Source organism: Vitis riparia, chromosome 4 (assembly GCF_004353265.1).
Source record: "Vitis riparia cultivar Riparia Gloire de Montpellier isolate 1030 chromosome 4, EGFV_Vit.rip_1.0, whole genome shotgun sequence".
Lineage (NCBI taxonomy): Eukaryota > Viridiplantae > Streptophyta > Magnoliopsida > Vitales > Vitaceae > Vitis > Vitis riparia.
The window spans coordinates 22447898-22519402 of record NC_048434.1 but is presented as its reverse complement, the minus strand read 5'-3'; the positions used below and the strand labels follow the sequence as shown (position 1 = coordinate 22519402).

Below are 71505 nucleotides of genomic sequence, written 5' to 3'. Positions count from 1 at the left end.
ACTATATGTTAATTTTTAAGAAAATGGTAGACCAAAAGAAGAGGATTGGACCACTATCCTGAGTGGAGGAATCAAGAAAGGATTCAGTGGCAATGTTTTAAAATCTGAAAAGCAAATCCACTGATTAACAAGCCAGTTGGGACCAAATGCGTTGAATCAGCAGCAAAATTCCCCTAATTTTAAAATGTTATTCTTGACTTTTGTTCCATGAATTACAATACAAGGGGCATAAGCAAATTATTACAATATTTAAATGACAAATGGTTGAGGGTCTGTTTGGATGTTCCAAGAAAACCTAGTCACTCCATTCTGTTTTCTTCACAGTATTTCAAAGCACAACACCAATCTTAATCGAAATAATGCCATTTCAAGCAATCATATAAACCCAATTCAAAACAAAATAAAGAAAAACATTACCAAAAGGAATGAAATCAATTCATTTTTCAAATAACATGTAAAATTAAAAAATAAATCATATATTACCTTGGGGACATCCAAAAACACTGTAGATTGAAAAGGAGACATAAGACATAAAGAAGAACATGTGCATTCAACCAATGGAATATAAAAATGAATGGAAAGCTGAGGATGAAACCACCATATACCTTCAAATCAAATGAAAATGCAGTAAAAGGGGGGGTTTGTATCATAGTACTCACGTGAAGAATCTCTTAGCGGGCGCTGACTAATCACACTAGCCCAACAGCTGAGATTTCATTTCTTATGCAGTAAGATAATATGCTATCTTTGCATTATGATATGCTAATAACATTGAGAGCACTAGTGTACTGTGACAATAATACCATCATAACAGAGCTAGCCCATCAGAGAGCACAGGATGCCCACAAACAAAGAAGGTTTAAGTTTTTTTTTTTTTTTTTGTGGTCAGAATACGTATAGGGTTATAATGCTTCCCTAATTTCAAATTTGATTTGACATAAACTTGTCAAAGTATCATCCTCGAGCTACAAATAGGGCATGGTCAATCAATGCTTTTAGGAAATATAAATTCCACTAAAATCATTCAGAATCTATCTTTGTACCCACAATTCCCACATCATATCATATTAGAAATTTTCCCACAAAGGCAATGAGGATGGCATGTGAGCTTCCCTTCACAGGCACTACATGTGCATGTTATGAAAGCTGGAGTGATTTGGAAAAGAAAGCACAAATAAAATGAGCTTAAGAATTCAAAGGACTGGTCAGCTTACAATGAGGACACCCACTTGATAGAACAACAAAAACCTATAAGTTTCTCCCCATTTATAAGTCTTTTCAATTATCAAATGTTTTTATTTAGTACCAAGTATCACTGTGATGTACGTTAAATGTGTGTGCACACAATTAGATGGAAATTCTATTGACCAAAGAATCTTTGACATACACTAATTTAAATGATCATAACCACTGCTTATAGCCCCACATGTAGTATGAGCACACATATGTGAAAAATTGAATGACTTTGTAACATAGATTTGAACATGGATTCATAAACCTTATGACACTTAACCAACTGATCAGGAGCTTGGTTGTTTACCCAACACACATGCAAGCTCAGACAGTGCACAAGAAGATACATTTGTGGTGCCATCTAACAAAAGAAAAAAGCAAAAGCAAAATGATCCGGAGTTATTTAATCATCCTACCTTCTCATAATGTATATAACTTTTATTTCTTATAGTCACCATGCTCAACAAAAGTAGACCATAAATGAACATGAACACAGGCTTCTAATATATATATTGCATTATTATTGATATTTAATCCTAAAATAGAGCTGAATGGCGGACATGGAATCATGCAGCCAACCCCCAGATAACTGGCATTTGCAGCTGTTGTTTTGTTGGAAGCTATTAAAGGAAACAAAGGCACCAAACTATGTACCTTACCTTCAATCAGCATCTTAAGAGTTACAAATTTTACCATTACAATTAAGTATTGCATTTCATTTCCTTTGCTCTTTTGGAGTAGACCTTTTCATTAAAATATAAGTAGAGGGAATGAAACAAAAGAAGTCACAATTCAAGAACATATAATCCTATTTTTTCCTTTTACACGAATTCGTCATTTTTAGGAATATTTGAGAAGATAAATGAAAATATATTTACCTATGTCATGCCCCACCTAGAAATTATAATCACCAAGGAGTTGTATTAACTACCCCTTTTATGTACCAAGGAGGCCACAACCAAGTATAAACAAAATATACAAGTGAAAATTTCTGCAGCATCCACAAAAAAAATAAAAATAAAAATAAAAAATAAGAAAAACAAAACAAACAAATAAAAGCCCATCTCTGAAAATCCCAAAATGGATATAGAGTGGGTGGCTGTAACCAAACCTAAAATCCATTTAAAGAAGGATCTAAGAAATGCATGCCTATTCTCATGAGAAGGAAGTTCCTCTCTTTCAAACCAATGCCAATTTCTTTCCATCAAAATGAATGCTCGAAATAGAGCAAGAGGGGGAAGCACTCTGCATTGTAACTAAACTACTTTTCCAAGCTTTCCTCTTTCCTGAAGTTTCTTCCATTTTCTGAGTCTAATACTTCTTTCACCATTACGGGGGCTTAAGAGTAGTTTCTTATTTCTCCACAAGCTTCTCCAATATAGGCCAAAAGAAATTCTTATAACCACACAAGGCATAAATAACAACCGTGGGTTTAGGAGTCCGAATGTTCAATATAGGCCAAAAGGAAATCTTATGGCCACACAGGACATCCATAACACATGCTTCTCTAACAGTACAGCAAGAGGAAGGTGAAAGGATTGTTAGTACCTAATCTTAATAATAGGTTTTTATAGCTACTACTAAATTCATTCCGGATAATTTTTCAGACTGCATTTTTCCTTCTCATCAGTCATCACTCAACAAAGCCAAATCTGAAATCAATTTTTACAAATTTGTTTATCAACTCAAGGTTTCAATTGTTTACAATAGTTGCTGCTGGAGCTTATATTATTCAACCATGATGAGCTTGTCTTCGACAATAGGACATTCAAATGCTGGAGATAGAAACCAGAAGTTGGCAATACATAGTAACCAGAACATGAATATGGCATGGAACTACCTTCTCGTCACTTCAGTTTCTCAAAGAGCTTTGCTGCAACCTGTGTCAAACCAGAGCTCTCAGCAAAAGAGTGGGGATGTAGATATAAATAAACGGTACTCAATAGTTAACAAACAAGTGTACAGTGGATGAACCAAAACAAAAATACAAAATGGCAAGCTGGGGCCCAAAAAGAGTAGGAATGGTGGCAACAAGGATGGTTCAGAGAGGGTTGGCAAAATTTGAAACAACTCATGAACATGAGTCGAAGTCAACATGAAATTCATTGGTTTGGATTGATCTTAACCATATTCAGGATTCAGGTTGAATTCATGTTGACATTCTTCTATTACACTAGGTTTCCTATTAGGAAATAAATATTTTTGGAAATTCTCAAAGTAGACCTAATTACAACCTGTTACCACATTTGACCTGTTTAAAATTTAATATAGTTTTATTTCTCTTATTTTGAATGACCAAAAAACACTTAAAGTTATATATTTTTATACTTGGTAGTCATATTAACTACCCAAGAAGGGTCAGTATGCAAAAGACATCATTTACCCTCCAAACTCTCAAATCCTACCTAATTGAGCAGTGAGGCTACCTTTTACTCCAAAGTTCAAACAGCTATACTGCCTTTAGCTTATGAGCAGTAAGTAATGAGCAACCACCCACCACAGATCTGGTGCGCCACTTCCTCCTTAGCCATGGCACTAATTAGATTTCTATTTGAATTATGTAATTTGAGTTTTAAAGGGAATATCAAGCTTCTTTGGCTAAATTTTTGCTTTTACTTTTAGCTAGAAGATAAAGAAAAAAAGGGTAGAAGCCATGACTTCAAAGGGGAAAATTGCTTTCATGAAAGTTTCATTTGGTATCAGGAAGTTTCATCAAACATGAAACAGCTTCCTAAAAAGAGTTGAGCAAAAAATGGCTTCCAAAAGAAGCAGTATTTTCCAAGTGAAGCACTTTTTAAAGCTAAAGGCAGTTCTATTAGAACTACTGAAATGCAAATAAAAGCTCTTATTAGACTAAAAGCCAAAAATATTTATAAACACACACACATCACATACATATGTATTGGTTGGGAACAAGCATTTCATTTCAATGAAAATGAACAAAACAATAAGACCAAAAATGAATTATTCTTCAAAGCAGGGTACAGAAACACAAATGAAAAAGATCAGTGCTCCAAGTGGTTGAAAACAACAATAAAGAAATAAATACAACACAATAAAAGAGCACAACTCTGGGTGCCAAGAAATCCCCTATCAAAGGCAATAAATGAAAGGCCCTATATTTAGCCATTCCATCAACATAATGATTAGCCCAACCAAGATATCCAGGAGAAATTACACTACCAAGCTCTATCCAACAGAAAGTGTTTTATATTTGGAGAAAATTCCAATTTACCCTTTATTTTTCATTCGCACAAAGTCCTATTCCAGAATTTTATTCATTTTGTTCCTTCTTAAGATTCTCTGTTGGCATTAGTGGGATCGGCAGTTTGTGTTGTTCAGTTCTGGAGATTGGTTAGCCATGCATAAAACCTGTATCATGCCAAAGAGAAGGTAGATGGAAGCTCTCAACCATCCTATGACTTGATCAGAAGCTGCTCCTCAATGTTGGATCCAAGGAGAAAGAAGACCTTGAATCTGACAGAGAAGAAGAGATTTTGAATAATCCTCTCTAGGAAATTATTTGGATGCTCAGAATGTACACATCAAGACAAAAATTCTGGAACAGAGATTTCAAATTTGAAATTCCAGAATTTAGGTAAGACCTTCAAGGTGAAGGAGTCATTGATTGGTTATCAGCTGTAGATAAAATATTTGATCCCAAAGAAGTTTCACAAAGCAACAAAGGTCCAACTGGTAGCAGTTCAGCTAAGAGGAAGAACATCAGCTTGGGGAGATCAGCTTGGTCTTACCCATTAAAGAAAGGGTAGGCCCAAATTTTCAGATAGATAGAATTACTCAAGATGGTGAGCTTGTGTTCAACAATAGAACACTCAAATGCCATAGATAGGCAACTAAAGTTAGCAGAGAATGGTAACAATATAATGTATCACGAAACTACCCTCTTGCCATTTCAGTTTTGCAAATAGTTTTGGTGCAACTTGTACATCAAACCAGCAATTTCAGCAAGAGAGTGAGCACATAGATGTCAATGAATAATAGTGATAAAACTTAGCAGAGGAACTATGCAGCATAAAAGTCAATCCTTGAAGAAATAAGTGGCAAGCAGGCTCAGAAAGCAGCAAGAAGTGTAGCAATTGGGAAGGCCCAGATGCGCGTAATAGATACCATATGATAAAACCCAAGACATGCACAAAATAAGCATTCATATGCAACAGGTAGGAAACCTCAATAACCTAGAAAATAAATGGCCTATAAGTTCACAGTGATGAAAGAACAATAAGCTGTGTGTTGTAAGCTATGATTTTGAAAAGTGTCGTGCATTTCAAAGGGAATATTTAAGTGTTTAGTAAACTAGGTTGTTAAATTGCTATGAAAATGTATAGTGACCAAAAAATAGAGATGTTAAAAATTTAACCAGTGTCCTTTTATTTCAATAAAAAGATCAATCATTAATTAAATATAAAATTGTACTACCAAATACCAATTCTTTTTTTTTTTATCAGATACCAAATACCAATTCTCAGTATTTGCAATTTTTTTAATTTTAGAAATAATATTTTTATTTTTCTATTTTAACAGCATTCATATAAATATATTTATAATAATAGTTTCTTAGTTACATTTTGGGACAAGTGGCATCAAATATAAGTTCCACCAAATACCAAACATCAACAATAAAAGAATCTCAACTAACATTCAATAACATGGCCCCATTAAAATTACAACAATAATATTTCTTAAATGATTCATTATTGTGATCTTGGAGAATTGGTAATTAATTTCAGATATAAAAAAAGTTTGATTCAAAAATTAAATTATTGGGGAAAGGAAATAATATAATTTAAGGTAGTATTCTTCCTTATAATAAAATTTAATCCAATATTTTTAATAGATATTAAATAATTTCATATATTTAATGTTTATATAATATAACTTATAACATAATTTAATATAAAATCTTTGATAATTTTATTTATTATTTATTTATTACATATTTTTGTTTCTAATATTATCAATAAAGAAACAAAAATAATTGTTAATATTATATTTTTTTATCATAATATAATTGCTAATATTATATTTAATACTCAATATCATCTTGAGTGTGAGATTAGCATTTCACAAATTCTTTTAGAGCATATTGGATAATTTAAAATATCATCAACAAAAACATCTTGATTATGTAAAAAAACACTTTTAAAAAGCTCTCTCATCAAAAAAGTTGTCAAAATGGATGATATTTTCTTAGAGTAGTTGATAACATAAAATACATGGGTAGAAGAAAAAAAAAAAAAATCAAGGAGAGTAATTAACTACCTAACATGGAATCATAGTTCATTATCAATTTTTATGGGAAGTTGTTATAAAATAGATAATATCATATAAGAAAGTAAGAGATAGAGGAAGATAAACAACTATAATGATATTTAGTTGGATGAATTTAATGAGATGAAAAGACTCCCTTTACGTTTGAGTTTATTGATATTCATTGATTAATTTTCATAATTGAAATAGAATTTAATAATTCAAATAAATAATTGATTATTTAAATTTTCAATAAATATTGTGTTCGTATTTAAAAACACAAAAGAAGTTCATACTTTTTGTATAGGACTTTCTAATTTTATATAAAAGTTATTACTTTTTTGGTGTTTTTAAAAATACAAAACACGAAATTTATCATAAATAAAATTTATTTTATATAAAAATAATTACTATTTTCAGTTTTAAAAACACAAAATAAGAAATATATTATAAATAAGATGTTTTTTAAGAGTAGGAATAGAAATCATAAATATAATATTAATGAATAAATAATATGTGTAAAAAGATGTATTAAATATATGATCTTATTATTTATGATTATATAAATAGATAATATATTGTAATATATATTAATAATATAAAACTATTCTTAATGTTTGTTTGAATTATTTTATATTTTTGTAATTAACTTAGTTTTTATCCTTATAGTCATTTCAATTATATTTTCAATGTAATATAATACAAATATTAAAAAGAAAAAAGGGACTAAAATATTATTGTACTTATGTGCATGGATAACAAATTGGACTTAAAAATGATTATATATTGAAAATTAAACCCGAAGAGATTTCACTGAAATGAGTAAAACATTTTAAAAAAAATTATGAAATATTGAAAATTGAAAACAATATATCTATTGGATTTCCCTTTAAATTTATTACTTTTTCATTTCATCTTCGAGAACGTTTGGTAAATCAACTTAATGACTTAAAGTGACTTAATGACTTAATTTATATCAACATAGCTTTAGATTTGAGTAAGAATAGGTTAATTATTTTGATTTAATATTTGAAGTTAACTTATTCTTACTTAAATCTAAAACTATGTTTACAAAAAAAAATTAACATTGATATAATTAAGTCATTAAATCACTTAAAGCCATTAAGTTGATTTATCAAACACCCTCTTAATCTTTTTCCTCTCCATGTAGACCCCAATCCACCATTGTCAATCTCTAGTTATTTTATGTTTTAAGAGTAGATGATATTTTAGAATACATTTCAAAATACTTGAGACATATCCATATTATTACTTTGACAATGTTACCATTTATATTCCAACTATATTTTTTTTTTTTAAAGTTTATTTTAATATTGTTAATTTAAAAGGAAAAGGCAACACATAATGTAACATATAAGAAATTTAAAATTGAATGAAAGGAGAAAAAATATCAACAGAATAAAAAATAAAAATAAAAAGTCTATCAAGTAGAAAAGTTTATCTTTGTCATAAAAATAATACTAAGGAAAATTAATAAATCCAGAAAAGAAAAACTTGGAATCTTCTTTCTGCAATTTAACATACTAATACTATAACCATAACCATACCATAGCAAAGATCCTAAATATATATATATATATATATATATATATATATATATATATATATATATATATATATATATATATATTGTACATAAATCCCAAAGTGTTAAAAAATTACCTTTACAAAGGAAAGATTCAAGCTCACAAATGAGAGATATAAATGGAGCGTCTCTTGCATGAAGAAGGGCATAGTCGAGTTTGAAAAAGGGGAATGCAAAATAATAGTCATTGTAGAATGGGTGAATGAAATGATATTAAAAGAGGAACAAACGATATGAACTGAAAAGTCATTGTGAATAGGGGGAATGAATCGATATCAACAAGCATACAAGGGGAATGAATGAGTATGCTAAAAAGTCAATATCAATTGGGAATGAAAAAGTATGCTAAAAAGTCTCTATTAATGGGGAATGAACGAATGTCAACATGCATACAAGGGAATGGATGAGTTTTTTTTTATGCTTTTTTTTTTTTTTTTTTGAATGGGAAATGTAAAATGAATAGATAATGATCTTTAATATTTGTTAAAGTAAACAAGTATTCAACTTTTGTAAAAAAAATCAATTTAAATTGATATAATAATAAATACATGAAGAATTTGTTAAATAGAGTAGTTAGAATAATTACATGAATTTATTAAATAGATTAACTAGATAATATCACCTATCAAAAAAAAAAGTCTACAAACACTTCGTATTTTTATATATAGTATAGATATAGATAATTGAGATAAGTGTAAATAGTGAAAGATCATAGCCATTGAACTTTCTAAAAGATGGTCCATCGACCTTTTTTTATTTCATTGATTGGGTGGGTTCCCATTGAGGGAGGGGTTGTCTTTTGTATATCTTTGTAGACAGTTTTTTGTTTCAGATGTTAGGGGGTGAGTGTTTCCCTTTTTGTTCTATACATCTTGAGTTGTTATTTTAGCGCCTCTTCGTAATACAATACTTTACCTTACTTATCAAAAAAAAGTGAAAGATCATGGCCATATCATTAGAAGCTTGTGGTAAGAAAGGTTTCATTCTAATGCCCAAAAATAATACTTCAAAGCTTTCATATGGAGAGATACTTTAATAACCATGGCATGCCTAAAACAGGGAGTTGAGATGTTGAAATCACAGAGCCTTCTTCCTATGCCAACACTCAATTCTTTGATGATAGATTTCAACTTGGCAGGCTAATCACAAAAAGAAGATTTTAGGACAAGCCATCGATTCACAACTCAAGCCCTCTAGGGACCCAACCAAAGTCCACACCCACCCCATGACATAGACCACCACCATAACCCACCCATGACCCACCTCATGGAAAACAAATGAAAGTTGAAAGAAAAAATCTCTTTGGTGATGATAGTTCCAACAATTACCTTTTAGCTTTGCCCCAAAGCTTCTTCTCAAACCTTTCCTCTCTTAGCTGGCACATCTCCAATTGCTCTGTCAATTAACTTATTTTGTCCTTCTTGACCAACTGCTATGGGAGCTGCTCCACTCATTTCCATTATCTCCAACCATATATATGCCCACACTCCCATCCTCAGCTGTGGAGTTGAACAAATTCTTTCTAATCCTGCGGATTCTTCAGCTCAGTCCCAGAAACATACAGATATTGCCTTTATTATCTTTTCTGTGATTTTTAGTTTTCTTTTATGTAAATTTCTCTACATATTTTCTCCCAATTATTAACCATATTTTTTATATTACTATTTATGAATAACTCTTTCTGAGGGACATGGATTTGTACTGATAATAAACTGTAACAGCCCAGGATTACAGTACAAAATTTCAGACATAAGCAAATAATGCAGGAGACTTGCAAAGCACCGATAACACTGAATATGAAGTGTAAATAGGACTAAACAATAAATGAGAAAAAATACCTACATGGAAAATGAAGATAGTTGTAACAATTCACCAAGATCCTAGCAACTATGCCTGTAAATAGAAAACAAACTTTTATACATAAGATGGACCAAACATCAAGCATGCAATACTTTAGAAATAAAGTAGCTGCATTGCAAAGCTACAGCCTTTTTTTTTATTCCAATCATTTCATACAGAAAAACATCACCAACACATTGTTATAACAATCTGCAACAAAATAGTCACTTAGTCATAATGAGTGCTTTCTCTCACAGGCAAGAGAAGTAAATTACACAATAATGACAGATTAATTATAATAGATCAAATGTTATAATGGGCATAACAGGACTCAAATTTTCTCACCTATGGGGCAATAGAAAACAATATCATTAACAAGCAGGGACAAAATTACAATTTAAAGAGAAGGGGGAAATGGGATTAGAGAGAGAGAAAAAAATACATAATTGAAATGATACATGGAATCAGTGGATCACTTACCATAAATCTAATTCAAGTATTGGTAAGATGTAACATAAACAACTGATTACTAATTAAAATTTTTGGAATCCACAAAAAGTTATGATCATTCTTAATCAACTAGTTTCAGCCAAACCTGTGGTACCATGCAATCTCAATCTTCAAGAAAAATTTAAAAAAAAAAAAAAATGAAAGTCATCTTTTACAGTTCTTCACAATCAAGTGATTTCAAGGTTTAAGTTATAGATATTATATTCTACACTGCAAAGGTCAGACTAAGGATACATGTAGTGACCCCAAGTAGTTGAATCTTAAAGCTTTGTTGTGCTAGCTCAGTTGAATTGAATAAAAAATATAAGAATCTCAGTTTAAGCCATGTTTTGAATAAGTTGTGTACTTGTACAAGCAATAGTCCTGATTAAATTACACCTGGTGTACAGTATAGCTATTTCTACAACTCAAAAATTCATATGGAATCCTAATGAAAAAAGAAAAAAAAGAAAAAAAAAAGTTGCTATATTTGCACCAATAATAATGGAATGCAAGACCCATGCTTCATCAAATCCACCATTGTACTTTGCCCATACTTTTTCATGCTTGTCGCAAATATGAAGTTGATGAAACATTCATAGTTGTCACACCAATGCATCACTCCAAAGTAGAGTCCCTTATAATTGTTTATTAAAGGAAAAGCGACTTCATGGATCAAGTAGCTACCCATATTGAATCAAAGTTATATTAGGGCCCATTTGTAACTTCTAAATTAAGTGCTTCTCGGCGAAGACCGCATTATAGTAGAGGTTGTAATTCAAAATATTAGACAATACATGTATGCATAAGTTTGGAAGCCTCTTCCAGGAATCTCTTCTAAACAAGCATCTCAACCATGGATTTCCCCAAAAGCACTTTTACGTCCCAAATCTCTGGTATTAAAGTGCTTTAGTGACAAACCATGTCAAAAACTCTTTAATGATGAGGAAGAGCTTTCAGGCTGCCAAAATGGACCTTAGTCTGAATTACATCCTAAAATGAGATATCTAATCCAATGACACATGAAACCTGCATGAAGTTAAGATTCGTGTAAACAAGTGTAAGTTGAATGTGATTACATACCTTAAAAGTATCTAAAAATTACAAAATAAAATTACAAGCAAACTTATTTTTATGTACTGTTTTTAGGGTAATGGATTTATGTGAAATTTCCTTGACATCAAGGCTTAACTTAAGGCAAGAGAAGTACATCTCAACACAGACAGTTACAACAACTCTTTTCGGTACATCATATGGACTTGTTGGAGTGTCACGACACTCGCTGGGCAGGACACCCCAGTCAGCACCGACCAATGAGAAGAAATTGATTAAATTTTTAACATTCTTATTTTGGTCATTATGCATGTTCACAACAATCTAATAATCCAATTTACCAAACATTTAAATGTTACTTTTAAAACTCTTAACATTTTTTAAACTATAGTTTACCAAACGTTAGTTTTCATTACAGCAGATTTTTCTTTCAGCATAGCTAAAAGTGATTTTCCTAAAAGTTACAATAATGCCAAACTGAACCTAAGGACAAAAAGAAGATAAAGTATAACTTGGGTTGAGGCTGCAACAAAAGGCATCATCCATGAGTTAAAAAGCCCATGTACAGTATAGTGACATAAAAGGACTTCTGCTAAGCTATACTCAAATGGAAAACATATGGCTCTTTGAATTCAGTTAAAAAAGTAGATTTAATTATTTGATTACATATTTAATTGTCACTTGGAAAAAAAGATGCTCAATCAAACAAATCAATCAAAGCCCGGGTTGATCCAACATAATTCAATATAATTTTCGGTTTGGTTCTGCTAAGGAAAGAACTTTTCAGTTCCGGGTTGATGCTTGAGTGAAACAATCTTCACTCTTACATCTTATCAGTGTCATGAGCCTCTTAGGCTAACAGAATGTGTAAAATTAAGTACATAGTACATTGATAACATCCACATATCTAGGTTTACTAACTTTCAAAACAGAATCAACTTATCAGTCTTTGCATCCAAAACATGGCAGCATCCTGCAAGTGCATAACTAAGTTTCAGTCCAGCACAAAATTAACCCTACTCTAACCAACAGAGTGACAATGTAGATTCCTCATTAGTGAGAGAGTAGCTATATTAACTGAAGGTGCTACTGTAGATTCCTCATTAGTGAGAGAGTAGCTATATTGACTGAAGGTGCTACAGTACAAAATAATCACGTTTGACAATTATATTTATGCTCCATTTGGTTGAAAATAATGCAAAGGAAAGAAAACAGTATTCAGACTATTATCAGGTTTCAAGTTTCCTTTTCCCTAATCATGAAGCAAAACAGCAGCAACTGATCAACCTTTGAAAATTAAATCAGTCCCCTGCATTACATACCAAACAAGTCGTTAACTCCTTATTATAACATTGCAACATCACCATGACAACCCAACAGGGCCGTGGTGGCAGCTGTAAGATTCCAAGTTTCCTACCTATTCCCACAAAAAATCTCGGCAACCAAACGCATTCTTAAAAACCTAAAACTTTGTCATCACGACCTAACAATACGAGAAACCAATAGACACATTTGAATGTCATCAAGAGAAAATCAATTCGATTCGGAAATGGAAAACCTTGCAATTCACCGCGGAATCATTTTCCAGAATTGAAACTAAATTCCTGAGCCAAACAGTGAACTTGAAATTGAAACATCCAATTCCATAGAATTGAAAGAACAAATGGCGCATTTCAACAAATCTTAGAATATATATTGATAACTATTTACAAGAATTGAAGGAGATCGAAGAAGAATGTACCAGTCTCCGTAGAAGCTGAAATGCTATCGTTCTTTGAACGCTTTAATAGAGAACGAAGTTAGCAACGTGCGGCCTGGGCATCAGTTTGGCTAAGATGATAGTGAAGGTAATGAAGTTTTATTTAAATGAATTAATTTTATTTTATTTTTAAGATAAAATAAAGTTATTAACTTGATGTTTGGCTCCGGAAATTACCCAATAAAGGAAAATTTTGTTAAAAAAAATATATTTTCTCACGGTTTAGTTTATCACGAAAAATAGAAAAAATAAATAAATTTAATTAAAACATGGTAAAACTATTCATATTATTATATTATTTAGAGGGTGTGTTTTTTTTTTATTATTTTTAAAATTTGATGAAAATATTTTTTACTTATTGTTCTTTCATTTTATTTTTAAAAATTGAAAGCAGAAAATAATAACCGAATTTTTAAAATTATTTTTTGTTTTTAAAAATAGAAAACCATTTTTAGTATTAGTAGGATAGGTTTTTCTAGTTTTAAGTTGTTTTTAAGGATTGGTAATAGTATATGTCAAATGTTACTTGATTTATAAGCTATTCGTCTAGGAAAAATTTTTAAAGTCAAAGTAAATAAAAATATATATATTAAAAGAAATACTATATTTAAAAAAAAAAAATAGTATTGGTTTGTGAGGAGAGAATTAAAGAATTGCTTTTATGGTTTTTTTTAAATTATTTTTTTCCATTTATTTATTTTATTTACTCTATTAAACATGCCAAAAATATTAATGAACAACTTTTATTCATTTAAAAATAATATATATTTCATATTATTTTTATTTATTTTAATAATTAAATATAAATATTGTATAACATATCTCATTAAATATGCTACCTTAAAATATTATATTTATTAAATATAATATCTATCGAAAATCATATACTAGAATATATATTTCATATCTAATAAAATATGATATTTTAAAATATGCATATTTTATCATGTCAACTAAATATAGTTTAAGGCTATGTTTGGTTCTCATAAAAAATGAAAAAATAAAATAAAATAAAGAAGAAAAGTTGAAGGAAAAAAATAGATTTAAAATTAAAAAATTATTTTATATATTACTTCAAACTCATTTCACTTATTTTTTTTCTTTTTTATATAAAGATTAAAAAAATTAAATATATAAATTTAGAACTAATTTTAATTATATTTTATTGTCTATCACATTTTCCATATTAAAGATAAATATAATAAAAAAAATTATTAATACGAAACCAAACATAGCCTAAAGGTACTCTAAAACGCATTCAAGGTGTTAAAAAAATGAATGGTAAATTAAAAATTGACAAAAAGTCAAAAACTTCTTAATTTCCTTTTTTTTTTTAGGTTATAAAATGGACTGGTCACTAATGCAGTGCCTTATATTGGCTATTGAATTGGGCCCATATTGGGCCTGCCTACCTATATCACAGCTCTGAACTTCAATTCCTGAAAGATAGCCCTGACCATACGTGGAGTTGAGCCAAGTCCCATCCTGCCAACCTTGAGGTTTGATTAATAGAAGTTTATAATTCAAGCTGCGCACTTTTGTACTCACTACCACTGTAATAATCCAATGTCCTTCCACCCATCTCAAAAAGTGTTTGGATGGGTTCAAATGTGCCGAAATTATTTGGACCACAATTCGAGGCAACCAGCTGGTTATGGTAGTGTGGACCCCACATTTCTGCCCATGTGCTTCCACTCGATGACGAACTCTTTTTATTTGAAAATGATTTATTTTTTAAAAAATGACTTAGAATTCCTACTTATTTTTATTTTATTTTTAAAAGGAAAACAAAATAAAAAAAAAAACTCTAAGTGTGACTCTTTATTTAGAAAATATGGTCTGTGAAAAACCAAATCTAGACTCAGGAATCAGGTTACTTATTGAGAAGGTATGATAAAGACCGTAATACCTTTCTAAGTCCCTAATGAATCTCTATTAAATAAAATGAAGCACGTGTGATAATTGATTAATTAAACGTGGATACCCAAAAGAACATCAATCCAAAAATAATCGAATGAACAAGAGAGACAAAGAATGTACCTGAGTAATGAGATGACTACTTCATAAAAAACACAGGTTAGTAATCGAACATAGAATAATTGTATGTGTCACAAAACAAATCAATCAAACATAACAATCAATCAATCAATAAGAAAATCACAAATATCGGGGAGGCATAAAGCAAGGGATGAAGTTTTGGACTCTAGATGGTGGCTAGTCTTTATCTGGAATTCACATAACTTTCACCCATGGGTCAGCCATTTGCATGCTCCTTCGATTGCCCTATAATCTACTGAAATAAAACTGATCTTGCACCAATGTCCATTGAGAATATATTGAGGTCCAAACCCAAGCAACGTCATCTAAGGAGAGCTCCACACTTTTGCGGTCCATGTACCTAAATCATTTTTCTTATTGCCATCCTCTTCGACCAAGTGCCTCACTGTGGGTTTTGATGAATTCTCCACACTATAAGAAAACAAAGATGGAGCAGCAACAATTACACGCCTTATTCTAGAATCTGGAATGCTCAAACCCACCAAAAAAATACAACATGGGACTTCAGATTGTTATCCACTATATACTCTAAAATTCGTGGTTGTCTCAACAAGTACTCCAACCTTTCCTGTGCAGAACATGCATTAATCTGAAGGGAAGGCATGTGCCTCTCATACATTTGGATAAAATGTGATTCCTTAAGTTCCAAAGTGCTCAGGTAATCAACAAGTGGAGACCATTTCTCATCTGAATCTATTTCTTCTGGTAATCGACAATATTCGTTCTCTGTAGATTTCCTGGGCTTCAGTTTTCCTATCCCATGCATTTATGATGAATCATAATCTTCTGATTTGATGAAAGTGTGATAAGAACTTCCAAGGGTGTTTTTCCCAGAATCTCCATAGTCATGACAAGCAACTCGCATTAGGCAAGAGCGTGACATCACCAGTCATTAACCCCACGTTACCAATCACTAACGCTGAATTGATCTTGCAACATTCTCGTTCACTGATCGCACACGCTCACAAGCACTTTCTCCCTTCTCTTCTTGTTAGCTGCATCCATTTTATTATAGACGAAGTTACTGAAAACAGCCATCAACATGATCCAGAACACCAGAAATTTTGGAAGCCAAGCCTTGTTGGCTTGAATAAATGTGTAGCATCTTTTGGTACCCAGCCGCTCGTTCAACCTCACCGCCACTGACTGGAGGCTTTGCATCTTCAGACCCATCAATAAGGCTTCTTTGTCTGCTTCTTAAAGTGGATATCACAGCGATCAAAAACACAATCCATCTTTGGCATTGAAGAGGGCTCTCTTAAGGCCTCCGTTAAAGTCCCCACAGCTCCATTATATCTGTACGAATCCACCACGCTGAAACCTTGGAACCCACCTCGGCGAGCCCAACCTCGGCTGTAGTGAATCACTGGTCGACGTCGATGGCAGCTCCGTAAACTAGTAAGGAATCTGATACCTAAAATGACCGGGAAGATTCGTTGGTTGGAGATGGGTGATGAGTTTGATGGGTATGAAGGTTGAGGTGGTAGATTGGGTAAGTGAATGATGTGGAATGGTAGATGGGTGAAGCTGAAGGTGATGGGTATGAGAAGTAGTTGGGGGAATGGTGAGTTGAAGGTGGCCATGTGTATGGGACTTCATGTACGTGGGAAATGAAAGGGAATGGATCGAAAGTGTGTTGGGTGTGAGAGGTGATTGGATGAGCATTGGTGATGGGTATGAAGGTTAGGAAATGGTTTGGCTTGAGAATATTTGGGTTTGATTGAGATGAGAGCCTTTGGTGGGGGGTTTTACAAGGTTTTAGGTGGCCATGCATAGCAATGTAAAGGTGGAAGGAATTGTAATGGATAAGTGGAACAAATAATGCTACTGAGGAATGGGTCTGGTGCAGTTTCTTTCCCTATAGTAGGCCTTAAAAAACTAGCAGACTCCAATGGTGATGAACAATCCAGGCTTGCGGGCGAGTTGATGCCAAAGCTTTTTTAGATACGGATTAGCAAGAGAGTTGCACCATTCTACCAGTCCTGAGGCGTGGGCAGTGTCCCCAAGCAGTGCAAGGTGGTTGTGCGAGCCATCTACAGGTAAGGGATCTGGGGCTTAGGTGAAAGTGTATTCTCTTTTCTTGAACCACTTTCAGCATCCTCAATTAAACATATTCTCTATCCTGATATGATAGTCACAAACTCAGCAGAATAATTTAACAACTCCATGGACAATGAAAGTGCAGCAAACCAGGTTCAGAAACTGTGCCCATACGAAAACAAGGGCAATGCTGGCCAAAATTCTTCTCCTTGGTGATAGAATGGCCACTGAGAACAGATAGTGAATAGCAAGGAGCAAGCATAAAAACAGAGCATCAAATAAACCAAAGAAAACATTGAATTGAGCCCTCTCTCATATTGAAGTCGATGGGCTTATGTATAAGTGGGAAAAAACCGGGTGGAAATAAGATCAAAGATATGTCTCATACATCCAAAGGAAAGCTAAAAGGAACTACATCACTCTTAAACAAATTCCACATAAAGAATAAGGTCTAGATATATTATAACATAGTCACGATAACCCAAAGAATATTAACGACAATCAATGTGGTCTAGCAAACATACCTGAAAATACTCCTCTTCCAGCGGAACTAACTGGACTTCAAGCTGCTTTGCTTCTTATCCTAAGCTTGCATCAAAATCCTAGCAAGCCCCTTCTTTTGCTCAGCCCAACACTCCTCTATCAAGACTCTCTTCCCTTCTTCCCCAGGCTGCTCACCCTCTCATATCTTGCTCCCTCTCTCTATCTAACTCCCTAAGAATTACCCTCAGCAGTTTCCTCTTGCCCAAGCAACCCCCAAAACGCCTCTCTCCTCCTCTGTCACCTAGCCAAAAATACACTCCCTCTCTCTGTCCCAAGAATCTCAGCTGATTTTTTTTTTTTTTTTTTTTAACGGCCTACAGCAACTCTCCACCCTTTTCAAAGTCGTTTCAGCATATTCCCTCAACATGTGTCCTTCCCTCATTGCTTCTTTTACCCACTATTGTGATTCTCCAACGACCAATCCTGGGGCAACACATGGCTATTCAAAAGCCTTCACCTGGCAAAATAATCTACACAAAAATACCCAAAATGGGGGTCAGGTAGCTTTTTGTTTTCAGCTTCACCTAAAAATCAAAGCTAGAGTCAAAGCCTTGGTTTTAAAAGGAATTATATTTTATTAAAAAATTAACTTCTTACTTAAGGCTTAAAAGACTTAAATGATAAGCAATGGACATATTGACTACGTGTTTTGTGATACTCATGTTTAAAATTGTTTTTAAGTTAAATAATAAAATAATAATAATAATATTTGACAAGCAATTTTTAAAAACATTTTATAAAAAACAAAAAATTCATTTGAATGATTAAATGGTAGTTGTTTTTTAAAAATAAAATTTTCTATTTTGATTATAAATTCAATTTATATAATATTAATTCAATTTAATTCAATTCTTACTAAAATAAAAAATATATTTTTAAAATTAAAAATAAATAGTTCTAAATAAGAAACTATAAACCTTTTTTAGACTAATTTTTGCCTATAAATTTGTAGTATTAATCACATTAATATTTGAGTCCCAAATTATTTTAAAAAATGATTAAACTTGTTATTGAATTTAATGCTTTAAGGTGGTGTTTGTTTTTCACTAGATAAAAAAACCAAAATATTTTATTTTTCATATTTAGCTAAAAGTAACATATTCAAGATCAACCAAAAAGTTTACTTTATTTATGTTGGTTAATATCAACAAGTTATTTTTAGTTGAATAAAAAAAAAAAGTAAATATTTTAGTTTTTTTTATTCAACAAAAAAGCAAATACTACCTAGATCTTGCTTGATTTGTTTAATAATTTTTTTATTAAATTATTAAACAATGATTTTACTTTCTTTTTTTTTTTTCTTCATGGCTTTTTGTTGTTTGAAAATAGGTAAAAGCAATTTTACTTTTTTTTTCTCTACTTCATGTTATTTTTAAAAAACTATTTCCGATAATAAGATCCCAATAATATTAGGAAATATAAAACAATGGTTATTTTGTTTTAAAAATATATATATATTTCTAAATCACATGTCAAACTAACTCTATTTCTTTATTTTTCGTATTAATTTTTTTTTCAAGTCAAGCTCTTGAACTTTTCAAAACCCAAATAAGATCGAAAAATGACAATACATTATATATGTCTAATATTGTCTTCCACTCACGCTTTATTACTAAATGTGGGTTCTAAATTAACACAAGCCACTAAAGATTAAGTTTAACGAGTCAAATGTAACTAATAAATCATATTTTTGTTATTCGATTAAAGTACGAAAGTAAGAAGAAATTTAGAGTTGAAAAATATATTTGACTGTCATGTGAATTTAAATTTGAATTTAAGAACTCAATTTTCAATGATCTTTTTTAAAAATATTTAACAATAAATGGTGTTTTTCCAAAATTTATTTATTAATATTTAAATTACATTAGTTGTTGTAGTACCAATCTTAAGCCTAGTGGGTAAACTAAATGGCAAGTCCCTCACCATGCTCATCAAATTAATGGTGTTTACATCAACTTTAAGTTTCAGTAATATTTGATAAAAGTGTAAAATATATATATATATTTAAAATTAATAAATTATTTGTATATATTTCTTTAATCTTGTTTCACTTACCTTCTTCTATTATATAAAAATTAAATAATTTTAAAATACATAAATTTATAATTAATTTTAATTATATATTATTTTTTTATAATAAAATCAAATATAAGAAAATTATTTTTCTTAATTTTTAAAATATTTTCTAATAACTAAACATAGTCTTAGAGTAACACTTGCAACAAAAGATGACTACTTCAACCCCAAACACAACCTTGAAATCGATTAGTCTATAAGGCATAAATAGGGTACAAGAAATTAGAAACAAAAAAGCAATGTTTTAAAAGATTTTGTCTCGAATGAACGCTAAATTAAGATTTAAAGCTATTTTTCTCTAAATGAGAATTTCACAATTCTTTTTTTTTTTTTTTTTGAAAAAAAAAATGAAGTTGGAGTCTAGCATACCAAAATACTTTAATAATTAAAAATTATTTATAATTAAGAACATTTTCTAAAAATCCATTTTCCCATTTTTATTTCCATTGCCATGCATTGCTACAATTTTTTATTTATAAATAATATATGGTATGATAGAGGATGAAAAAGCAAGTTGAAAAACCAACATACAAGTAAGCCAAAAAAAAAAATAGACATAAAATATCTCAATGAATAAAAAATAAAATTATTTTATATATTGCTCTAGCATCATTTCAATCTTTTATTTTATTGATATATTTTTAAAAAAGAAAAGAAAAAAAAACTCTCTTTAAAATATAATACATTTATATTTGACAGATAAGCAATTAGTTCAATGCATTATCGCCCGTCATTCAAGTTATGAAATTTCAATTTCTTATATTTTTTTCAAGAAAGTGTCGCACAAATCTTATGACTTTTTCTTTCTTTCATTCATTTATTTATTTTTATTTTTTTAAGTTCTAGATGAATCAAATATTATAAAAGGGACTGGTCACACATGTAGTGCCTTATATTGAATTGGGCCCACATTGGGCCTGCCTATGTCACGACTCAAAACTTCAATCCTGAAGGATGGCCATGTTCATACATCACAAACACGAAAGAATTGCTATAGGCTATAGCGAATAGAAAAGGTAGGCCATGGAATTGGGCCAGGTCCCAGCCTGCCAACCTGGAAGTTTGATTCATAGAAGTTTACAATTCAAGCTAACCACATTTTTGTAGTATTACGGCTTAAGCCAAGCTTAAGTTGGATTATGCATATAACAATCCAAAGTCCTTCAACCCATCTCAAAGGGTTTGAAAAAGTTCCAAACATTTCGAAATTATATGGAAAATATTTTTAAAGCAATCATAATTAGAGATGACTAATTGGTTAGGGGCTTTTCGTTTTTGGCTTCGAAATTATATGGAAAATATTTTAAAAGCAATCATAATTAAAGACGACTAATTGGTTATGGGTTTTTCATTTTTTGTTTCAGCTAAAAGTTAAAGTTAAAGTCAAAGTCATAGTTTTAAAAACTAATAATATTTTATACAAATTTCACTCGTAACTTAAGTTAAAAAAGACTCATATGAAAAATAAATATTTCTTTAATTTTCAAAACTTAAAAAAAAAAAAAAAAAAAAAAAAAAAAAAAAAACCTCATTTAAAATTCATTCAAAATGTGAAAGTAAAAAGGTATATAATCTCTTTTAAGTAAATTTGAGTCAAATATTTTGCAAATGATTACCATGTGAATTTGAATATGAATTTATGATCACTTTGAAATTCAATTCTCAACCATATTTTTAAAAACATTTAACCATAAATGACAATTTTGCAAATTTCATTTATTAAATTTTAAATTACATTAGTTGTTATGTAGCTAATCTTAAGCCTTGTAGGTATTGAATATCAAGTATGACAACTAGCTTGTTGTACCAAAAATGTTTACACGATAAATGCTAAACACACCCTCTCAAATTGATAAATCAATATGGGATAAATAGGGTGCAAAAACCTTGAGATAAAAAAACAATGTCTCAAAGATGAGTGAGTGAAGAAAAATAAAATAATTAGCATTTGATTCGACCCTTTTTTTGTCCTTATCATTTGACTAGATTTAGGTTAATTATGATTGAAAGGATATAAACCACCGTGAGAGGTGTCACAATACGACCGATTAATCAAAGTTATCAATCAATGATTAGTATTTAATATGGGTTGATATTGTAAGATTATTTTTTAATTTTGTTGGAGTTATAATAATTTTTTTCTTGAGGTGAGACAATGGTTAGCCTACTTTAGTGGCTCGTCGGCTATTGCAATTTAAGAGCATAATTTGTCCCTTTATAGTTTTCATTGAACCATATTATACGGGTTTAATAGTTTTAAATTTGGTATAACTTGTCATAAAAATTTTTAATACCCAAATTATGAAGTGTTTGCTCAAGATGGAAGAATAAACATGATTTGGGTCAAATATAGCTTATCGGCCTATATGTGTGGATTAGACCACGTGCACTTACTAATCATAACTCCATTTACTCAATTTTAAATTAAAAAAATATTAATTTTGATAAAATTTTGCATAAAACACTTAAATCACGTTACATTAGTAATTTTTTTATAGAAAAAAAAAGTTATATCACATTAATTTAACCGAGGATCAGGATGTCTTTCACCCAATGCTCATCCTTTCTTATACACTTATTTTTCTTCATATTTACCCTTTTATTTGATTGTATTTATATTTTGGATGAATTTTTTCTATAAAGCAAGCATAAGTTACATAAGTAGAAACTAAACAACTTAACATATTTTAGATGATCATCAAAGGCCAAACAAAATCAGGTTGTCGTTGGTTATAACATTACATTTGTTTACTTGAATGGATGCATGTGATGTGTGATTTTCAAGATTTTATCAATCTTTCCTTTAAAGTAATGGGATTTTGTTTCCTTCAAATCATTTATATCCATAACTAAATATTTAATTACTCGTTAAAGTTGATAAGAATACACTTTTCCCTATGGTGAAGAATGGACCATCTAACCATATACACCTTAGGGAAGCTTAGGGCGGGTGAATATTTGAAGTGGGTCACATGCTTTACAAATATTTTAATTTTAAAATTTACTTAGTGGAACCCATAATCATGACGTTTTGCTAACAAGAGGGATTCCTAATATTGTCTTTTTTCCCCCCTAATTTGAATTTTCATATTCTCAATTATTGAGAGAAATAATTGAGAAAATATCAAAAAATATTTTTATTTTTATCTTTATTTTGGTTCATGCCAATGTGGGATTTTTTCATAGAAACTATAAATTTTAATTTCTATATTAATTTTCTTTTCAAATGCTTCATTAAAAATTACTCGAGTTAATTGATTCATAACCCATTTAATATAGTTTATCAATTATGTAATATTATTTTTAAGCAGTCTAGAATTTTTAAAAGGGGAGAGATTTAGAAGATTTAACGGAATTTACGTTGAAATTATTTTCCAAAAAATCTAAAATAAAGATTTAAGGTCTATTTAGGAATTGTTTTTTAAAATAATTTTTTATTATTTAAAACAAAAAATATAGAAAACACATTTTTTAAAAAAACTTGTTTTATATTTTTTATTCTTTAAAAAAATAAAATATAATATTTTTAGATAACATTTCTTAGTTGTTTTTTTTATTATTTTCGTTAATTATTTTAAATATATATTTAAAAATAGGTTAAAAATATTTTAAGTTTTTAAATAAATTTTTATTTTATAAGAATCAAAGTACAATTGTTAAAAATTGTTTTTAAAAACAATTATCGAGCATGCCCTTAATATTCGTAAAGATAATTTATAATTTATTATTTTTAAATTGATCGTAATTTTTATATGAAATATTATTACATAAAAATATGAATTTATTTGTTAAAAAAATTTAAAATTTGAAAAAAAAATTGTACTACAATTCTTTTAATAAGTTTTTAACATCACTATCTTTTCATTGTTAATTTAAAAAAAAATTATTTTATTATTATTTTTATTTTGAACATAAAAAATAAGAAATGTATCAGAGGATACTAAGAAATTAAATTTTATTTTTTACTTATTAAGTGAACATTTTTTCAAAAGGACACAAATTGGAATAACTTAAGAAGATGCAAAATTTATAGAATATGAGTAAATAAGGTACAGCAAAAGTGAGTAGGCTCGGGAATTAAGATTGGAAAAGTTTTGTGGCCTTTCTCACTAGCTCACTCAACCTTCTTTCTATGGATGAAATAAATAGAATCTTTTTTATTTTGTTCCTAATTTTTTTGGGGTGTAAAATAAAATGGCTGAGCCGAGCGGAGTTATCAGAGTCGGCTGGGATGCGCCGGCCAGAGACCGAGACTTACAACTTTGAAGACTAAAGACTCGGGCCTGAGGCCCTGAGGGGGCCATTGTAAGTTGTAAGAAGTTTGAAACTCGGCGCAAGTGGACCGCATGTCCGGCCACAGCCGCCCAAGCTGACGTGGCAAAAGCCGAAAGACAGATCGGACGGTGGAGATGGGATCGGTCATACAAAATCCCACGGTGAACATGCCGAAAGGCTGTCATCCAGGTCACCCTATCTTTACTCGTGGTCGAAATGATTCTTCCCCACTCCTTCATTTCGCTCTCATTTCATTTGCATTTCCGCACTCTCTCTCTTCTATATATAGCTCCCTCTCACACTCTCTCACTTCCTCATTTCATTTTTCCAAGCCTTTTCCCAAGCTTAGAGAGAGAGCACCCCAAGCCCATCGTCTTCGGAGATTGGCTTGGATCTCTGTTCCTCCTTCGCCTCCGATTCTCTCTGCGCTCTGTCTCCGCAGTCTTTAAGGTATGCTTTTCGATTTCAACCGATCTGATTTCTATTTTTTTCGCTGAAGTCATTGATTTTGTTCCCTTGATGCGATTTTACTTGGTTTTAGATTTGATTGGTGAAAATGGTGAGGTTTTGTGTCGATCTGTGGCCGATTTGGCTAATCGATCGGTTTGATTGAGGAGAAGTAGCTTGATTTTGTTTGTAGTGATTTCTTCGTCCCGATCTGGTATTTTTGGTGTGATTTATTGTGAGAGAGGTGAGATCTAGTCTGATACAAAGGTTGAGAGTCCTGATTTGTAGGATCGATGTGTTTTAATTGCTTGTGGATCTTTTATGTGTTGTGAAGCCGGTGAAATCTATATTAAGTTGATTTGTTCGTCTGATCTGCTCTTCTTTTGTTTGGATCTCTGCTTTTTATCATTGTGAGTCAGATCTGACTTGTTTCATGTATACTCTTTTGCTTAATTCACTTGATTTGTGAAAATATTTTCTGCTTGGATCTGTCGAAGGTTAATTATGTTGTGCCTTTGATGATCAAGTGTAAATTTTGATGATCTTAATATTTTTTCTTTGGTTGCTGAGAAAATGGAGCAAAAAAAAAACATAGTCATGAATCTTTAATAGTACTGCATGGTTTCTAAGGATGAACAACTGTCATAAACTGAACCGAATGGTTGGTAGGACCCCTTGAGTAAGGGATTTGTTTGGAGGTCCAAAATTATCTAAAATATTGGATCTACGAGTGTAATTTATTTTGATTTTCTTAGCATCCAAGCATAGAATTAATCATTGTACATTGCGGACTTAGTCTGTCTTGGAACTTTTTGATTCAGGAAATCAACTGATTTGTAGAAAGTATCTAAACCAATAGATATTTACAGTAGTGCATTATGTTTGTTTCAAAACCAAGTAAAATTTTGGTAGCCTCATTTCAAAGTATCATTTAGATTTGTATGTTTATCATTTATAATGAGCGAGAAGGCATGGAAATTATCTGAAAAAGCTAAAAAGGTGAATATTTGTTAAGCAGCAAAACTTAAACTTTGTTATACTTTGTCCCCTGACTTCATATTTCTCATGCAGTCTTTAAGGTAATAAAAGGATGGCCGATACTGAAGATATCCAGCCCCTCGTCTGTGACAATGGAACCGGAATGGTGAAGGTCTGTTGTTTCTTTCTTGCTTGCTATGCAGATTTGTTGTGTTGTTTGCTGCTCCTCAAATGCTCAATTTGAATAAACTTTCCATGTTATGCTTTATATGCAGGCTGGATTTGCGGGTGATGATGCTCCCAGGGCAGTGTTTCCTAGTATTGTGGGTCGGCCAAGGCACACTGGTGTCATGGTTGGGATGGGTCAAAAAGATGCCTATGTTGGTGATGAAGCCCAATCTAAAAGAGGTATTCTTACCTTGAAGTATCCCATTGAACATGGTATTGTCAGCAATTGGGATGACATGGAAAAGATTTGGCATCACACATTCTACAATGAGCTTCGGGTTGCCCCTGAAGAACACCCAGTGCTTCTAACTGAGGCACCCCTCAACCCTAAGGCCAACAGAGAAAAGATGACTCAAATCATGTTTGAGACCTTTAATGTGCCTGCCATGTATGTTGCCATTCAGGCTGTTCTCTCTCTATATGCCAGTGGTCGTACAACTGGTTCGTATTAAAATCTTTTTGGATTGGAATTTTCATTTTTCTTTTCTGTTGTTAGTGTTGCCTGAGTTCTAACTTGCTCCTTTGACTAGGTATTGTGCTGGATTCTGGTGATGGTGTGAGTCACACTGTGCCAATTTATGAAGGTTATGCCCTTCCCCATGCTATCCTTCGTCTTGATCTTGCTGGACGTGACCTCACTGATGCTCTGATGAAGATTCTAACTGAGAGGGGTTACATGTTCACCACTACTGCTGAACGGGAAATTGTCCGGGACATGAAGGAAAAGCTTGCATATGTTGCTCTTGACTACGAGCAAGAGCTGGAAACTGCAAAGAGCAGCTCCTCAGTTGAGAAGAACTATGAGCTGCCTGATGGGCAAGTCATTACTATTGGAGCTGAGAGATTCCGTTGTCCAGAAGTCCTCTTCCAGCCATCTCTCATTGGGATGGAAGCTGCAGGAATTCATGAGACTACCTACAACTCCATCATGAAGTGTGATGTTGATATCAGGAAGGACCTCTATGGCAACATTGTGCTTAGTGGTGGGTCAACCATGTTCCCTGGTATTGCTGACAGAATGAGCAAGGAAATCACTGCTCTTGCTCCCAGCAGCATGAAGATCAAGGTGGTGGCACCACCTGAGAGAAAGTACAGTGTCTGGATTGGAGGATCAATTCTTGCCTCCCTCAGCACCTTCCAGCAGGTGATTTTCTTTTTTTGTTTTTGGTTTTTACAAATGGTTTGATTCTTTTATTGCATGATACTAACATGCTTTTTGTTGGTACAGATGTGGATCTCAAAGGGTGAATATGATGAATCTGGTCCATCCATTGTCCACAGGAAGTGCTTCTAAGTTCTACAAGTGCTTTGATGGTGAGTTCCTTTTTTCCCCCTTTAGTTGGCTTTTCGTGTCATGTGTCATGTGAACTCAGTTTGGTTGACATGGAGATGTGTTGAGGTGGGGTTATTGAAGACAAGTATATTTGTGATCTTGATGTATTGTACCCTTCGCACGATATGATTCATCTTCTTGTTACTACGTGTGGAGGGATTTATCTGTAATGGTCCTCTGGATCCTGGGGGCCAGGCTATTGCAACTCAGTCCTTGCCTTGCGTCATCTATGGTCCAACCTCGTCTTTTAGTAGGATGTTTGTAGCAGGAGAGTGATTGGTGATGCTTTTTCCCTTCTATTTTTTAATTTTCATATTTGAAGTTTTTTCCCTGGGAACATTTATGTTAATATTTATTGTATGAGAAATTTTATATTAGTGTCAGTTTGCGGTATTAAACTCCTTATTGAAATTATATTTTATACTGGGTTGAAAGCTTCTTAGTACTTCTTGTGGATTTATTATTCACTTGCTGAGCTTTGGTTCTGCTCACGCATCTAGCATTCTGTGGGGAACATTTGTTCTGTTTCGCCAGATCTTGTTTGATTATCATGTATATTACGTCCGAAGAGGGCTACATGATTGTTCCTAGCCTGATGTGGGAATCTTATGGAGCAACCTTTATATGATGGAGGCTGTAATTCTCTTAAAATTTTCTTTTCTGAACCGTCTTCCCGCACTTGGTGGTGTTGGTGCCTGCCAACCAAAATTTGAACAAAAATGTTTCATTTTCATTGGTATATCCAAGTTCCAACTGGCACTTGGTGGCTGAACAATTCTTAACCATATTATTCAATTGAATTCAGTTCAGTTCAGCATAACATTGAAGTTATACATTTTGAAATCAATTGCGTATGATTGACTGTCAAACGGAGTAGTTCCATTTGGTTGTTCATTGATCAATGGATTTTAAGTGATGATAAAGAGTGGCCTTGGATTTTTTGCTGGCCTAAGAGTTCTGTATTTTGGGAATCCAAATGGACGGAAGAATTTCAATGCCACCATATATTTTTGAACTCCCATTATCCAATTTATTTTTGAAGAATTTATAAATTTTGATCGCAGTATTGCCCCAATATGTGGTTGAGGGCCTAAACATTCATTTTGAATCTTGGATGTGATTCAGTAGAGTGGATATGAAAAATTTACAATAGTTAGGTGGCGATATGATTCAGTAATTATGTTAGAATGGTAGAATATAAATTAGGGATTCCGAAACAGAATGAGTTTTTTGATCGCAGTATTGCCCCAATATGTGGTTGAGGGCTTAAACATTCATTTTGAATCTTGGATGTGATTCAGTAGAAAGTGGATATGAAAAATTTACAATAGTTAGGTGGCGATATGATTCAGTAATTATGTTAGAATGGTAGAATATAAATTAGGGATTCTGAGCAGAATGAGTTGATGTATCCTTATTGTACCATTTTAATTGTTGCTCAATATGCTAGACTGGAATTAGGTGATCTTATCACCATTCCTAGACATCAAGACAAATAAAAGAGAAAAGAAGCAAAGATCACATCGTGTTAAAGCATTGTAAAAACCGTAAACTGTAGTGGTGTATAATAATTTGCGAGTGGATTTTGGACATAAGAATTTTGTATCCCGGTTTGGAAGTTGAATATTCTTTGAAATGCTTTGGCGGGAATATTGTTGGGGTTGGTGGTCTCCCCGACTCTTGAGTTAAGAGGAGTGAAGGGTTTGAGTAGGGTAAATTATTGGAGAATGTAACTATTCTTGCTCCTGGCTTTTATCTTCTTGAGATTTGCGCCTTTATTTTTGGTGCGTAGTCTCGCTTTCATGGAGCAGGCGAGTGGATGGTTAGTTTGAAATTTAAATTGGTTGCAGCATTGTATTGTTAAAGAAATGTGAGCAACAAATGAAATCATTTGTCTTGACGGTTACATGATATGTATGTTTTGTACTGGAAGAGGCATTTTATTATTTTAAGGTGGAATTTACTTACTTGTTTTATTAAAATAATGAAAAGCAAGCGACATTAAAGTATGATGAATAAAACGTGTGTTGGTATGTGATGTGAAGAGGTCACAAAGGTTGCCTTGTGTATGAAGGTAGAGCCAAATTCAGTTGGTGGTGGTTATAAAATTGATAATGAATGAGATTGTTGGCACAGCTGTGCGCATGCAAACCTTAAAAGTGCTAAAAGATGGTATAACGGAAACTTAAATGGCAAGTGATTTATTATGATAAGTTGGTGTTATGTTATGCATGCCCTCCCACCTCTCTCTATCTCTCAGTGATTTTTTGTCCTTTTCAAAATCCTCTGTTTCTCTTTCAATGCCAAACCCGCTTCTTTAATTTTTGCTCTTTTCATTCTCTGGAAAGGATTCCTCTTTATTTTGTTTTAAATTGTTATTAGTTGGAAAATGGGTTATTGGAGCAGTTTAGGGAACATGAATAAAAGTTAAAGCCTGTTTTTAGGAAAGGGAAAAGTCTAAAGATTAACCAGTATAAAATGGTAGATATGTGTGATGATATATTTATATGGTTTGTGATGAAATTCACCAAAAAAAAAAAATTAAAAAAAAATCACTTAATTTATTTAGACAAAAAAAAAAAGGGGGAGAGATTTTGCTTATAACTTAAAACTAAACACGAAAAATGAATTTTCAAATTTTATGATTTTTTTTTTTATTTCATGTTTATTCTTTTAATAAAACATTTTTTAAATTCTTAAATTATTCTATGCCAATACTTATCTTCCTTTTTTTTTTTGTCAAATGAAATTTTTTGTTACTAGTTTCTTTATAAAGTAAAAATATAATTTTGAAAAAAATATTCCATTTTAATTTATTTATGAAAATTATGTACGACTATATTTCTTCAAATGGTTTTAATTTATTATGAAGTATTTATGTTTTGCAAAATGCAAGATTCCTCTTTCTTATTGTAATTTCTTACTTTAAAATTTATTTTAATCGATTTTTTTTAGTAAAATTAATATTACATTTGGTTGTTGAAAAGTTTAAAGAAAAGAAATTAGAAGGAAAAAAAATATTAAAGAAAAGTTTTCTTGTTTGGTTATTTATGGAAGGTTTGCGTGAAAAAGTTAAATGGTTAATAAATGTATTTTTTTATATTTAAAATTTTGGGTTGGTTATTTGATTAAAAGGGCAGCTCAAAACCTAATTTTTTATATTTAACATTCCATCTTTTTTTGGTATTATTTGGACAAAAATGTCATCATTATTTTCTTGTGAAAATAATATTTTATTTTAAAATTTATATGTAAATACTTAAAATAAAAAAAGACATTTATATTAAAAATTGGTTACTTTTCCAGAAAAAACATGAGATGAGTTAAATTTTCGATTTGGGGACATCCCTTTCAATCAAATATTTATAAAATTTTTTCATAATATATTTTGTTTTCTATCTTATTTTTCATGTCATCCAAGCATAGGAAATTATTTATTTTTTTAACATTTTCTTTTCCATTTTCGTAACATTTTCCAAACACCAAAGATACCCTAAAAGATTTTTATTATTAACCATTTATGAGATATTTTTAGTTATGATTATAAATATATAAATTATTTATTATTCATAATTAAATGATATTAATTAATGTGAATAACATAATGCTAAAAGTGATATATTTATAAAAATGCCGGTTGAATATACAAAAAGAAATATGAAAAGAATAAAATATATTGAAAATTACATAAAAGTTATATGTTATCTTTTCTTATCCATATACAACAATTTTTTTAATGATATAAGCAGGTGGTAATAAAGAAAAAATTATAAAAAGTTGTAAGGGAATGATGTATAATGCTATTAATACTTATTACTTAATAGTTTAAGTTGATTTTTAGTTAAATTGTTTTTAAATTATTAATTTAAAACTTATTATTTATTTTTTATAATACTAATTTGATAAAAGTAACTTAAAATTTATTTTAAGCTATTGAATTGACATATTTACCCTTAGTTGTGATTAATATTTATTATTAAAAGTTTGAAATAATATTTATTTTTATTAATTTTAGGTAATAAACTTGTTTATTAAATATTTATAGTTAAAGTAATTGTAAATTTATAAAATAATCTTAAAATATTTACTAGAAAAAATGAATCATGAATATGAAGTTGTTAAATATATTTTTATTAGATGTGTGAAGAAATCTTATTATTGAATAAGAAACTTACCGGCTTATAAATAGCCTTATAAGATAACTCAAATAGAATTGAAAGTAATTCACATTTAACAGTCCTAGAAATGTGGTTTATGACTAAATAATAGATCAACCTAAACAACACATCCCTCATCAATAGGAAATACTAACAAATTAGTAACAAACTACCTAAAACGAATACTTACATCCTCCTTTAAACTAAATGCTTTAGTAATCAGTTTACTCCATGATCCAAACAAACACCCAACAAATCACGTATTTTCAAGAATGCATCAAGCTTTAGAGGTTTAGTCATTATATCAGCAACTTGCTCCTGCATATGACAATGAACCATCTCTACAATTCCATCTTTTGTAAGCTCACAAAGAAAATGAAAATGAACATCCATGTGTTTGCAGCGACCATGCATCACTAGATTCTTAGAAAGCTTGATTGTTGAATTGTTATCACAATAAATTGTTGTAGAATCATGTTGAGCATGACTGAAACCTTCCAATATCCTTCTTAACTATATTGCTTGATAGGCACATGAAGTTGTAGCAATAAACTTAGCTTTAGTAGTGGACAAGGAGACCACATGTTGTTTCTTTGAGGACTAAGACACTGCTCCTGAGCTCAACATAAACACATAACCTGAAGTGCTTTTCCTATCGTCTAAATCCCTAGCATAATCACTGTTTGTGTAGGCAATCAATTCCTCATTTCCTTACTTCTTATAGAACACACCAAAATCAATGGTACCTTTCAAGTACCTTAGTATCCTCTTTGCTAATTGCAAATGAAGTTCGGTAGGGCAGTCTATAAATCTGCTGATGAGACTCACCACAAACATAACATCTGGTCGAGTGGCAGTCAAATACATAAGACTTCCCACAATCTTCTTATAGAAAGTACTGTCAATCCTCACTCCATCTCCATTTTTTGTAAGCTTGAATCTGGGAACCATAGGGTTGTGAATTGGATTGCACTTGTCCATGCTGAACCTTTCCAACACCTCCTGTGTGTATTTCTTTTGACTAATAAAGATGCCATCTGATCTTTGCATCACCTCAATGCCAAGAAAGTATCTCATTTTCCAAGATTAGTCATATCAAATTCAAGCATCATGGATTTCTTAAACTCAGCAAACATAATTTCATCATTCCCACTAAAAATAAGATCATCCACATAGAGACACACAATCAAGATCTTACCTCATTTTCTAGTCTTGATGAATAAAGTAAGTTCATAGTGGCATTTTTAAATCCTTCCTTCATAAAATAGGACTCTATACGACTATACCAAGCTCATGGAGCTTGTTTAAGTCCATACAAAGCCTTTTTCAGTTTGTACACCTTCTGCTCATTGCCTTTATGTTCATAGCCAAGAGGTTGACTTTATGTCTAACTGGTAGATTGTCCATTCCTTTAGAGTTACAAGAGAAATCACCACTTGAATTGTATCTAACCGAGCTACAAGTGCAAAACCTCAGTATAATCTACCCTATGTTCTTGAGTGTAACCCTTTGCTACTATTCGGGTCTTGTACTTATCCACTTCTCCATTCTCATTGAACTTTGTCTTCTAAACCCATTTTACCCCAACTTTCTTTGCTTCAGTAGGTAAATTTGTCAACTCCCATGTATCATTCCTCTCTACGGCTTCTATCTCTACATCCATTGTTTTTCTCCATTTCATACTTTTCACAGCATCACCAAATGAGACTAGATCATTGTCGGCAAACAAAGCTTTGTATGCAGTGTCTTCTTCCTCAGATGGACCTTTTCTACTTTCGTAATCTCTCATCCAAACTGGTGGCCTTCTGATTCTTCCTTCATTAGGATTAAGTGGATTTTCTTCATTTGACTCATTTGAATCATTACCCTCCATATTTTCAATTGTATTGTCATGGTGATTGGCTTCAATATTTCCTCTATTGGTATAAACTGGGACTGCTTCTTTGTCACTTTCTCCCTAGTCTAAATCAGCTATAATGGCTTCTTCATGACTTTTGTTCCAATCCCAACTGTTTTTTTCTTCAAACTTCACATCTTTGCTTACTATTATATTCTGAGAGACTGGATCATACAATCTATATGCCTTCGACTCCTCACTAACTCTGAGTAGAACACATCTCACACTCTTGTCATCAAGCTTAGTCCTCTTACTATCAGGAATATGAACATGTGATATACAACCAAACACCCTGAAATGATTAACTGATGGTTTAGATCCACTCCAAGCTTCTTTTGGAGCCATGTCTTTTACTATCGGAGTTGGACTTCTATTCAGAACATAGACAGTCCAATTAACAGCTTTAGGCCAGAAAGTTTTTGGAATTTTTCTTCCTAAAAGCATGCTTCGCACCATATTCATAATAGTTTGGTTCTTTCTCTCTGCAACACCATTCTGTTGTGGAGTATATGCAGTTGTCAGTTGTCTACGTATGCCATTTTCCTTACAAAAATTTTTGAACTCGTGTGATGTGAATTCTCCTCCATGATCAGTGCGAAGGCATCTTATATATGAACCGGTTTCTTTCTCAACACAACTCTTATAATTCTTAAAAGTGATGAAAGCTTTTGACTTCTCTACCAAGAAATAAACCAAGGTTTTTCAGCTAAAATCATCAATGAAAGTGATCAGGTACCTTTTCTTGCTATTTGAAGTGGGGTTGATTGGTCCACAACTGCATGCACTGGTTGAAGAATCTGAGAAGCCCTCCATGTGCTTTCTTTTGGAAATGGATTTCTTCGTTGTTTTCCTACCAAGCAGTCTTCACACACCTTCAAAGGAGCTTGAAATTGTGGCAATCCATTCACCAATCTTTTATGTTGAAGAGTCTTCAAGCCATTGAAGCTTAAATGTCCCTATCTAAGGTGCCAAAGCCGAGCTTGATCCTCTGTAAGAGAAGAAAGACATATTTCTTTTTTTAGCAATTTCTAAGCAGGCAATATAAACATTTTATTTGAGGACATTGCATTCTCCATGATTAATCCTCTCTCTGGATGATAAATCTTACATTTCCCATGTTGTATGAGAATTGCAAGCCCTTTCTCTTGTAGTTGTCCTACACTTAGCAAATTATTTTGCAATCCCAGGACATAAAACACCTCAGTGATGACCTGCACAATTCCATTCACAAGCATTCGTATATTTCATTTTCCTATTATTGCCATGCTTGAATTGTCTCCGAGCTTTACAAAAGTGATGAAACTCTCATCAAGCCTAGAGAAAAGCTCCTTCTTGCCACTCATATGGTTGTTGCAACTTGAGTCAAGAAACCATAACACCTCTTTGCTAGCTTCCTTGACATCTGCATGTGCCATTAATAATATTTCTCAACTAGCTTTTGCATAGTGTGCCTTTGTCTCTATCTCCTTGTTTGGACATTCATATTGAAAATGTCCAAGCTTATGGCAATTGTAGCACTCAATGGTAGACTTGTCAAAGCTTTGTCTACCTCTACCTCTTCCTTTTCCTATAAATCCACCACGACCTCATCCTTTTCCTCTTGATTGATCTTCATAAGTAACCTTCAATGTTTGTTCTTCCATAAAATGGCCATTCATGCATTGTTCATGCACCAGAAGACCGCTTTGTAGCACATCAATCGATAAGGTGTCTAGATCATTAGACTCCTCGATAGAGCACACAACATAGTCGAATTTAAGAGTCATATATCTCATAATCTTTTCAATGACCACAACATCCTCCATCTTCTCACCATGAACCCTCATTTTGTTGGCTTTAGTAATGGTTCGAGCAAAGTACTCATTCACAGATTCCCCTACCTTCATGTTGAGCATCTCAAATTCCTTTCGAAGAGCTTGTCGTTGTGCACGCTGCACCCGTGCTGTCCCTTGGTACTTTTGCTTCAAAGGGTCCCAAATGCTATTTGTTGTATCTTTGTTCAGAATGGTCTCTGTGACTGATCGATCAAAGGCTTGGAAGAGATAATTTTTAACCTTCAAATTCTTTAGTTTTGCATCTTCAATTACCTTCTTTTTTCCTTCAGTGTGTTCTGTTCTTGCTTCTGCTGTAGGGATCCCTTGTTCTATCAAGTTCCAATATTCCTTTGAGCTTAGAAAAATTCTCCATAAGCATACACTAGTGATCATAATGTGCATCAAGTTTTGGAATTGTTGGTTGCACAAAGTTATTTTCAGTTTCCATCCTTACTGATACACTCTTAGAAGATTGTTGCTTCTCAGGTTTTGATCAAGCCCAGTGATTGTTGGTTTCTGCTGTTTTTGCTTTGATACCAAATGTGAAGAAATTTACTATTGAATAAGAAACTTGCTGGCTTATAAATAGCCTTACAAGATAACTCAAATAGCACTAAAAGTAATCCACATTTAATAGTCTTAGGAATGTGGTTTATGACTAAAGAATAGATCAACCTAAACAACACATCCCTTATCAATAGGAAAAACTAACAAATCAGTACAAACTACCTAAACTGAATATTTTAACAAGATGTGGGTAAATAAAAAAAAGAAAAAAAATAAGTTAATTATTTTAATTTAATATTTAAAGTCATTTTTAATTTGAAGTTGTAATATTAAATTGTTTTATTTAATTTATTTAATAACTAAAATTAAGTTATTAAATAATTTTAAATCATTAAATTGATTTACCAAACACTTTGATGCTTAAACTATATTCGGATTTTCAATAAATAAACAATTTAAAAATATTTACTTCAAATAACCTAAAGCAAATCAATCTGTAGTATTGGATGAATGTTAGACGTGCTTACCTTGAGTTATACGAGTTGACTTAAAGAACGATCTTAAAACTCTACTATCTAATTTTTATACAAAATATAATATATATTTAGGGTTGTAACGAGGAAAGGACAATTCCACCCTACTTTATTTATTTATTTGTTATTATTTTCTAAGAGCCCAAAATCAATTTATACAACTCAAACCTAATGCCCAAAAATTTATTTTCTTAAATAATAAAATTATGCATTTACCCAAACTTTCCTTTTGTTATAATTAGTTTTAGGTTTCTTAGATGAAGGAAATATAGTGGTTGTTCTTGTAGCAAAATCAAAGAATATCTTGTTCTTGCTTCCTCTCTAACCAAGTATTTATTTTAATTTTATTTATCCAATAAATACTTGTCTTATTCAAATATATATATGTTATATTATATTATGCCCATGACATCTCACCTTATTATTATATTTCATTGGTTCATTATCTTTCTTATTTATTTTATAATATTAAATAATATTTTATTCTCATTAATATTTTTTATATTTGTAATATTCATCTCAGTGTTCTTTTTCTCATGATTTTCCCAATAATATTTCACTTTTTTTTTAATGAATGGTAGATTATGAAATAATTTCTTGCTCATTTGGATTCAAATTTTACTAATGATAATAAGGATGTTGATGATAATAATAATAATATTTTTTTAAATGGGAATTTTTTAGTTAAAATAATCAATTTATTCAAAATTAAATTGATTATATTTAATAAAAATTACCAAGGGATTAATGAACTTTCCGAAAACTATTAAAAGTGAAATAATTTCTTCGAAAGCAAAACGACAGCGTACCGCGAGCAAGGAGGCACCAAAAGGAAGAAATTGGAGCTTCCCACGGATGGTGATCCGGGTGCTCCCTCAAAATATAATCCTGACCGTTAATTGAAACGAAATCCAACGCACGAAAATCACCGCGCAGGGCACCGCCAAAATTTAAAAAAATTTCAAAATTTCAAATTTACCCCACCCGCCCTTAGATTTATATAAATAACCCCAAATCCTCTTTGATTGTCACTCGATTTGAAAACTCTGAAACCTAACCCTAACCATAGCAGTAAGATCTTACTTACCTCGGTTCATCGATGGCGCGAACCAAGCAAACAGCCAGAAAATCCACCGGCGGAAAGGCTCCACGCAAGCAACTGGCGACAAAGGCTGCCAGGAAGTCGGCTCCTGCGACCGGAGGAGTAAAGAAGCCTCACAGGTTCAGGCCAGGGACGGTGGCTCTGAGGGAGATAAGGAAGTACCAGAAGAGCACGGAGCTACTGATTCGGAAGCTTCCGTTCCAGCGACTGGTTCGTGAGATTGCTCAGGACTTCAAGACGGATCTGAGGTTCCAGAGCAGCGCTGTTGCGGCTCTGCAGGAGGCTGCAGAGGCCTACTTAGTGGGGCTCTTCGAGGACACCAACTTGTGTGCGATTCACGCCAAAAGAGTCACTATTATGCCCAAAGATATTCAGCTGGCCAGGAGGATTAGAGGCGAGAGGGCTTGATGTGGTTCTTTGTGATATCTTCGGCTCTTTGCTTAGTGCGACGTAGTTGTCTTTGGTCTTGTGATGTGCTGTAGGAGTCTGCGAATCGATTCAATTCTGAGATTTTCTGATCTGTCAAAGCCAACAAAAATCCTCAAGCTAACGTATCGACTCTTTAGATAGCTTATTATAATGCAAAGCTTTTAAGCATTGAAGGTTGCTTGTGGTTGGTGAGATGTTCGAGTGGAAAACTATGAATGTTGAATCACTCACGTGATTCATTTTTTTAGCCTTTTGATTTGCATCAGGCATGCTCAAAAGTTGCTGTTTAAAGCATTGAATCCTGTAAAAGAAGCAATTAAGAGATTCTATTTTATGTTCTTTTGTCATGAATGGTAAGATGCTCGTGGAGCCGCCGCTCTGAGTGCATTGACGTCATCCAAAATGTGATCAGGGTTGGTCAAATTTTTGATAGTAAAAAAAACTGGGTTGCTTTTTCAAAAAAAGATCAAAATTTTACTATTATTATTATTTTTTTAACATTTCAAAGAATATAATCACCTGAAAATTGGATATTCTTAGTATAGTCCTCCTTATTTTAATATTAATAAATCATTTTTAGTTTTTTACTTCTTTTTTTAATTTATTTCATTTATTTTTCTTTTTCCACACAAAAATTTAATACTAAAAAAATGTGCAAATTTTTAATTATTTTTGTTTTTCATAATAAATAATATATATATTTAAATAATAAAATAAAAAACAAAAAAGGGGCAAAAGTTATGAAAGGGCGTGGAGACAATCACAGCTAGTTTAATACGATACTAAGCTACAAATATGGCTTATTGCGTTTTTTTTTCAACCTTAGATCAACAACATGCAGAATCCAAACAAATGAAAAAGAAAAAAAGGCCAGCATTTAAGCTGATTAAGACACAAATTTCTTTCCGCTTGCAGAAGTCATCAACCTCAAGTACAGAGTCAAGACTCATTCTCCGCAAAACCCCACCTGGATTGTATACGGAACCTGGTGAAGATTTTGGTCAGGCATTTTGCTTTACTTGCTTCATCAACTGTATGAATTCCCTGAAGGCTGCAGCAATAATATCTTAATATCAGTTTCTTTACAATGTCACTATTAGTATATAATGAAGCAATAATAGAAACTGCTTTCCTAGGCTGTGTGAGGACTCAACTTTTAGGCTATCAACACAATTCACCAATCCTATCATCATACAACTACTTGAGATTTGCAGTTGCTTTTGTTTCTTTTGATGCAGGCGTCAAGCTCAATGTGTGAATTGATATCTAAATCTACGTGCTCGTGTAAAGAATGTTTCAATTACCAGGATCCGAATCATGAGGCCCCGGAGAAGCTTCAGGGTGGTATTGAAGAGACATGACATTCAGAGCAGGATAGGCAAGGCCTGCACAACTTCCATCATTAAGGTTGACATGCGTCACTTCCACACCCTCAGGCAGTGATGCAGGGTCTACTGCATAGTTATGATTCTGCCACACAATGAATTAAAAGTGAAAACATGAAAAGAAAAAAGGAGAAGGGAATGCATAGACATGATTCAAATTACTGAAATCAACCAAAAGGTATCATCCAAGGTCTTTAATTAGAAGAGACAATGATGGTACATCAACTTCCCCCTCATAATTTAGATGCCAATCCGGTAACCCTCATTACTGATTACCATACCCTAGTGTAATTCATGCATGTCCCCTCTATTTCGGCCTCTGTATTCCTTTTACCATTTTACCACTTTGACTGAATAGCACCCACCAATTGTGAGTTTGGAACAATTTGAGATGTGATGCTAAAAGTTTAATATTTGCCTCCTCCTACCAAATGGGAATTTGAGACAATTGAGGATCAATCTTAAATACTCCACCAAAAAATTGGAAGAACATGATCAACTTTGAAATAATTCCTTCCATCTGGATTTACATAAATGGGTGAGTGACACTTCTCAATCATTAAAAATCTAAGGCAGACCTAACAAATTCCTACAGCAGGCTATTTAGCACACTCTATCATAGACAATTGACAATTTGCTGAACAAGCATCCAGGCGATGATCTTGATTGAACTGAATCCTTTGATTCAGAATTGTTATCTTCCTAATGCCAGAAGGAAATACTATGAAACTGAAGTAATTCTGATCAAAATTTGGTGTCCAGAAACCAGCAGTCAATTCAGCCTCCAACTACCCAAATGCATGAGAAACCAGTTGAGTAACAGAAGAAAACTATAGCTCCTGTGGTATAAAGGTTGCTCCAGAGGATCCCCACATAAGACCGGAAACAACCACGATATATAGTGGGGTGGAAAACATCCCCAGGCCACTCTTTCAGGCAGATAAAAATGTATACTAGAAAGTCTGAACTGGGGTGCCCCCCGGTGTGTGGGGGGGAGAAGAGTCTGAACAAATGTTCCTCACAGAATGTTACACGCATGAACAGAGGCAAACCTTAACAAATGAATTATTAAATCCACATCAGCTACAAGAAAGCTTTCAATGCAGCATAAAGTATCATCTCAACACATCTCCACTTCAACCAAGCTGAGTTGATGTGAAACATAACCAAACAAGAAAGAGGCAGCTGATTTAGTTTATGATCTGCTTTGAAGTTTTAACCTCTTCTATACAAAATTCTACTACTTATAATTTTATTTTTTTACAATAAAATAGAAATGCCAAGTTTTAATTTGATTCCTAACAGGTTATCTTCAATGGCAAGATTCAAGAAAAGCTCAAGAACATCATAAATATCAATTAAAACACATCTCCTGTAAGATAATTAGAGAATGAAACACTTCAATCAAATAGACAAAAAAATAAAGAGGGTAAATGCCCAACAGAGGAATCAATTTACAGGGAACTGAAGAAAGTAAAATTAGAGGAATTAGATGTTCTTGCACACATTAATAGCTAAACAGAGGTCTAGGTAAACGCACCTGAGCACTGATCTCAACGCGACCACTCCGAAGGTTACGGACTGGATGATTTCCACCATGGTGACCAAACTTCATTTTAAAGGTTTTACCACCCAATGCCTGGCCAAGCAACTGATGTCCCATACAAATGCCAAAAACAGGAACCTTTCCCAATATTTCTTTAACTGTTTCAACAGCATAAGGAACTGCAGATGGGTCTCCTGGGCCATTGCTGAAAAGAACTCCATCAGGCTTCATCTTTAAGGTCTCTGAAGCTGGCCATGTTGATGGGACAACTGTGATTTTACAGCCATAGGATGCCAAACGCCTTAATATATTATGCTTGATCCCAAAATCATATGCGATAACCTTCATCCAATACAAGGGTAGATAGAACAAAGAATTATTGAGACTGAATTTCAAATTGTAAGCAATTTTCTGGTATTAGCACAAACTTTGAATGTGTAATACTAACATGAAAAGTTTCTGCAGCTCTCTCATTAGAGTTAAAATCCCATTCTGAGCCTGTTTTATCAACCCACTCATATGGAGAATTGCATGAAACACCACTTATTAAATCAACACCTGAAAAAATGAGCCAGGAAAATTAAGGGCTAAATTCTGTGCAATATTCCCAAACCCCTTATACCAAATATATCAAATGCTTACCCACAATGTCCCATGAGCAAGAAATTTTCAGTAGTTCCTCATCTGTTTTAGAGTCTTCTGTGCTCAGTACACCTACAAGGCTTCCATCTTGTCTTAATCTACGGGTAATGGCCCGGGTATCGACATCATCTATTGCATAACATAAAAAGAAATGGGAGGTTAAATGTGACATGAGAACTTATTTCAAATGAGGTATGAAAATCTGCAAAATTAATGATACAGAGCAGAATATAGCTTACATATGCCCATAATGTTCCTTTCTGCTAAATAGTCACCAAGTGTCTCTGCACATCTCCAATTTGAAGTACTGCAGAACATTATTTGGAATGTATTAGCAATGTTCAAAAATGAAAAACCAAGAAGCAGGATGATCATGGATAGAAACCAGCGTACCCGATACTTAGACTTCTGATCACTAAACCAGCAAGAAAGCATTGACTTGATTCTTCGTCATCTGGGCAGGGAAGCCATCCGTATTTAGATTTAAATAGTTTACCAACACAAGGTTGCAAATTATTAGAATTAAGAAATTCCCTTACCAAAATTTACCCCCGTGTTGCCAATATGTGGATTTGTCATCAAGACGAACTGACCAGCATAACTGGGGTCTGTAAGAATTTCCTGATATCTGCAATATGACAACCACATATCAACTTCCATATATGGATCATGAACAAAATATCAACTCCTCAATCACATCATTTTAACTTTGCAGGTAAGCAGAGCCACTATATTTCCTTTTCTAAGATTGGAATGTTTTTGTTTCTAATGAGTAAAGTTTAGTAACCCATTTTTAATTCCCATCTTTACAAGTAACTTACATATTCATGTTGGTAAATGATTTTCCAGCAGTGTTAAAATAAATTGAATGTATAACATCAACCTTCATTTTAAAATAATTAAAATGGGAGATACTACAAGATTCAGCAGAACTGCAATGCATCATCCACCCAGAAAACAAAGGCTATATTAATATCTATAGGGCTCAATGTGACTTTAATCATGAGAACACAACTATGGAGTTGTACAGCTTGACATAAACTAGTAGAGCTCATCAGTCACAGTATACATAAATTACTCTAATTTAGTTTAAAATTGTTAAATTATGCCAACACCTATAGGAGTTTTAATTAAGCTAGTCTTAGTTAAGAAGTTTATATGTTAAATAGATATCAAAGGAGCCCCAAAGCACTTTCTTCAGTATATTTAGTTTTATCGCCAATCAATAAAAATCAACTCCATTGCATCATCAAATTTATCTAGTTTATGTTATAACTTTTCACATGCACCTTAACATTAGGAAATTGAACATTTATCCTGAAGAAACTGAATGTTAGAGTCACTTGGTTTTCAAACAGCTTGAGAATTCTCAGATCATTTTAAGAATTTCCTAAACTATTCTTTGACCTTTTTCTTCCAGTAATGCAACCAGCCTTTTCATCAAGTGACGGAAACCGGAACATTTCACCCACAATCCAATAATTATCAGATTAGCTACCACTATCCTTACTGTGAAAAGCTTCTTAATTGCTCACTTCCTGAACCAGTCAGAACAATTAAGAATGAAAACCATCTATCTTATTTGTTTAGCATTTATTTTTTCATTCTTCAATCGATTTTTGGATTTTGTCACAATTATTTCCAATGTTTTGTGTCCCAAAGTTTGAATTATTGTAATGCCTAATAATTTCCAGCCCTTGAATTTCTGGCCATTTAGTTACACCCCTCTTAACAATAATAAACATATACACACTTCAGCAGCATAGGATGCAAATCTAGTATAATACCAATTTGGACAAGCATAGACATGTAAACAATCTATCCTTATTTGTCTGTGACATTTGCGAAAGGTCCTCCATTTCATACAGTTCTATCACAATATTCCCTATAAAGTTACTTTCTATCTTCATTTTTCCATAATTTATGATGCATTGATGGCCTGGAAGTGTTAGTGTCCCATCTTAAGCCCAACAATATTTCACTTAACCATGTGCTCATGTCCAAATTTCAAGAACTTGACATGTGGAGAACCTCACGTTCATGACAATTTGTGACACTCCTATGCCAACTCCTCAAGTCAGAGAGGTTTGTCTGCAGGACTATAGCCAGAATCATGTAAAATCAATACATACGTATAGGTCTTCATATAACTTTATAAATGACGCAAATTTTAATCAAACCAAACCACCAAAAAATTGTTGATCTGGCTTATATAGGAATATTACTGTAGCAACCCTAATATTTTTCATTAGTGGAGTTATAATATCTTCTATTGTCAAAGAGAGAGTATTTCCTATCAACAGATTCAACACTACACGTCAATGCATGGATAAGCAGTGGAAAATTGAGAATCCAGAATCTAGAAAATGGAATATGTAGGATAACCAAACTTTTTGGGAAGTAGCTAGTAGAGATAACCAGATGCTTAAGAAACATAATTAATGAGAAAGCAATTCTTATCCTATTATGTTTTATCCTTCAGAAACAAGAGGTCTAGCTCCACTTTCTAATTAAAAGAAATTTAACGTCATCTAACCCTGTTAAAGATGTATTGAAAACCACTTCTCCAACTTGAGTTCCTGAAGCACCAAATGACTTTGCCTTCCAGACTGAGCCATCTTCAAGAACAAGTCTAGCATCGGATGTTTTCCAGGGTCTTTCACCCAAACCTAAGGTTCAACAAAAAGACTATCAAATCAAACTACATATGTATGTTTCTAAACAATAATGTGTTAGAAAGGGAGTGAAAATTGAAAAATAAGGTGATCTTTAAGCAGTACTTTTTTTTTTTTGTGTGCGTATCATCTGAAATCAAACTGTTACAAGCATTAAGATCGCTAAAACCAAAACCATGCAATGCAGAAGAAAAGAAATAGTTAGATTAAACAATTATCCTAGACCTTCCTACAAATAAAGGATAGAAGTGCCAAAGCCAATATAGGAGTATGGAAATTGTCCTATTTCCTTCACTATAGCAGCAGCATACACAAGGAAAGAACCCATATATATTTTCTTTTCCACACAAACAAATAAACTTACATGCGATATGAATGTCACAAACAAAAATTAACCTCAAAAGTGGTGAAGAGCTTGTTCAGATTCTGATAGAGATTCACCCCCAAATTTCTTCTACAGTTCAAAACAGAGGGGCTTGTATGATACATAGATGGAAGATTTGGGTATGTCAGATCACCAAAATGTATATAAGAAGCAGTGCCCCTTTATCCACAAGATAGAGGGTATAAGAGGCTATTTTTCTAATTTTGTTTCCTTTTTTAAAAAAAAATTGTTATTTTTCCTTCTTGGAGTTCCTTGTAGCTTATTAAGGCATTCCCTGCCTTCTTTGCAACATTTCATTCCTCTTTTAGTAATTCTATTATGCAATCATAAAAGCATATATTCTTTTTTTTTTTTTTTGATAGATATAAAAGCATATATTCTAAAGTCCAGAAGACTAATATTTCCTTGATTTTATACAACAATCTAAGTGCCCCCAATCTGGACTGTTCAATTACCAGCTACTTGTTCTATTTACATGCCAGACTGACCACAATTCATGTTGTTGTATTGTTCACTAAATAATGCATGTTTAGAAATGTCCATCACTACAACATGCTGGCATCACTCTAATTTGCTTGTATATACACAAATCTCAAACCCTCAAATTGATTTGTTTTCTACAAGAACTATTACTCACTGGATTTTCAACTCAATGAACAAACTCTTCAATCTCAACAATATACTAAAATCTATTAATTCAGTGCTTTTAAAGTCCAGCCTCTGGTTAAAATTATTATGTTTGAATCTATAAAATGAAGTTATCAAGATGTATATAAACAAAAGAACCAAACAAACAGAAATTTGGAAAAGAAAGAAGAAAGTGAGGCCTATTTTTCAAATCAAAAAATAAATATGGCACTGAAATTTGTTTCCTCCAATTTCCTCGGGAGCAAAGCATCGTCATTCAATCATGAAAAAAGAAAATTTAACCATTGGAATAAACAAAAAGAAGAAGGGAGATGAGAAAATTAGAGTGGTACCGACGGCGGTGGCAGCGGCACCTGAGGAGCATCTGATGGTGAAAATCCTAACATTTATCGAAGCATAATTTCTAGGGTTGGAAGCAAACCAACTTTTCACCCCGAAATCCGTACATCTTATCGCCATTCTCTCTCTCTCTCTCTCTAAGATTCCTGAAACAAGGTGGTGAGACTGGCAGCGCCGGTAAAGTAGCTTACTTTGGCGTTGAGAAGATGGCGGCGGTGGGTAAATCACAGTGGCTGTGGCGCTCAGCTCTACACTCTCCCTCTCCACAAAATCAACAACTAAGATGAAAGCACAGAGTGCGACAAAAATCTTCACCCGCTTCAAAAGAATTTGTCCTTAGGGTTTCAAAATGGACACGTGGGGTATGCTTGCCAGGTAAAAAGTACAGGTGCAATTTGGGCGCCCCACGGCCCAAAGATTCGGGTTAAGTAGGGCTTTCCGGATCGGCGAAAGGGATTCGATCCGGGCCTCGGGCTCTTTGATGTTGGCGTTGACCTTTGGACTCGATTGATATTTTTTAATTTTAATAAAATTAAGCAATAACTTAAAATCTGTAATAGACAAAAGGTACCATCTATAATTCATGAAATATAAATTTCAACAAGTTAGTAAAATCTATTGAGGATGTGTTTGATAATATTTTTATTCGTAGTATTATAATTGAATATGTTTTTTTTAAAAGCATTTTTAGAAGAATTATTTATCAAATATTATTTTAAAATACATTATAAGTTATTTTTTATATTATATGTGATTTTTTAGATTTTAAAAAGTATTTTTAAAATTTTATCCAACATCTATTTTTTTTTTAAAAATATTTTTTAAATTAAAAACGCTTACTAAAATTACTGAAATCACTGTCAAATGAACTTGAGACATAATTTTTTATTATAATTCATAAGTTTTAATAAGTTTCTAATTCCAACTTATAAAAGATTTTGAATATGAAAAGGTTTTATACAATAAAAAAGTCGCATATGGTTTTATTGAATATTGAGCAATTACTAAATATATTCACATTATTTTTGTAAAAATAAATTATAAATATAAAATTACAAAACTACTTTTTTTCTTCACTCTTTTAAATCATCTATTCAAATCCTAACCTTTTTATTCTACCTCTTCCAACCTTAAACCTAACTTTTTATTCTTCTTCTATTACCACTCCTAAGTCTTTTTATTTCTCCTTCCTTTTTCCTTCCTTTTTCTTTTTCTCCTTTTCATTTTCATTTTCAAATTTTATCTTTTATTTAACTAAAAAACAAAGAAACAGCTATGGCATGCCACTAATCTTGGCAGTGATCAGAGGTCATGCAATGGCTGCCTCCCTCTCTCCCTAGTTAAATTTTTAGTTGAATTAAGAAAAAAAAAATTGAAAAGGGAGAAGAGATGATCAAGAAGATGTAAAAAAGGGAAATTGGAAAAAGGAAAAGAGGAATCACAATTAGGAGTTTGAGTAGGAAAAGGAAGAAGAAAATGACAATATTGCACTTTTGCATTTGCTTTTATTTTTATTTTTCTCAAAGAGATTGATGTAAAGAGAGGAATCACAAAAAGAGATTGATGTAACCCTCTTTGGGTCCCATTCTTGAGTTTGGTTACAAAATTTAAAAATGTTAGACCTTAAATAGGTGAATAATATCTTAGTTTGAAGAATTGGTTTGTGGGTCATCTTTTTTTCATCAAAATAACATTATGTATTTATAAGATTCATTTAATGGGTGGAAAATGGAGTGATTACAATAAAGCGTGGTTAGTTGATGGAGAACTCTACTGTTCTATTTCCTAAATTATTAGTTTTTTTGGTTGATTAACTTAATTTTAGGGTTTGGGAGCTATTTGGATATGTTTAGAAGAATACTAATTATTTAAATTAATTTTTAATTAATTTTATTTGGGAAATTGGGTTCCTAAATTTGCTCTTGAGCTTATTCGCAATCAAATATAAGTGTTACATAAAATGCATTGATGATTATGAATGATAATTTGTTTCTTTTGTACCATTTCTCTTCTTGTATTGAATGTCAAAATGAGATTTACTAAGATGCATAAATGATTTCGAAGGAAAATAAAGTGTATTTTAAAATTTTTGGAATATCTATCAATGTCTATTAAACAATTGAGGACAATTTTTATTTAATTAGTTAATTGATCGATGCTGGTGAAATAAAAATTAAAAAAAATATTTTTTGACATCGGGTTGGTGGATTAAAGAAAATATATAATAAAGAGTGACCAAATTTGAGTTATAAGATTATTTATGTATTTGTTTATTTTTCCCAATTAACTAATTTATTGACATCGAAAGAAATTATTTGAATTCCAATGCTATGCTAAGCCCTTTTCTCTTGATTCTCCTCGTGGCTCTTCTTTCATTTTCTTAACGAGATAATGCTCCTCTCTATCTCTCTTTATCTTTATCTTCCTCTGCTTCTTTCAAATAAGTTAATCAAGAAAACATTCAATTTATGAAAAACAATTTTCAAATAAGTTTTTTGTTTTATTTATTTTTAAAAATTGTTTTTATTAACTTAATTAAATATTTTTTTTTAACAAAGAAAAAAATTTTAGAATTCAATTTTTAAATGTAATTTTGTTTTCAAAAATATGAAAAATTATTCTAAAAAACTATTTTGTAGAACTATTTTAAAAAACCCTTCCCAAAATAGACTCTTATAATCTGTTTACGAATTGTTTTTGAGAACAATTTTTTCTGTTCTCCAAAACAAAAAATACAAAAAAACATGATTGATAATTAAAAGTTGTTTATTGTTTTTAGTTCTTAAGAACAAAAAACATGATGTTTTCACATAACATTTTTTAGTTATTTTATGTCATTTTCACTTATTTTTTGAGAATTGTTTTAATAAGTAATTATACAAACATGTAGAATAATTTAAAATAAAACACTAGATTTAAAAATTATTTTTGAAATATATTTAAAAATAGGTTAAAAATATTTTAGTTTTTCAAATAAACTTTTATTCTACAAAAATCAGACAACAATTTTAAAAAACTATTCTCAAAAATAATTTTTAAGAATTTTTTTTAAAAATAGTTACCAAATAGATCTTAAGTTATCAAGTGCTTTTAGTAAATAATATAAATAACTTTTCAAACCTTTTAAAATGTTTTTTTAAATTTTACCAAACACCTTATTTGTCTTTAAAAATGTTTATTTATTTATTTATTTTTTATACTAGAAGTCTATTTTGAAAAATACTATCAAATGAACTCTTAAGTCTAGGTGGTGTGTTGCCCAATCACATAAATTTTTAAAAAAATATAAAAAGAAAAAAAAATTGAAGTAAGTAATAATTTTACAACCATATAACATTTATAACAGTTTAAATCAAATTTGATTAACTGAAAGTTATAGATTTTCATAAAATATTTTGTATGTTTTAACTTCAAGAAACAGAAAAAAGGGACCTGTAGTAGTTTGCAGTTTAGATTAGATCCACCATCTTCCGACATGTCCCGGCCCAATAGCTGAAAAGCCCGGCCCACGGTTTGCCCTCCTTCCCAAATCTGGATTTAATTCTTCAATAACCATCACTGGCCACACTACACACTAGTTGCAGATCCTCCAAAGTCCAAGGGAATACGAAATAGGATATTAGGGTTTATCAGATACCTGGAGTTTCTGTTGTAGAGTAGAGTTTCATCACGGAAATTTAGGGTCAGGGTTTCGCTGTCAAATGGCTCGAAATGAAGAGAAAGCGCAGTCGATGCTCAATAGATTCATCACCCTCAAGAACGAAGAAAAGAAGAAGCCCAAAGAGCGCCGCCCCTACCTCGCCTCCGAGTGTCGTGACCTTGCCGAGGCCGACAAATGGCGCCAACAGATCATGCGCGAGATTGGCCGGAAAGTCGCCGAGATCCAGAACGAAGGCCTAGGCGAGCACCGCCTCCGAGACCTCAACGACGAGATCAACAAACTCATCCGCGAAAAGTCCCATTGGGAGCGCCGAATAATCGAACTGGGCGGCCCCAATTACACGAAACACTCCGCCAAAATGACTGATTTGGAAGGCAATATTGTCGATGTCCCTAACCCTAGCGGCCGCGGCCCCGGCTACCGTTACTTCGGTGCGGCGAAGAAACTCCCCGGAGTTCGAGAGTTGTTCGAGAAGCCGCCGGAGTTGAGGAAGAGAAAGTCACGGTACGATATATACAAGCGAATTGATGCGAGCTATTATGGGTACAGGGATGATGAGGATGGTGTGTTGGAGAAGGTGGAGGGACCGGCGGAGGAGCGGATGAGGGCAGCCAAGTTGGCAGAGTGGGAGGCATTGGAGGAGATAAAGAGGGAGGCGCGGAGGGCGGTGAAGAGCGGTGAGGTGGCGAGTGTGGCACCGGCAGGGATATTGTTTGAGGAGGAGGAGGATGTGGTGGAGGAGGAGAGGCAGGCGGCCAGGGAAAAGGAAAACGAGAAAGAGAGAGAGTTTGTGGTGCACGTACCCCTGCCTGATGAGAAGGAAATTGAGAGGATGGTGGTGGAGAAGAAGAAGATGGAGCTCTTGAGCAAGTATACCAGCGAGGGGCTTTTGGAGGAGCAGACCGAGGCTAAAGCTATGCTTAATATTCAGCGATAATGATAATAGGTGCTCTTCAATATATCTTTCTCTAAGATCCAAAGAAATGCTGGTTTTGCTAAATTAGCTATGTTGGCTATCCTGTATGAGCTTGAGCAAAAATCCATTAGGGAACCTTTTTTCTGGATGGCATTAGGGACTCTAAAGATAGACTTCTTCTCTAAGATAAGCTTCTTGTATTCAGTGAATGTTCTCTTAAAACCTCCACATTCCATTGATCATTACTTTGCTGATTATTTCTTTTTATGAGGCTAACATCATCATCTGCTCCTGGAAACTAAGGAAACGAGGAGTTTTTATTTTTCCTTCATATTGTATCTGGCTCTGGCTGATGGGTTGAATGAATTTATAGTGCAAATGTTCTCTTACCTGAAGTTCTTATACTATGCATACACTGGTACATGTATTCATATGTACGGATATATTTTTTGTTTCCTAATTTTTGTTGCCATCTATAGTCTGTTGCTTAAATTAATTTCTGTGCGGTGTTAGAGCTGGTAGAGTTTGCATTTAGCAGTGATCAGAGATGACGAATGGTTCTTGATTTAAATCTTGGTTCCTTATTGTTTTTGGATTGTATCCAGTTCATAAGATAGTGGATGCAAGGAAGAAAAGGCTGCTATTATAGCGAGCAAGTTCTGCATAGTGTTGGGGTACTTCTATTTTCAAGAGTGGTGCTATGTCTTTGAGTTTTCCAGCTAAGCCGGCATATGGATCAGCTCACAGATCTTCATTCTTCTTAGCTTTAGAAGCCAAAATGGTTGTGAGATTGATTATCAAGAGAGCCTATTCTTTCCTAGTGGGTTATAGAGTTAAATTTGATATAATGTCAAATTTGACCTGAATGGTGGTATTGTTCATACTTATTTTCAGGTTCAATCATCCTGTGATGGAGTTGGAGTTCATCCTTGTTTCCTTCTTCTATTCAATAAAGTTTTTACTTAGACCCAAAATGAAAATCCATTCACTGGCAGAGCTATATTGCATGAGAACTGACTATGCTCACCTTTCCTCTTTTGTTGTTCATTTAAATGCAATTGAGATTTGAGAATGATAAGAATGATTTTTGTTCACTCCCATATTGTCTCAGCTTATCATGATATGTTTTAATTTGTTTTTGACAATCCTTTTTCTTTTCATGTTACTAATGCAATGAAGAGCTTGATAGCAGTTTTGTAGAAAATTCATGGGATCAGCTAGAACTTAACAGTTCACACTTTTAAAGAAGAGAAAACATTAAACCATTTTCCCATTTTTGAAAATGGTGAAAACAAAAATCATAATATAAAACATTTGGTTGTATCTTTTGAAAAAATAAAACAATTTTTTCTTTTTTGGAGAATGATTGCAGAATGATCCCTTTTTTGAAAATTCCTATGAGACATTTTGCCTGCTTTTCCTAGCATTTTCCAAAGATCAAAAGCAGACACAGAGAACATCCCTTCCACTTAAGTGGGAGTTGGAGTTCATGACAGCTGGGGCCCATTACCCTGATTTGTCTTCCATGTTATTTGTAAACGCAGCTGCATCTTCCTTTCCCCAAATGAGCAAGATCAGCCCCATCCCTTTTTTGTTGGTGAAGAATCCAACCCCTAGTTGTTACAGTCTGACAGTTGCAAAACTCAACTGTTTATCTCTCTCTCTCTCTCTCTCTCTCTCTCTGATTGTTTCTTACATGGATAAAATCCCTATATGTATGATTGATTTCTCGGTTGCTAGTTTGTAGATATATGGGATTTGGTTCATATTCATACAGGTAAGTTATATCTATCTATATATGTGTATATATATTAAAGTTAGTCTGCTGTTAACAATCTGAAATAAATCCTTTTGCTTTGCAAATGTGTCATTCTGCAATTTATGAATCTATTGTGAAATTGGGGGACTGAAGATATATGTGTTTGTGAAATGTAGATCTTTATAGTGAATCAAATCTTAGCCTCATATGTCCTTGAATTGGATTTTATGAATCCACAGATTGAACCTTCAGCCCCTTTATAAATTTATTTCAGTGGAAAAAGTTGTTACTAAAATGTCCCACACCACAAGTATCTCTCAATCTATTGGAGTTGAAATTTTGTGGATGTTCATAATGATAAATTTTGTGGAATTTTGTACTCGGGAGCTTCCTGATCTACACTGCACCCTGTTTATAGGCTAGGTGAAACCCAAAATGTGTGGGTTAAATGGAGCCAGAGTGATGTTACTTGAAGAATGCTTAATAACTAATTTGCTGGTTGTTGAGTGGTGTACTTGTGGATACTTTACCCCATTTTGGATTTATATAGACTTACTGGTGTTCAATTTGATTCCTGAAATATATGGCCTTGCTGTGCTTTTTGTGTGTTGGTGATGGACTTGGACAGTATACTGAGCTAACATTTACTAACTTGTTTTTATTTGTGTTTTTTTTTCTCCATCTTAGGGGGAGAGTAGAGCAAATCTGGAACTGGTGGTTGCTGGGGAAAGTCTATATGCAGCGTTACTTTGCCATCAATTTGACCTGCTTCCACCTATTACTTTGTTGCTTCTAATAGATCTATTGGTTGCACTCATAGGCAGCTAGTGCAGTCTGGTTATTGCATTCTGAGGTCATGTTGGGCATCTTCGATATACTCTGTTTGAGTTACATGTTATTATTTGCAGAGTTAGGTTCATCCGTATCTTAGATGAACACATGAAAGAAAAAAAAAATGACATAGAAGGGTTAACATTTAATTAGAAAACTTGAGCTGCCATAGACAACAAGCTGATTGCAGACCTATGGAAGAGATATATCATGCTCAATGTGGTTGGAAAGAAAGGAAAAAAAAAAAGATATACTGTAGGATTCATATCTCTATCTCCTTCATGCAGAATTCTGACTACAGTTTCATTTATTGTCCCTAACTCATCTGTATTCTAGCTGAATTAATTAGTTGGGTTTCATTGTTCATGTTTGTTCTATCATAATTGATGTTGGAATGCCCTTTTTCTAGTCATGATGAAGGCACTCTCTCTGTCCATCTTCCTAATCTTTCTCTTGTTCTCTCTCACATATGTGGGAGAGGTGCTTGTATTGATATTTTCCTATTGTCTTGAATGAATAGGTCATTTGTGTTAAAGAAAATTAGTTATACCGACTGTTGGGTACCATTGGTAAATTCTTATTTCAACCAGGACTTACCTATGCCCTTTACTAGAAAACTTAAGCATTAACTCTGAAATCAAGGGCAATTTAGCTGAAAATGAATTCATATAATTGTAACGGTAAAAGTTGGAGGAAAAGAGGGGAGTGACATGAGGATTAAAATGAGTTGATATGAAATCAAGCTTAGCAAACGATAAACATGCAGAGCCTAATTGTAATGAGCTGATATAGCAAGTATTGGGTGGGTTCTCTGATATTATTAAAAAAAAGAAAAGGAGAAAACAAAAGGCCAAAAACTAAAAATCCCAACAACAGAAACTAAAGCAAGCAAACAAACGAGGTGGTACAGCTGCTGTGTCATTCTGTTGCTTGCTTTTAAGGCTGTTAAAAGATTGGATGTTGACATATGGAAATTGGAGATTTTATGCAGTGGTTGTAGGAAGAGGTGGGGTTAGGTGAACTCTGATTTCTGATTCTCCCTTATTGGGTTCATGCATGTCTGCCGTCTCATGTTTGAAACCAAAATGAAATGTGATTATGGCTGTCCATAGTGTTTTCTTTCACACATTTCCCCTTTGTGCATGTGAGTTGTTTTATGGTTTTATATTAGATTTGGTTGCTTGTGGCATATCTTTCCTTATCATTATGGCTGATTATGGAAATTTTTTCATATATGCCAGACATATCATGGATTAGGAATTTTTATAGGATGATTGTGTCAATAAGCATGGCCATTCGTTGGAGGTGGTTTGGGTGCTGGATGATTTGGATCTTATAATTAGAAAAACTTGCATGTCTTAAGATGGGGAATGGTGATTGGATGCCTAGTTTCTTTTTGAAGATATATTTACTACAGTATTTTTATGTTATAGATCAAAATGGTAGTTATTTGAACGCATTGAATGTTTGTTGCAGGGCGGTCAACACCTCGAGGTTTGGGTCCTCATGGATAGTCCCAAGGGCTTAGTTATGGAAGGTTCCTCGATTATAAAAAAAAGAGAAAAAAAAAAAGTTATTTGTAATGCATTGAATAGGTAGATCTAGAAAACTAGGTTACCACTATTCATTTGATTGATCTTAATTTAAGGTTCCTAGGAAATACATTAGAGGCTTGAATCTAAGATTTTGAATGTGAGAATAGAATTGTGTATTGGGTTGTAGATTAATTTTTAATAATAAGATTCTTAATCATGGTTGTCCTAACTTTTATAGCCCTTTTGCTCTATTGAGTGGTTGAACGCTCTTACTCCTTTTTGTTGCAAGCATTGTTATGATCTTAATAGAAAGAAACTCCATTTGGATCTTGAAAATTTTGAGAAAAAGTAGGAGAAAATTAAATAAAATGGAGAATGGAAGGTAAGAAAAATACAAGGAAAATAAAAAATAATTTTAAATAAAACAAAATTTTCCTTTATCATGCCTTTTGTCTTCAGGGAGGCAACACATGACTTTGTCCTTACATCTTAGAAATTCGACAGAAATGATAGAAAATAATATTATCTTTGAATATTTGTCATGAAATACTTGTCATGAGCCTTCAACTGGTATGAAGTGGAGTGTCAGGTTGCCTCTGATCTTTCTAATATGAAGAGATTACCTTTATCATCCCTCCCTATCCTCATGCTCTCATCTAGGTATCTGTGACGGTGGAATCAAGGAACAACTTGTTCTTTTCTCAGCTGAGTGATTCAGAACCTGTTGGAGGAACTATTCTTAAAAATACAGGAAAAAAAAAACAAAAACAGTTTTATAGGAGGGTCTCAAATAGGTCGCCTCAATTACTCCCAAAGTGATAGAAAGGATACGTGATCTCAAGCCAACCCTCTGGGTTGAAGATGCCCAGCAGAAGATCATAGTTTTGCTTGAACACATTCATCAACTATTTGTTCTCCCCACCAAAAAAAAATTCAAAGTATAGTTAGATTCAGGAGGATAGCATTTCATCCGTCCATGTTCATGGGTATTTGATTTCCACACCCCACACCCCACATCTCAAATTTGCTTACCTTGTCAGGAGTGATGGTGGAGCTGTCATACTTAATGTCAACCCTCTGTAGAATTCCAAAACCAAAAACAGTCGATTCAAAAAGGGAAACTTATAAATAAGCTCAGTGGATTTGGAAACAGAAACAGAAAAGTAGAGCTTTTAACTGATTTGGAAGCAATCTTGAAGGAGGCCTCAATTTTCAGCTCTCCATTCAGGAAATTGAATCCCCTTGCGTTGAACTTGATCACATTAACTGCTTTGGCCTCCATTTTAGCATCACCAAATGTTTACAACTTGGTTAAAAGAAGCATCAAAAGAAGCTTGAACAAGAAAGAAGGACATTCCAAGTAAAGATGTGAGTTGGCTAAATGCAGATATATGGGCTTCTTACTGATTTCAATCATATGTAGCACTTTAAACGAGCAATTTCCATGTTTTTTTCAATCCTATCAAAACCATTGAGATATCTGAAGAAATTATAAGTGAGATGTTATTACAAGGCGAGAGAAGTTGTACCTCTTCCACATCAATAATCTGCAAAAAGTCCCCCAGAGTGATGAAATTTCTCAATCCTAGCTTCGTTCTCTTGGAACCCAATATTGTAATTGTGCTGTAAACAAGCTTCCACCATCCATTTACCTTCCAATTTGTAGAAAAACATCTTACAACACCGTTGCCTGTCAATCTCAAGTCAAAAAACAAGTGCTCGTTCTGGTTGTTTTACCTTGTCTAGATTTAGAATAGGTTCCGGAGTTGGATTTTGAGACTCTAGCAGCTTGACCAGAGCTTCAATCTCAGATTTCTTTGCAGATGGTACTCCAAAAACCCCCCTATTGATGCCTTGTCAAAGTGTTGAAATCAAACTCATTTCAATCTTCTTTTCATCTATATGCAATTTATATGAATAGCAAGTTGAGAATTGAAGTGGGTATACCTTGAACTGCCTGGTATAGATCTGCTTTTACATTGGCAATCGTCCTATCATCTGATGATGCTCCTTCTTGTTCGTCTTCTTCTTCTTCTTCTTCTTCTTCCTTCACTACAATATCCTGGTCATCCCCAACTAGGCCGGGGCTCTGCCCTGCAACTCTAATGGCGTAGAAGGGTCTAGACCCAGATGGGAACTCTCCAAATATGGACCTCCTCCGGGACCCTGAATGAGTGGCTGTAACCGGTCTGTGAGCTCTCATCATTTTTGTGAGTCTGGGTATTGGAGGAGCCACGTGGGAAGCAGGGACTGGTGGTTGAACAAGCTTAGTAGCCATGAATCCAATCACAACTACTAAAAGGTCGTGGCCTTTTTTCTCCTTTTGATGATGTATTTATAGTCGAGGAGGAAGATGATGAAAAGCTCTTGCTCATGGCCTGGATGCCGCTCTCATACCATTTCATCTCTATTCCTTTAATAATTGAACTATTTCTGTCGGTTCTGTTATTTATTTATTCATTTATTTTGAATTGCATGAAAAATGGAAAGCACAAGGTCTCGAAAAGATACCGACCCGCAATTTTCACTGGTAAAAGTATATGTATTTTCCATCTCTAACACTCAAAGGATGTTAAGAATATGTTTAGTTTTCGAATAATTTAAGAGAAAATAAATCGAAAAGGAAAGTGGGGAAAAAATAAATAATATATTTAAAATATAAATAATTTAAAAATTACATAAGTTTTTTATTGGTTTTAATTCTATTTGATTTTTAGATATGTTTTTTTTAATAATAATTTTACTTAATAGTTTCTTATTTTAAAAATTTTTGAGAACCAAATATAATATATATAGAATATTAGATGAAAGATATAAATAATGAGATTAAAGTAGAATGAATAATGAATAAACAAATGAAATCAAAATATAAAATAAGAGATAGAAAATAATAAAAGTTAAAAGTTTGTTTAATAACTGTTTTTGAAAATTGTTTAAAAAAATAATATTTAAGAATAATTTATTTAAAACTGTTTTATGATATTTTGTAAAATAAAAGTTTATTTAAAAATTTAAAATATTTTTAAAAGTAATTTTTATATTTAACGTTTTATTTTAAATTATTTTATATATTTATATAATTATTTTTTAAAACAGTTCTCAAAGGAAACAATATAAAATAATTTAAAACAAAAACTATTATTGAGTCTTAAACTTCTATTTGTGAATTGTTTTTAAAAATAATTTGTTATTATTAAAAAAATATTAATTATTAATAAAAATTGTTTTTCTTTATAAAAAAACATGGTATTTTTATAATATATTTAAAATTTTTGTAATCTATTTCCACTTATTTTTATGGATAATTTCAAAACTAATGGTAAAAATATGAAAAATGATAGAAAATAAAGAACTATAAATAAAAATTATTTTTTTAAAAAAAATTTAGCAACACAGAAAACAGGTTAAAAAATCTTTCAATTTCTCGTATGAACTTTTATTATAGAACACATAAAAAGAAAAAAAAAAATGTTTTTGAAAACGTTTTGAAACTCTCGTTTATCGATAGATGCTTCTTCCCTTCACCACCATGTTGATTGAAGTGTGAAGATAGAATTAAAGCAGATGTGGCAGAGAGTACCTATGTAAACCTAACCACATTGATGGCATCTTCTACCCAAAATAGCATCGGTTTTGTAGGGCTAAAATGAGGTTCTAGAACATGGACAAGGTGGTTGTCTTTTTCCCGAGAAAATTCAAAATCTTGGGTGATCATGGAAACCTCTTTTTCATTGTGACATTACTCGGACCATTCTTTTTATGTTGGTTTTAAATTAGCTTATAAATCAATGTTAACTACTTTCGTATTAATGTAATAAATAGACTATAATTAAACACAAATTAGGTTTCTTAATCACCTTAAATTAAACTCTAAATTACTCCTAGTTTTGGCACGAGGGATCTTCCTAATAGTTTTAGAATCTTAGGTACTTTTTGATTTTTTGAATTTTTTACTCAAAACAATTTGTTTTCAGATTTTAAGTAATTTGTTTTTTTAAAAAATAAAAAAATCAAAATATTTTATTTTTTTTCTAAATGTTTAAAATAACATTTTGATTTTTTTTTAAATATTTTTAGTACTTAATATAAAAAATTATTAAAAACAACAACTTAATACTTAATACTATTAAATACCATTTAACTTTAGGTTCTATTTAAAATTAAGTATAAAAAACAAATATTACCTTAAAACTTATTTGAAAAGTGTTTTTAAAAATAGTTTCATCTTATAAGGGTAAGGGATAAAAATTAATTTCTTTTTTAATTTAAATCATGGTAACTTTCTTATTGGAAACAATTTTTTAAGATTTTATTATAAAAATAGATTATTTTTAGAGAAATTATCAACTATTTGAAGTGTTTTTTTTTTTATAGTGTTAGAAGAAATAATTGAAAATATAAAGAATACTTTATAAACTTTTATATTATACATGGATGCATAATGTCTTTATAGAGAATAAATTAAGAAAACTATTTTTCGTATTTGAGTTTTCAAACATAATTTTACTCTTAAAAATAATTAATAACTATTTTTAAAATCTCTTAAAAACTATTTTTGTGAACTGATTTTGAACACGTTTCTAAACAAATCCTTAAATATCTAAATTTAACTAATGATAATTTATTTTCTAATCCTCATTTCTTTTACTATTATTTTTTTTTCATCTTTGACTATGGTCTATGAAAGTTTAACTTCTTAGTGTTCTTTGTTTTTTTTTTCTTAATTTTTTGGTATTAGCATGGATTAGTGGTTTCATCTCCTCAATCTTGTAACTTCCTTTTCTTTCCTTATACTTTATTTATTTATTTTTTCTAAAGGAGGTTATGATTTTGGAAAAATATTCCCTTACCTAGGGACATTGCATTTGTATGACCACGTTTGGAGGCTAAACCAAACCGAACACTATCCTCAAAGCCTAAAAACTAAACCAAAAATTACATAAAATTACACAATCCCCTATAAATTGCATGAGTTGATAATCTCCTATATCCTAATTTTCTATGAACCAAAGATTCTCATTGTGGATTAAAGAACCACCAACCATGTTATTTTGTTTATTAATAGATGCGTAAACAAGTCAACACAAATAGTTCACGTACCTTACCTATATATTCATAAGAGCTTTATAGAACCCACCTAAGCTCTTATAAGAAGTTGCTCTCACTTCCATTCTTATATTGACAAATCCATCAAGTGTGTCCTACAAATAAACACACCACCCATAAAGGATATGGTATTCATTAAAAGTATATATTAATCCTCAATCATCACATAATATGCGCCATCCATATTATCTCAAATGGACTCATATATATATGACAATGTATTTCATAGTTAACAAGAAACTTGTTATTAACCATATAAACCCACTTATTAGAATTTTCATTCATGTAAATTAAGTTACAATCACTCATGATTTTGTACTAAGCAAAACCTTATCTCCCTCATGTTTTTTCTATTAGCTTTCTATTTAGTGGTTTGGTTTAAGGATTGACCAAATTCAACTTTGACTTAATAAGATTTATGGATATGATCCTTGTCTTAAACATTTACAACACAATCTAGCTATCACAAAACATACATACAACTGATGTTGGTCTCATGCACAAGGAGATATTTGCTAAGAGGTTTCTAAGCTACTCAACCTTAAAACTAGCCTTCTCTAAGGTAATTAACTTACCTTCCATAGTGAATAAGGTAAGTTTATTTTGAAGACTTTCAAGACATATCTACTAATAGATTTCATCTCATCTAAATCCAAGATCTAGTTGGCATCATTGTATCTTTGTAGTACAAGAAATCCATTATAGCATAAATGATAATCAATGGAGCATTTCAAGTACTTAAGTATTCTATAAATAACGTTTGAATGGTCTTAGATAGGACTTTGGGTGAACCAACTTAATCTATGCACTATATAATTTGAGTATGCTTCGACTAGGATGCACTATATCATTTATTTTTCTTCAACTTAGAGCTAGAATTATTAGGAATTGACACTGATTTATAATAGTGTTCAAACTTATTTATGATTTTCTTAACATAGTGTTCTCATGAGAGTTTAATCCTAGTAAATGGTCTAATTATTTTCATTCCTCTAGCTATCTTTGTCTCTTCTAGGTCTTTCATATTAAATTTAGGCTCTTTGAATCTTTTAGTTTCACATATGACCTTTAGGCTAGTCCTAAAAATTAACATATTATCTACATATAAGCATATGATGACATATGTTTTCTTCCCAATTTTGCTATAAATATACTTTTCAATATCATTAATGAAAAATCCATTAGATACCAACACATACTTGATTTTTTTTTTTGTTAATGTTTAGGTATTTGTTTTAATCTATATAAAGATTTGACTAACTTACACACCTTTTGCTCCTCTTTAGGGAATAGGCAACCATATGGTAGTCCATGTAGATTTCCTCTTTCAACTCCTATTTTAGAATGGAGTCTTCACATTCATATAGAAAATCACCATGTTATAACTAGAAGCTAGAGCTGCCAATAATTTAATAGAGGAAATCCTAGTCAATCCTAGTCACAAGGGCAAAAGTATAAAAGTAATTTACATATTCCCTTTGTTTATATCCTTTGGTCACCAACCTTATCCTTTTCCCCCTATTAACCTATTTGATTTTAATTTTTTTTTTAAATATCCATGTTTACTGCTTAAAAAAAACATATTTAGATAGTAATTTTTTATGAGTTTTACATCTTTTGAATAATAATTATATCTAAAATAATCAATTAACATATAGCTACCCTTGCAATGATTATTAACCATCTTTTGTGAGTTGTGGAATGATTTCAAAGTGTAAATGATGAATTTAATGATTATGGAAGAAAAAAGATTAAAAAGTGTTGAAAATGACAAAAATGTGAATTTTGCACAGTCATGTGAAATTTGGCACAAACATGCTACATGAACCAAAAGAATGACAATTGCAAGTAAGTTGAATAATGGATTTCACATGAACAGGCGAAATTTTGCACATACATGCCAATTGGTTCAAAGAGTGCTTTAATGTTGCAGCTAGCCAACTTTAGTTTTTGCATGTTCATGCGGAAATGCCAATATTCATGCAAATTTGATAATTTTGGTGCCAAATCTTAGATTTTTGAATTTAGAAGATTCCAGAAGGCTAATGAGATGTTGTTAAGTGTCTACTTAACCTTGGTCCACTTCTTTATAGGGTCATCATCTACTAGCAAAGTGTAGAAGTCACTCCAAAAGTTTATTTTTCCCTAGCTCATTCACTTATTCTTAACTCAATTTCAAAGTGTTCATTAGACTTGCATCTAATTGTAATTTGAATTTGATTTTCCTTATTAGTTTTCATAAGGAAAGATCATTTTAAAGAAGCTAGCATTCTTTGTTTCCATTTTAGTGTTCATTTCCATTAGGTCATTCTCAAAATTAATCAGGAGGCACTTGTATGCTGCACTATTTTTAACATATCCAATGGACATCGCATCAAAACTTTTAAGACTTAGAGGGTGTTTAGTAAATAAAATTAATAACTTAATTTAAATTATTAAGTAGATTAAGCATGTTTGGTAAAATAACTTAATATCAGAACTTAAAGGAAAAAATAACTTTTAAGTATTAAGTTAAAATAGTTAATTTTTTTTTTAATCTCAAATCTCTTTTGTCTCATTTATCCATATTTATTGAGAGTATGTTTTACAAACATGACTTTACATTCACAACTTATCTTTTATAGTAAATATTTTTATACTTAAGTTATGAATTTATCATACCTTAAATATGAATGTTTGACAAATAAATTTATCCATTAGGATTAGTAAAAGTATAAATATTAGTTAAGATTAATGAAGATAAATATATCAATTAGATGATTTAGAATAAATTTTAAGCTAATTTTATCAAACAACCTTGATACTTGAAGTAAAAATTATGAAATAAGTTTTAAGTTAACAACTTATAAATAATTTAATTTAAAGTTAATTTAAATCATTAAGTTTTACTAAATGTTCACTTAACTTCCTTTTCTTAGAATTAGAAAAAAGAACCTTCTCAAGACACCCCCATACTTTGAGGTATGCTAGGTTAAGGCATAACCTTTTTGTAGCTCATATGGTGTTGTACCTACTTTTTTTTTTCCCTTTTTGGTATCTTATTTTAAATGTGATATGTAGAGAGGATAACTTCCTCTCACAAGTCCAAGGTCTCATTCTTCCTTTCCATGACAATTTGATTCAAGGGAGTAACAGAGGGTTATCTCATGAATAATCCTATGATCGTCACAAAAGTTGTTGATCATGCTTTCCTTCTCCATCTATTACATTCTTAGTCTCTTAATCATTTATTAGTTGGTTTATATTTTAATTTTATATTTTATGAAAGCTTCTTTGACTTTCATCTTTGTTCCTTAAAAGATATATTTATGTAGATATTGAATGATAATCTATAAAGGTTATATAAGATCTTTTATCAGCTTTATTCATTGTATTATTAAAGTCTCCTAGGTCATCGTGAATAAGACTCTAGTTTTGGTTGTTTTTTTTACTATCTTGCAATTTTTCTTAGTGATTTTAAATTCTACATGATTTTCACATTTTTCATACTTTTCTAATAAAATTTTATGTATTAACTTAATATATACCATTTTAAATTCTATATGTAAGAATAATTTACATGTCCTAATATATCATGCCACAAATAACAAGAGGCAATAAAAGAAGCAGAAGAACTAAAAGTAATCTTATTAATAACTTAAAAAATGTTTGACATGGACAAGCCTTGATTATAATAACCTTCGTTATATGTACATCAAATCTTTGGCAGACTCAAACATGATCTTGACCATAATTACCTTCCAAAGTAAGGAAATATACACTAAGCTAGAAAGCAAGTTTGACATATGAAGAATGTCATTGAAAACAACCTCTTTGCCTAAGGTTAGTTTGGGACTCACCTTTTCTTTGTCAATCATGTGAAAGAACTTCTAATCACCTATGGATGCCTCTTCTTCACCACCTTTCCCTATTATAGTGTAGGGGGTAAATGCACTCCAACTGCAATAAATATGTTTGATAACCTCAAAATCTACCACTCAATTGTTGAATGGGTTATCTTCGTGTTTGATCGTGTGAAAATAACCTACTTAAGACTCAACTCTTTTATGACGTATTTAACCAATTTAAATGTCAAAATAATTTGTTTACAATACAATCTATTTATAACCTTTTTAATCTATACAAATTAATTAATTTATATTTTTAAAATTATAAAAGTAATTTTTGCTATAAATATCATATAGTTAGAAAATTAAATAACTAAGTAAAAAATTCTATATTTCATTATAAAGATTAAAAATATTCTATAGCTAAAACATTAAATAAAATAATAAAAAATAAAAAATAAAAATTTTAATAGATTTTCTATATTCTAACCATATTATAATTAAAATCAAATACACTATTTCTTACCTTAATACGACACAAACTCAATTCATTGCCACCTCTACTCTTGATAGGGCTTTGGCTTCTACTCCTTAAAGAATACGACAATCTTTCTCTCAATTTTAGGAGCATTTTCTTTGCTTCTCGTCAAGGAAGGCTTCATTTGATCGTTGACCAGATCCTTCAAAGAGGCGGCCTAATGGAACATTTGGGTCCGCTGTTATCGCATGGGTAGTTGGGAAGATGGTGCAGAAAAGGGGCCGAAGACCGCACTCAGAATGGCCGTTCCTTGAGGTGGCGGATTTTGCATTTTTAATTAGGGTAAAAAGTCGAAACTACCTACATGTCATTATGTTTAAATTTGAATATCCATGTCAAGCACATGGGTGAGAGTCCCCATGTGAACCTAACAACATCCCAACAAAACAATGGCTTTGTTTGGCTACATCCAGAAACATGTGGGGAAGTGGAACTTCATCAGAAAGCTGGGATTTTCCTGGGAAATTTGAGAAAACAGAAAACTGATGTCATCACCTAGAGAAAACTGAGAAGTCTAGTGCAAAATTTTTGCCGGTAGTTTAAGACCAGTCGGGAATACAAGGATTCCTCCTCCCAACTGTAAAAATTGCATTATGAAATGATTGGTTTCCCGAGAAATCACAATCCGGAAAAGAATTTGAAAGAAATAATTAAGAAATACAAGGCCCAACAGTCCATGACTGGTATGATATCAGAGGTCACAATGCATATAATTTTAGAGTAGAGATTGCAGCTCAGGAGCAAGAATATGAGAAGAAAATTTTGAAGTTAAAAAATGATTGAAGTCCAACTCTGAATCTCTTCCATTTTAATAAGTTACAATCCAAACCAACATTCAACCACACCCAAAAGGCAAAGTTTTCAAAGATATGATGAAGCATTAGTGCATTACTATGCAACTCTGGGGTAAGTATTTCTACTCCAGATCCAACATGTCCACAGCCATTTTTTGATACGAATGTATTATTAACGAGATACAGAACATATTGTCTGAAACATCTGAAATATTGCAGCATCCATTTAAGCAGCAGGCTGAGAATTTTCAGCTTCTTGCTGTTGTTTCCACTGCTCTGGGGTCAGAGCTTTCTTTATCGACAGAGCATGGATTTGTTTCAACTCCTCTTGCAGTGCAGCATTCACCATCCGATGCCTCTCCAGCAACCTCTTCCCTTCAAACTGTTCTGACACAATTTCAATTGCAAAGCTTGCACCACACCTGCTCACCACATGCACTTCAATCGTGTTAGGGAACTGAGAGAGAAGCTTAAAGATATTTCTTAAGCTCAAAGTGAATCTGTTTAAAAGAAGAAACTTACCCACCAGATGTATCAATCACTTCCTGAAACACAAAAAAACTAAGAATATTAATCCATATGAGAATCAAATTTATGGCACTCAGAGAATATGAAAAGGAGAAGGGAGTTGTTGAGAATGCCTGTGGATGCAGAAATGAAAATTTTATACTAAAGCAGTGAATAATCATAAATTGCAAACGATAGTAGACAAAAAGGCCTGAAATCGTGAGTATGAACAAAACCAAACACTTCCCAAAAAAACATATTACTACTCTTTCCCATTCCCAAGACAAAGGAGGCCATTTTAACCACAGGCAGGTCATGCAACTTGGGCCACTTATAATTTTCCACACTGAACCTTGGGCAGCGTTGTAAAACTCTTCAATACAATGCTCCTCACATCAAATTTCAGTGCAGGATGGTTCAATAAGAACCACCCATAATTGTAACTAGCAATAGTAAAAGGAACTAAAACAGAAACTATTAATGGAGGCATAAAAAAGGAGAAAAAATCTGAGATTAATCATGATAGAACTTTGGAGGAAGAATAGGATGACCTTGGACATCTGTCAGCACCTTGACTCGAACAATGTGGCACCAAGGCCTCATGGGGTGGCGCCTTGCAACCATGAGTGTCTATCAAGGCAGGCAACGTAGTAACTGAGGCTTACGAGGGATCATGTGGAGCCTTGGTGGTGGCTTGAGGTACAACATACGTTGCTAGAACTTGGGGCAGCACACAGCACATGGGCTACCACGGCGATGCGCCTCGACAAGGCTATAATTCAAGTGTGAAATTTTGGGTTGTCAGTATTTTTCTTTTTCCATGTAGAATTTTGATTTTTTATTTTTAGAAAAATCATTATGTTCCCTATGATGTCTCCTTCAAGCACTTTGGAAATGGCCTATAATGCTCTTTAGGAAGAGGGGTGCATGTCTCAAAGGAGGTGATAGTGGCATGAGCTAAGCCACCCCAAAGGCACAACATAAGGGGCCTCAGACATGAGCAAGGTAGATGAATGAGCCTTGCTAGCACACATTGGTGAAATGCCATGATGTGTCATGCAACCTATTGGCACAATGACATGGGGCACGACTATGGCACATGGATGAGCATGGTTACCTCGGTTTAGAAGGATCAATTAGGTTGGGGCACACAAGGACTAACATAAAAGCACGAGCCATGAGCTAAAAGAAGGCTTAGCACCAAGGCAAGTTGGAAGCATCTGGGCCAAGAGAGCACATGAGCTGTTTAGATAGACAAGCAACAAACTGGACACACAAGGGGTTGACTAGATACTTGAGTAGGTTGATGCTCATGTCGTGAGCTTAAAAACAAGCATCGGTTGACACTAACACATGGAGGTTCTTTTGCATCAGGACAAGCTTAAGCAAGGGCCTGTTAACAAGGGTTGACATGCGATTGGTCGACATGTGAGCTAAGGTAGGTAGGAAAACACTTGACACGAGCCAAGCTAACCTCCCCAATAAGCACTAGGTGGTAAGCATATGTGCATGCAAGTAATTCCTAACATGGTAACATGGGTTGTTGAGCTTGAGGACATGTGACATATATTAAGAGGCAAACATTGCATGTTGCTAACAAGTGGCAGCAGTAGAGGGGCTTTGAATCAGTTCAATGGCTGAAGCAGGGAAATGGGTGAAAACATTTCAAATTGAAATTTGAGTTTGAATTTGAACTCAAAAATGTTGTTCCTATATATGTGGAAAGTTGTTAGTTGATAAAACCTATAAATATGTGTGCCCACAAACCATTTAAAGCATGAACTCACCAAGAGAGAGTGTGAGAGTCTTACTTGAGAGAAGGCTAAGTGTTCTTGTAAACTTTGTGTAGAAGTAACACAAGTTGGGGAAGAGTTTCCTATAACATTGTGTTAGCTTGTCCCTTTTTTTTTTTTGCTTGTTGCAATTTTGTGTGGGTGAACATTGGCTAGCTTAGAGGACTTATAAGTACTGCAAAATGAGAAAAACTTGTGGAGGAAAGTCGTGCTTGTGACAACATCCAACAATGCATTGGCCTAAGACTTCCCCATGAAAATTAAATTATATTAATTCACATGTATAGTCTTTTTTTCTTTTTCACTATATCACGGAGCTATGAATATCTAAACCAATATAATGCCAAGTTATTAAAATTGAACTCATTGGTAAAAAGAATGTTATATTAAGAATACTAAAAATGAAGCAGATATCTCCAAAACAGGCCAAGTCACGCAGTTAAAGCAATTATCATAACAAAATTAAAATACCTACAACAGTTCAACTCTTCAGATCAAAAACCAAAACACAACATTATAGAAGACCTGGACAAGAAAAATCTGGTTAAAACCTACCTAACTCGAGGAACACAATACATTAAAAAATGACACTGAAGTTCAATTGCGGGACAAAAGAAGAAGAAGAAGAAGGTATAATCGAACTGATATGAGAAGTTAAAAAGGATAAATGCATAGAAGCATCTGTAACAGGTTGCTCAGCATCAAAAGTACTCCAGACTTGACTCTGTCACTACCACTAAGCTATACTAAGTGAGAATAAAAAAATAAAAAATATATAAAAAACTAAAAGGGAAAAGACATATTGGATGCTTATTCGTGGTCTGTGCAAAGTAGCCCAATCTAGAGATATTTATCAAATAAAACTGCAATCTGACCTCATACAAATGGATCGAGAAAAAAAAAAATCCAAAAAGGAAACTTAGATAAGTCCTGTATACTCTCCAAACAGGATTCGAGGGTATGGATGATCTTATGTTTCCTCTCCTTCCTAATGATCTAGGAAACCACCACCAGGAAAAATTTTCAACTAAACCAGATATATCACTCCATGCTGCCATGATCCATCAACTTATTTTTTACCTTCCTGATTCAACAGAATCTAACCACAAATGAGAGCAAACCCAAAAAGAGCCATCAAGTAAAAGGGCGTTTCACTCTTCCTTGACTCAGTTCATAGTTAAACTTGTTCAGAATTGCCACATCCTCAATCTCGGTCAATCAACTGTTACAACTCTGTGCAATGTGATGTCTATAGACAAAAAGCTTCAGCGAGAAAATTCAATTCTTCTTAGATGAGAAGTATAAAATCAATGGATAAAATTGATACAAAAATCAGCCACATGGTCAGTTGCCAACATCAATGCACTCATTACCAAACATCAAATTAATCTCATTTGACTTCCCAAAAACTAATTTTCCCAATCCTTTTCAACCCAGATCATATTCTCATATACAAGAAGCGAAACCCTAATAGAAACTGAAGTTATGAACATTAAAATTTCATCTATGAAAAACCCAGATTCATTCCACCGCGGTCAACTATCTACTTACCTCAGTGGCAAGATTGCCTCTGTTTGGCTACCAGAAAACGAGGGAAAACTTGGACTAAAAACAAATAGCATATATTTTTTTCTCCTGGAGTTTCTAAGAAACCAAACAGAGGGCATAGGAAAATGAAAAGAAAGATAAAAGGATAGAGTGTTACCAGATGAGAAGGGTTCATTACAGAGGTCAATGAAGATTCCACGTCTTCCTTTGTCACTCCCATCCTCTCTCTCTCCTTTCTCCCCCAACACCCTTTTCTCTTATTTCTGTGGTGCTTGTGTTCTTGGAACTATATTTCTATCATGTCGGTTTTGTCAAGGAGGAAAATGTAGGGATATGTCAGCCATATATCCGATATATCGTGTATCGGGAGAAGTAGAAACGATATTTTGTGGAGAAAAATCGCTGAAAATGGGCAAAAAATAGCCGATATATCGGCATCAGGCGATTTATCTCCGATTTAATGGAAAAACGGCCTAAAAGGAAGAAAATCGCCGATATTTCGGCCGATCAACGCGCTACAGTGCTCCTGGTACAGTAAGCTCTCAAAAATGAAAAAGGCCTCTTTTTGGTGCGGCTGAGAGGATTCGAACCCCAAACAAAAACGATATTCAACTCCTCAGACCATCAGGGCAAGCTTGTTCAATGTTAAAATAATGCACTAAAAATATATATTCAAAGCCATCAAAAAATCTTAAAAGAAAATTTTAGAGAGCAAATTAATTATAATTATTTTATAATTAAATACAAAAATCTCTTTTAATTTATTACCAAAAATATAAAAATTGTCATAATAATTTTCTTCATAGTGTTTTTAATATCATTAATAAATTAATTAAATATTAAAAAATTGTACATATATCATAATTTATTTTATATCATTTAATACAATTGAATTAAATGGATCATAATTTTAATATTAATATATATATTTTTAAGTTAGACATATTATAATCAAATATCATAATATTATTATGAAATAATATTTGATATAATTTAATAATAAATGTACATTTATAAAATTCATATTTTTATCGATGCATACAATATTATTATCAAATATGATAAATCATATTATACATATATCAAATTCTTTAATAAAATAACTTTAAAATATTTATTATACTTCTAATTACATTTTTATGAAGTTTTTCTTGTTTTATAAATTTTGATCAATTTTAGGTTTATCAATATTTTTTTCCAAAATATCCGTCGATATATCTTCGATATATCCATAAAATCGAAGTACCGATATTCATCCTTGGTTTTTGTTCCTTCTTTATTTTATTTTTATTTTTATTAATATTAGTGTGAATTTTTATTTTTTTTTTCGATTTCCTTTTTTGCTTTCTTTCTAATGTTTGGTTCCTTGTTCCTGTAATGGAAAAATTAAAAATAAATTATTTTGTTCTATTAAACTATTTTTTCCCCATATTTTACAATTATAATATTTTAAAAAAATTATAATTTCAACAAGTGGTCTTTAATTTTAAATTTTTTTATACCTATAATAATTTATCTCTTTATAAATTAAGTTGTGATTGATTTACTTATTAAAAAAAAATTTTAATTTTATTTATCCTTCCTAGAAATTGAAATTAATTTATCTTTTTGTCGAGCCAAACCCTACATAAATTAAGTTATGATTGATTTATTTATTAAAAAAATTTACAATTTTTCTTATCCCTCATTGAATTTAAAATTAATTTATCTTCTTACATATAATATTAGGATCCAATTGAGGTAGCAAAAGGTTTCGTGAATATTGAAAAAACATAACCCGAGAATTAGTATCATGTGTGTATAACTCAAGTCCTTTAGTTTTACACGCAAGTCTCATTCGATTGTACTACGTATCATTCTCATTACTTTATATCATAGTTCATCTCTTTGTTTATTGATTTTTGTGTTTTGGTCTCATCTCTTCATATTTTGGTCTCAATTGTTTGTATTTGATCTCATTTTTTTGTATTATTATTAAATAATCTAAATTTCATCATATATTTTCAATAACCCAAAAATTCAGTATGGTAGGTACGAAATCTATAACATCCCACATCAATTAGGGAATTTTTTTTTTTTTTACATTATATATGTAACAAACTTTTTTTAATTAAGTATATACATTCTAAATTCGTAAGGGTTCATTGAATTGAGCAAATTATATCTCTATGTGAAAGAGTAGGCCATTACAAATGAACCTGAGTGAGCATATAGTGACCTTTTTTAAACTAAGTAGACAACTTCTAAAGTTACGAAGATTAATTATTATATAGTGATATCTCTTTATCATGTGAAGGAATAAATGTGATATCTTATATATTTCTTTAGTAGGAAATGCATGTGAGATCCCAATGAAGAAAAGAAGGTTTTGAAACTATATATACAATGAGTTTATCTTAACTAAGTAGACGACTCTAAAAGTCATCAAGATTAATCATTATAGATTTGATGATAGTGATATGTTGTAATTTGTTATCATCACTTTAATTATTATGAAACTTTCTCCTCATAATTGGTTTGCAAATGTAATTTTTAATGTGTTGTTGAAGTCTCGATATGAGACGTGTTAGGAGTAAATAGGAAATAAACAAAGTACAAAGAGGATTTGTAGTGTTTAATACGAGAGTTATGTCCATTTTATCACTGCAAATTTTTCACTTTGATAAAAAAAAAGATAGGATGATCCCATGCCTTACAACAATCGTCTTTTCTTTGTTTTTCTTCGTACACAAAATTGACTATCTTAATATTCCCTTATATAATGTGAAAATAAGGTAGATTGATGCATATATAAAATACTTAAAATACTCCTTAAAAAATTCGCTACCAAGCAAAGGAAGCCTACTTTCCCATCAACCTTCCCTCTAAAATTCATCCATCGTGCCATAAAAAAGAATGCTAGTATGATTATAATGGAAGACATTGTTTTCTCATCATTCTACAAAGTAGTAAGGACTGACACAATATTTAAGATTTCGAGCAAGTGGCAATTTTGATTCAAGATTTATTTCTATAAAAGATGAAACTTTTGGTGACTTTGAGTACATCTCTCATTGTCAAGCACTTTCAACACACTAGAGAAAAGATACCATTTAAGAGAATATAAACGGCAATGACCCCATCTTGACAAGGAAATAAATATTCCACTCAAAGTGAAGCCTATTCAAAATATTCATGCATGTAGCTCCAACAAAACAACAAATGATTTTAGAGTTTTTTTTTTCATGCCATAATTGATTTTAGAAAATCATTAAATTAAAATTGTGTTTAATAATACTTTCATTTAGAGTCTATTTGATAGTGATTTTAAGAAACGTTTATAATATTTTTAATACTTGAAAATTTTTATCTTTAAAGTATTAAGAAGTTTAAAAACACTTTCCAAATCAGTACCAAATACACTCTT

The 71505-nt window shown here is 32.2% G+C and overlaps 6 protein-coding genes and 1 long non-coding RNA gene across 9 annotated transcripts; 3 read left to right on the top strand and 4 right to left on the bottom strand.

The window, feature by feature from the left end:
- Nucleotides 1–2771: 2771 nt before the first annotated feature.
- LOC117912303 lies at nucleotides 2772–13313 on the bottom strand. The gene is made up of 4 exons (XR_004651001.1): nucleotides 13230–13313; nucleotides 9950–10000; nucleotides 9436–9635; nucleotides 2772–3113 (listed from the first exon to the last, which is right to left on the bottom strand). It is a non-coding gene; the product is annotated as an uncharacterized LOC117912303 (long non-coding RNA).
- An 11241-nt stretch (nucleotides 13314–24554) lies between these two features.
- On the top strand, nucleotides 24555–27667 carry LOC117912546 (actin-7). Its single transcript, XM_034827164.1, has 5 exons — nucleotides 24555–24689; nucleotides 25766–25836; nucleotides 25940–26333; nucleotides 26423–27036; nucleotides 27121–27667. The coding sequence occupies exons 2-5, from the start codon at nucleotides 25777–25779 to the stop codon at nucleotides 27184–27186; spliced, it is 1134 nt and encodes a 377-aa protein (XP_034683055.1). The 5' UTR covers nucleotides 24555–24689; nucleotides 25766–25776; the 3' UTR covers nucleotides 27187–27667.
- A 9505-nt stretch (nucleotides 27668–37172) lies between these two features.
- Nucleotides 37173–38011, top strand: LOC117912803 (histone H3.2). The gene has a single exon (XM_034827522.1). It carries the CDS (start codon nucleotides 37233–37235, stop codon nucleotides 37641–37643), a length of 411 nt encoding a protein of 136 aa, XP_034683413.1. The 5' UTR covers nucleotides 37173–37232; the 3' UTR covers nucleotides 37644–38011.
- Nucleotides 38012–38402: 391 nt separating this feature from the next.
- Nucleotides 38403–45589, bottom strand: LOC117912802 (carbamoyl-phosphate synthase small chain, chloroplastic). 2 transcript variants are annotated; one of them, XM_034827521.1, is made up of 10 exons: nucleotides 45278–45589; nucleotides 43774–43906; nucleotides 41777–41865; nucleotides 41631–41691; nucleotides 41477–41544; nucleotides 41238–41366; nucleotides 41044–41153; nucleotides 40590–40937; nucleotides 38969–39134; nucleotides 38403–38715 (listed from the first exon to the last, which is right to left on the bottom strand). In XM_034827521.1, the coding sequence occupies exons 1-10, from the start codon at nucleotides 45402–45404 to the stop codon at nucleotides 38666–38668; spliced, it is 1281 nt and encodes a 426-aa protein (XP_034683412.1). In that variant the 5' UTR covers nucleotides 45405–45589; the 3' UTR covers nucleotides 38403–38665. The 2 variants fall into 2 exon arrangements, with proteins under 2 accessions (XP_034683412.1, XP_034683411.1); XM_034827520.1 differs by lacking the exon at nucleotides 43774–43906 and having other exon boundaries at nucleotides 45278–45408.
- A 3253-nt stretch (nucleotides 45590–48842) lies between these two features.
- LOC117912786 (pre-mRNA-splicing factor ISY1 homolog) lies at nucleotides 48843–53149 on the top strand. 2 transcript variants are annotated; one of them, XM_034827496.1, is made up of 2 exons: nucleotides 48843–49891; nucleotides 52308–53149. In XM_034827496.1, the coding sequence occupies exon 1, from the start codon at nucleotides 48986–48988 to the stop codon at nucleotides 49880–49882; it is 897 nt and encodes a 298-aa protein (XP_034683387.1). In that variant the 5' UTR covers nucleotides 48843–48985; the 3' UTR covers nucleotides 49883–49891; nucleotides 52308–53149. The 2 variants fall into 2 exon arrangements, with proteins under 2 accessions (XP_034683387.1, XP_034683388.1); XM_034827497.1 differs by lacking the exon at nucleotides 52308–53149 and adding an exon at nucleotides 50467–50787.
- A 1229-nt stretch (nucleotides 53150–54378) lies between these two features.
- Nucleotides 54379–56370, bottom strand: LOC117912787 (fibrillin-5, chloroplastic). Its single transcript, XM_034827498.1, has 7 exons — nucleotides 55934–56370; nucleotides 55724–55839; nucleotides 55516–55638; nucleotides 55164–55262; nucleotides 55019–55063; nucleotides 54818–54891; nucleotides 54379–54650 (listed from the first exon to the last, which is right to left on the bottom strand). Exons 1-7 carry the CDS (start codon nucleotides 56262–56264, stop codon nucleotides 54572–54574), a joined length of 867 nt encoding a protein of 288 aa, XP_034683389.1. The 5' UTR covers nucleotides 56265–56370; the 3' UTR covers nucleotides 54379–54571.
- A 7855-nt stretch (nucleotides 56371–64225) lies between these two features.
- LOC117913651 (protein BOLA2) lies at nucleotides 64226–68380 on the bottom strand. The gene is made up of 3 exons (XM_034828686.1): nucleotides 68257–68380; nucleotides 64774–64796; nucleotides 64226–64673 (listed from the first exon to the last, which is right to left on the bottom strand). Exons 1-3 carry the CDS (start codon nucleotides 68317–68319, stop codon nucleotides 64478–64480), a joined length of 282 nt encoding a protein of 93 aa, XP_034684577.1. The 5' UTR covers nucleotides 68320–68380; the 3' UTR covers nucleotides 64226–64477.
- Nucleotides 68381–71505: the final 3125 nt, after the last annotated feature.

Coding starts and splice junctions, on each gene's coding strand:
- LOC117912802 (XM_034827521.1), bottom strand. CDS start 45,404: ATGGCGATAAGATGTACGGATTTCGGGGTGAAAAGTTGGTTTGCTTCC. Junction 41,154..41,237: donor TTGCTCATGGGACATTGTGG/GTAAGCATTTGA, acceptor TCATTTTTTCAG/GTGTTGATTTAATAAGTGGT. Junction 39,135..40,589: donor GCGTTGAGATCAGTGCTCAG/GTGCGTTTACCT, acceptor ATTGTGTGGCAG/AATCATAACTATGCAGTAGA.
- LOC117912546 (XM_034827164.1), top strand. CDS start 25,777: ATGGCCGATACTGAAGATATCCAGCCCCTCGTCTGTGACAATGGAACC. Junction 25,837..25,939: donor ATGGAACCGGAATGGTGAAG/GTCTGTTGTTTC, acceptor CTTTATATGCAG/GCTGGATTTGCGGGTGATGA. Junction 26,334..26,422: donor TGCCAGTGGTCGTACAACTG/GTTCGTATTAAA, acceptor TCCTTTGACTAG/GTATTGTGCTGGATTCTGGT.
- LOC117912787 (XM_034827498.1), bottom strand. CDS start 56,264: ATGGCTACTAAGCTTGTTCAACCACCAGTCCCTGCTTCCCACGTGGCT. Junction 55,064..55,163: donor TCAAGATTGCTTCCAAATCA/GTTAAAAGCTCT, acceptor GGAATTCTACAG/AGGGTTGACATTAAGTATGA. Junction 54,892..55,018: donor CCACCATCACTCCTGACAAG/GTAAGCAAATTT, acceptor GAGAACAAATAG/TTGATGAATGTGTTCAAGCA.
- LOC117912786 (XM_034827496.1), top strand. CDS start 48,986: ATGGCTCGAAATGAAGAGAAAGCGCAGTCGATGCTCAATAGATTCATC.
- LOC117912803 (XM_034827522.1), top strand. CDS start 37,233: ATGGCGCGAACCAAGCAAACAGCCAGAAAATCCACCGGCGGAAAGGCT.
- LOC117913651 (XM_034828686.1), bottom strand. CDS start 68,319: ATGGGAGTGACAAAGGAAGACGTGGAATCTTCATTGACCTCTGTAATG. Junction 64,797..68,256: donor TAATGAACCCTTCTCATCTG/GTAACACTCTAT, acceptor TTTGTGTTTCAG/GAAGTGATTGATACATCTGG. Junction 64,674..64,773: donor GTGATTGATACATCTGGTGG/GTAAGTTTCTTC, acceptor TGTGGTGAGCAG/GTGTGGTGCAAGCTTTGCAA.